Here is a 72,089-nt window from a genome sequence, read left to right as displayed (position 1 = left end):
AGGAAACGAACGTGCTGTTGTCATAACCCTAGTTATAATTGATAGTAATATAAATCAGTTTAATATAAATAAAAACAGATTACAATAGCGAAGTTTGTTTGCAAAAAAAATATATTTTGTTTTAATTAAAATGCAAAATTCTTATTTTTGTAATGAAACCAAGAAGTAGACTAGGTATTTTACTTATAATCGAAGTATACTAAAAACGAAAACATTAAATTAAATATACAATAATAATTTTTTAACTTTAGGAAAAATTAAATGATAAATCTATTTAAATATATCCCGTTGAAAAAATAAAACTATTTTGTAAAAGGGTAAATATGACTTCAAGCTACATAGTAGTTAATATTCGGCAAATCGTTATTCGAAAGTAGACGACATTTGTTTCTGTTTTTTCATGGTCATATTGATCGATTTTTAAACTAAAAAAGTAAGTATTAAAATTATGTTTTACTGCTCTTTTCTAAGATGAATCCGAGAAATTATTTATGATTCCTATAAAGAATAATTACAGAACAGTAAATACTTGTAATTATTTAACAATTATAAAAATATGAATTAGTTGTAGCGGTCATTCAGTGATTAGTGCTTTTCTTGTATAGTAAAATATGATAGTGTATTAAATATGTGGTCTGAAATAGGCTCATATAGAGTTGACTATTTTAAAAAAACTGGTTACATATAATGAGAGAAGATGTATCGAGGATCAGGAATGGGTATGTTTGATCGGGAAGAGCAGTGGTTCATAAAAATTGTGGAGTCTGCGTTCGCGCCTGGCCCCCAAAGTATGGAAATAAAAAATGAAAAAAAAAACACATTTCAAGGGTTTTTGATATAGATGTACATAAGAATACTTCGATAAGTATGCTTCAACTTAAATAGGGATGGTATAATAAAATTGTGGGGTCTGCGTTCGCACCTATACGCCATGGAAATATGGCACAAACTTTAATAAAGACTCTTCATATCTATTTGCGTAAGTATACTTTAATAATTATGTTTCAGTTTGAAGAAATATGGTATAATAAAATCATTGGGTGTTCGTTCACGCCTGACCTCCATAGAATGTAAATATGTCACAAAGTTTAACACGTTTTTTTTAAAAGGAGTGAGGGTCCACAATAACACCTTAACTTTAAACTTAATTCACGTTAGCTTTTTTTATTTTTTGAGTTGAATCATATTGTGTCGAATAAATTCACCTCATAAATTCACGTTCTTATTAAAGTGAAAGCCAAAAAAAAAAGTCGGAACTTTAGACAATTCTTGATACAAATTTTGCATAACTCTGTTTTTTCCTTCTCCACTTGCACGTGGCACTCTTTCGAAAATAGATAAATAATAAAAATAAGAACGTTACTTGTTATCGTGTCAAAAGAAGGAAAAATCCTGCTCATGTGATTACGTGTCTTTTTAAAAACATTTGCATAACCTTTTTATTTTTATTTATATATCTGTTTAAGCCCTTTTTGTCAGTGTACTGGAAGGAATTCAGTTCATTACATGCCTTTCTGTGTGTTCTTTACATTACAATAGTACAACCCTGAATCCGACGCCGCAATACTATACTGTTCAATACTGTAAAACTGAAACGAAGCTGTTCTGCTTGACAAAGGCGCCATTTTCTTTTTATTCATATTTATATCGATTCTTTGCTTTAAATAATTAAGCTTTATTTGTCAGGGTACTAGAAAGAATTCAGTTGATTACAACCCTTTCTGCGTGTTCTTTACATTACAATAGTACAACCCTGAATCCGACGGCGAAATACTACATCGTTCAATACTGTAAAACTGAAACGAAGCTGTTCTGCTTGAAAAGGGTGCCATTTTTTTCTTATTGCTATTCATATCGATTCTTTGCTTTAACTAACTAAAGTAATTACGTGTTTACTTTTTTAATATCCAATTTTGCTGTGTCGGATTATTTTACTAAAGTAAGTAAAGCTTCATTATTTTTCAAAACTGTTTAATTTCTTTGTTTTTAGAGATTTCGTCGATATTATTTAGTAAGAGTGTATAGCAGAAAAGCCAACAAACGACTACCCGAAAAGATAAATATACAAGAAATAAATGTTACCATAGTCAATAAAACTTCAGTTTATGTTTTTATTTGTTTTGATATAGTTTTTAATGCTCTTTACTTGAAATAATTTTAGCGAACCGAAATTAAAACGAATTTGAGGTGATAACTACTTAAATGATTTTTTATATGAACTAAACTACACATGCCATAATCGAATATTACTCAAACACAAAATAGTGGAAAACATTAAAATATGTTTATAAATATTCCTTACGTTGACGGAACTCTCTTAAATTGTTAACACAGAATGCCCAGGTGCCCCTCCTTCAAATTGAAAACGGGGCACTCCATTTCAAAGTCGCTGCCATTTTGATTTTTTTTTTAAATCGGTTCGTGAATTCAAAAAAAAATTTTTTTTTACAAACTACTTCAAAATACAAACCAATGGACTTTTCTACCATAAAAGTAACTGTTATTGACTATGGTAACATTTATTTCTTGCATATTTATATTATTATATATATAACATTTTCTCTTTGTAAGGAAACATCATTTTGTTAGTCAGTGTTGGCTAAGAATGGAAACAAAGTTGATATAAAAAAATATATTTTCGCGAAAAGTATCTTTACTTTCATCATATTTTGCTTATGGTAAGATTTTTGAGTATCAAAACCTATCTCTTTACAACCCCCTCCTTTTCATAACCTATCATACTTTCATCAATCACAGTCCATTTTCTGTAGTTCTGTAGGCTGCTTTTGAACCCAGTCAACGACGGGTACTTCTGATAGTATATATATATATATATATATATATATATATATATATATATATATATATATAAACGACATTATTTATGCGCCAACCTAATAAATAAATAAATATACATTTTTTGATATTCTACTATATATATAGAGACAACATTATTTTTGCACCAACCTAATATGTGTGGATGTACGCATCTTTTGCGAGAGATATTTACTACAATGTTCAATTGTTATAATATTTGAAGAAAAGTGTCAATTACCTCTCATAAATATATATATATATATATATAAAATGAAAAATATATATATAAAATAAAAAATAAATCAAAAACGTTATAAATAAAAATGATATCTCTAAAACATAATTTTCATGTGTGTAGGAGATTTATAGATGACCTTATATGTATAAACGATAATGGTGAATTCGAAAAAAATAGTAAACATCTTATATATTCAAAGGAGTTAGAATTGAATCGTAAACATAGAGAACAACAGGCTACATTTCTGGATTTAGATATAAAAATTGAGGATGGGATTTTTCTTTATAAAATATTTGATAAAAGAATCTCTTTCCCCTTTTAAATAGTCCGTATGCCGCATAAAGATAGTACCTGCCCTGTTTTTATGTTTTATGGAACCATTATATCAGAGTTTTTGAGAATAGCTCGCGTTACTTTAAAATTAATAGATTTTATACCACCAGTTTCGAGCTTAGTAATAAGGATGATAAAAAAGATGGGGATAAAACTAGAATTTTTTTTCTTTCCATTTTCCCCTCAAACAAGGCACGTTGCCACTATGATGTAGGGGGGCTCCTATCAGGGACCTAATTGCAGAGGTACTATGTAGGATTTTAGCAGCATGGTGTTTGTTCACATTACACTTGAACTTCTGCATGTCAGTACAGTTGGGGAAGCAGGAAACCGGAAGAGAATTTCAAATTCCTACAATTCTGGGGAAGAAGCTTATTTAAAATGCTTTCTTATATCTAGGGATCTCAGCTGTATAGGGGTGGGACCTCTGCTTGTCGGGTTTGTCGGGGGTATTTTCATCGAGAGGGTGCAAGGGCTTGTAGTTCGCCATAGCATCCACCATCAAAATAACAGGCAGAGAGATGCAACATTTCGTCGGTGGGACAGGGGCTGAACTTTAGATGACAGTTCGGGGCCTATTAAGTTGACGACTCTCTTTTGGACCCTGTTCAGGAGCGAGAGACTAGTAGTAGATGTACCAGCCCAAATGTGACAGCAGTAATCCATACACGGGCGAATGGTAGCTTTGTAGAGGTACAGGATACTTTCAGGCGTAAGTAACGTTCTAGAACGAGAGAGAGAGGTCACTTTCTTTGCAGCAACCTTAGCAATAATCTCGATGTATCTATTCCAACCCATTTTTCCTGTTAACGTTATGGCAAGGAGCTTGAACAAAGTACTCTCAGGTAAAGTATCTCTAGCCATAGCTATTGGTGGCTGGTAAAGTTTAATGTAATTATTAAAAGAAACGAGCTTTGTCTTGGCAGCGTTGAACGTTACCATCCATTTTTTACCTGCTTCCAATACAGACTGAAGGTCTTCCACTAGTGTTTTGGCCATTACGTGCCTACTATAGAGTGTGGTATCGTCGGCAAATATACCCATCTCAGAGACAATTTTATCAGGCAAGTCAGTTATGAATATCAGAAATAACAAAGGTCCAAGAATCGATCCCTGTGGCACACCCGCATTTGTATCAAATATTTAAACAGTAAAATAAAGCATTTGTTCGTTATCCTGAATCGTATAAAATTAACCAGAATATATGAATAAAGAAAATCAAAAACTATATTAGTAATGTATAAAATGTATTTTTAAGAAAAAATGTATATATGTATAAATATTTTTAACCTTTATATATATTTAATTTTCAATGAACAAGAATGTAAATATACAAAATACTAATCATAGTGGGGGTGATATGTGGTCAAATGGATTAATCCTAATCTTATAAATACAAGACTGGTAAATTAAAAAAAATATCCATTTGGAATTTGGAAACAGATGAATCTCACAGGTAAGAAACTAATTTTCATGACATGAATAGGTTAGATAGATTAACTCAAAATAGGAAAATAGATTTAATATTTGTAACATGTTCTCTTCTAAGATAAAGGACGTGGTGTTTGACCAACACTGCTAGAAGCCATGGTGTTTTGTTTTTAAATTCCCGAACCAGTGTTTCATGGTAAATAAGTGATGATCCCTTAAATTTCATTGGTACTATAGTCAATTCGAGAGAGCAAATTGATGCAGTGATTGCAGGTTATTAAATGACTTACTGACTAAATTGTTTTCTAACGGATTATAAAAAATAATATTTTGTATGGTTTTAAAGGTTAATGACTTCCAAGACAACATATACACACACATATATATATATATTTCCGATGTCTCACATGTCACCTAAAAAAGCAGTGTCAGTCAGCATCATATTACCGCTCACACACACACACACACACACACACACACACACACACACACACACACACACATATATATATATATATATATATATATATATATATATATATGATATATATATGATATATATATATATACATATATATGAGCGGTAGGCCGTATATATATATATATATATATATATATATATATATATATATATATATATATATATATATATATATATATATATATATATATATATATATATATATATACAAATACGAAAACGGCCTAATCACGTTCGGGTTCTCGTCAGATCACTGAAGTTAAGCTACGTTGATCCTGACTAGTACCAGATGGGCGACCATTTGGGAATTCTAGGCGCTTATCTCGGCATTGTTTCCTCAACTTGCCACTGGCATTCAACAATGTCGACTCAGCAGAAGTGTGGTTGGAGATTGCGCAAGTCTTGCCACAAAAATTTCACGTGCAGGCACCCTTACACTGCGTATCCATAGTCCGTCAGGACTTAAGGAAGCCTTATATATATATATATATATATATATATATATATATATATATATATATATATGTTAGTGTGTTTGTGAACTCAAACAGAAATACATCCCTAGTATTAGTTCTCATTCCTATTCATGCAACATAATACACCGTTTGAAATAAACCTGTCTGGATCGCTCGAAGATGTTTTATTGAATTAAACTCTCCAAAGTATTTATGTAAAAATCCTAATGACAAAGTTTTATTCCAGTTTTATATTTTTGTTTTGTTAAAACAATTTTATTGTTAGTTATTTCATTTATTTATTGTTTCTATGTTTTACCAAATGTTATAGTTTGTTTTTCTTTATCATCTGCTTTTGTGTAGGACTTCCTTGCCCGAAAAGATATTAGTGAACTGTGTTCCTTTTATAAAGACACTAATAGCATTTGATTTACTTGAGTGGCTGTAAATGTCACCCCTTTAATTAATCAATTCTAAGGAGGACGATATTGAACTCGCCATTGTTTTTATTTTTATGCAGGAAACATAAAAAAAGATTTTTTCTATAAAGGAATGAATACAGGGTTTGGAGTAAATGGCGTAGAGGAATGATTAAACGAAAACGTACAAAACACAAATCGATTTTTTTAAGACACGTCCATTCAAACTGCGCGTTTAGTAATTAAGATTTTATTTCAACGTTGATCGAAACGGATCATGGAAATGTAATTTCAAACGTAATCATGACAACCCAACAGACGAGCAGGACTATTGACACATATATCTTTTTTTTACACCACTTATCAAGACTCGAGGGCCACTCGAGGATAAGGGTAAATGAGTGTACAGTAGTAATCGTTATTAGTGGAAATTTGGTAAATTGGATTATTTAAGGGGATTGATCATCAAAAACTTGTTCACTTTTGACTTGAAGACGACCATATTGTAGTTATTTGGAAAACAGGAAACGGAACACAGTTTCACAGGCGTGCAGTTCTAAGTAAGAAACTTTGATAATGGAATCCATGTTTTAGGTTTAGGAGCAGATAAAGAGTGGGGAAAATTGTTGATAGTGGTTTCAGCTAGACGAATGTTTTTCGTAAAAGGCAGGCCAGATCGGACCATAGATTGGAGCTCAGACGAACACTTGTCATAAAACTAACGATAAAGCAGAGATAGGCTCGCTACGTCTCTTCTGTAGGAAAGAGGTTGCAGACAAGAGAAAAGGACATATCTTACTAGGGTACAGAGTCTATTTTGAATTCTGTCAAAGCAGGATAAGCTGCTTCTAGTAGCTCCTGCCCAAATGTGGCAACAGTACTTCATCGTAGGTCGTACTTGGCTCTTATACAGGTAGAAAATTGCATCTACTTCCATTTTTCTAGCAGCTTTGGCAACGGATTTTATGTATGTGTTCCATCTCAGATCAAGAGTAAATATCAAGCCCAGAAGCTTGTCAAAGCATGGAACGTTCCCAAGACGAAAGCCATTCATTTCAATTAATGTCAGACGAGGATCAAAGCGTTAATGACGGAAAGATAGAAGCTTGCTTTTACATGCATTGAAATTAACCAGCCATCTCTTTCTCCATTGCACCACGTGATTAAGATCAGAGGAGAGGGAATCAGAGAAAACTTGGTCGTTTACGGTTTTAAAAGTGTTGCCATATATATATATATATATATATATATATATATATATATATATATACATATATATATATTAGTGTCTGTGTGAACGCAAACAGAAATTCATCTCTAGTATTAGTTCTCATTCCTATTGATGCAACATAATACACCGTTTGAAATAAACTTGTCTGATCAAGATCAGATGAGAGAGAATCAGAGAAAACTTGGTCGTTTACGGTCTTAAACTGTTGCCATATATGGTAGTGTCTTCAGCATAGAATGATCTTAGGATGTGGTTTGGGAGATCATTAATGTAAGAGAGTTGGCCACAGGAGGACCTCTGGGAACTCCAGCATTATTATTGCAAACCACTACTCTTATGAACCTATCAGGGAGAAATTATTTAGGCGTCGTCGTTCTTTACTTGGTCCCATTTTTCTATTGTAATTATAGATATCGAATATGCTTATCGTAATTATATATGCTTATTGTAATTATAGTATCGAATATGTTTGTGAGGGTATATAGAATGAATAATCCCACAAGATCTGATGTGAGGGTATATAGAATCAAACTTAAAGTTTACGCATAAATCTATACTTTCGTATATTAATTTTATGTGAATAAATGAAGTAGTTATACTTAGCTCCTGAAACAGTCGAGCACTCTCAAAAGAATTTATTTCACCACATTAAAAATAGATATGGAAAGAGCAAGCATAGCTATAGTATTAAATTAATAAAAAAAAACGGATGAACTAATACGCCGAATGCGATGGCGAGCAAATTTCTTCCTTAAAAATGAAAACGTAAACAAAAAAGAATCCTATGGTTTTAAAACCCCTAAAAATTCGAAAACAGTAGACCTTTTGATAAACTTTGAAAATGAATTTTTAAAAGTAATTAAAAACTTAGAATTCCACAATCAACCTAACAATTTTCAACGGAAACTACACAAAATCGTTAGAAACATAACCAACTCTAATAAAATCTTTGTAAAAGCAGATATAACCAGAAACTTTTATAAAATAGATAAGCAAGAATATAACAAACTAATCACAGAAAACATTACAAAAGCTACAAAAAACTAGACACAAACGAATGCGACTACGTAGACATAATAAATACTGAAAGTAAACAAATTACCGATAAACTAAAAATTAGCGATAAAATTGGCAAATTAAAACGTAGAGAGGCATACATTCTGCTTAAAGACCACAAATGGGACTTTAATAATAATCCCAGCACTCGCCTGATAAACCCAACTAAACCAGAAATAGGTAGAATTAGCAAAACTATACTTTCTAGAGTAAACAAACAAACCAAACAAGACCTAGAACTAAACCAGTGAGCAAATACTACCGAAACAATCACCTGGTTTAAAAATATAGAAAACAAAGATAAATGTACGTTTATACAGTGTGACATCATAGACTTTTATCCCTCGATATCCGAAGAACTTTTTAACATTGCCCTAGAATTTGCCGAGGCATACACTGATATATCCTCGGAAGAAATCAACATCATTAAAAAATGTAGAAAATCAGTTCTAATAAATAACAATAACCAATGGATAAAACTAAAATAAAACATTCGTTTGATTTGGCGATGGGTGCCAGAGATTCTGCAGAGGCATAAGATCTTGTGGGATTATTCATTCTATATACCCTCACAAGCATATTCGATACTACGGATATCGGCCTATATAGAGATGATGGACTAGCTATAATAAAAAAAACTATATATATATATATATATATATATATATCAAATGCTATAAATGCTCCCTATCTTAGGTTGAGCATATAAGGGAGCAAAATAACAAACTGCCACTAGCTCTTTCTGTAAACAAACAGAGCTTAGGCGTTCGGACAATGTTTAATCATTGTCATTTAAGATATTCATATTAGCAGCCGCCATATAGCGTAATGATTATAAGCGCTGATTGTCGCCTCCGGACTTGAGGTAGTTGCTAGTCTAGTCGCACTTAAGATCTGTGCTACGGCAAATCAGTCTGTCTGTGGATGATTATACATAGAAAAATAGGGCGATAGAAAGAGTAGAAGTTATATACATGCATATATATATATATATATATATATATATATATACAAGAAATACAAGAAAGATAGAGACACGCGCCTGGAAGAATAAGTTACATATATATAAATCTTCAATAAAATATTTTTCCCCTCTCTCTCTTCCCTGATCTGTCTTATTTATAATTTTTTCTCGGAAGTAGAGTGAAAAGCATATCTTATTTTTCTTTTATTAATATTTTTGGAATATTTTCTTTATTCCTTGTACACATTTTTGTGAATTATTCCATGGATTTCTGCCTTTGGATTATTATGGACCATCTTCTTCCAATTACGGGATATCCTGGGATTTTACTTGTACAAATGGAAATTCTTTTAACTTTCTTGAAGTTTTACATTTGAATTTTACCATCACCGGATTTTTTATTTTCCACCAGACTATCCATTCATGTGTAATCAACTTTTTCTTCACTATATTCCCTCTGCTTCACTTTTTTTTGTTTTCATGTAAGATCTTTGACTTACTTGTTGTTTCATCAAATACTTCTGCATGCAAAATCCGATCCCGCATTTTGCTAATTCCTACCCTCTGATGAGAAGGAAAGTATTTCTTCGAAATTCCGCGGATTAAGGACTGCTCATTTATCTAGTGTTTCCTTTTCAGATTAAATATGTTTTTAACTCATTTCAAATTGTTTTTTAACATATTTTATTAACTATTTGCTCATATTATAAGCTCTATTTCCTATTTGGTTTTATCGAGCTTTTACATCTGGCTGAGATAATTTTATAAATATTAATTCTTTAATATTTATAATATACTTTAATTTTACCATCTTGGATCATTTTGGTAAATTTAATTGTAATTTTTATTTTTTTGTAATTTTTATTTTATATATATATATATATATATATATATATATTTATATATATATATATATATATATATATATATATATATATATAACATATTCTCCCAGTATCTCTTCCGTTTTAAAAACCTGTTTACTTTTTTTCCACAATCGGATGCTTACAGTGATATGCACACATACATACACAAGGTCCACCAACACAAGCGAACATTTAAAAATGTAGTAAAATATAACGCGAGCGCATATACATACTCTCGAACACTCGCTCAAAATCAGTGAATATTCCAAGGGAAAAACCTTAATCCATTTTTCCGCTTCACTTATTCTGTTCAATCTTCTTTAATCTCGTATATTTCTCTCATTTCTCGCCGTTTCTGCCTCTTTGGTTTCATTCTATATCCTTTTCTGCAATTTACGCATACACGTGTATATATATATATATATATATATATATATATATATATATATATTATACGTATATATTTGTACATATATACAATATATATGTTTTATACATAGTTATATGTATAGAATATATACATTTATGTATTATACACACACACACACACACACACACACACATATATATATATATATATATATATATATATATATATATTCATTTTCTTGGAAGAAGTACTTCTAGAGACTTGAATGTATGTAGCTGTTTCCAAAGCACAGACGAAATTAAAGTTCTACAAATTAAATTTTCGCAAAAACAATTTCATATTTTAAAGAATATATTATTTCATTGATATTGTACAAATAAAATATTGAATAATCGCAAAGTTGTTGGATTTAAAACTCAAATGTCGGAAAACGAAAAACTTATAAGGAAAATTATGGTTGTCTTACGACGGAAGAGAAACATACATTTGCTTTTTGGTACACGAATTAGACAGAAACTGCATCTTCTTGGTTTGGTAAGATGCTGGAAGTCGGATTCTTAAAGATACTTACTTATTTTTTCAACTGAGTATTGTATAAATGGTTGTTTGCCATTGATAATAAACAACCAACCTGAAAAATACACGTTTAAAAAAAGTATTTTATATTTCTTAATCGTTGTTAAATAAAAACATTAAATATATTTAATTTTAATTAGATGAGAACTTTTCTGAAAAGCAATGATATGCAAGCTTGAACGTCAAAGTTTCAGTTCTGAACTTGAGGAAGGGTTTACAGTGTGAAAGTTAGATTGTGTCACATGTCACGTGATTTTATGGCACTAATTAGGGTAAATATGCGAAAAAAACTTTAATCTCTCCTTTTAAAATTTCTATTAGATAAAAGTTTTTGTCTGTTTGTGCGTCCGGCTAAAACACAAAAACTATTAAAATTATAAAAACAGAAATACAATCTTCTTCAGTATCACATCAGCACGGATTTTGTATTAATTTTTTTTAGTCTATGAATTCTGGTTAGCGCCACCGAATGTTGTTCTTTTCCTCAAAGCCCTTTCTATCATATCATATATGTAGTTATTTAATCCACGTGTGTACTTTGATCTCGTTCATCAGCCATATATGGTTATAATTATTAAGTAATTCCTAATTGAATTCTGTGTATCGCTTGTACTGAGCTAAGAACCTTCACTCTCAAGACGTATGTCAAATCTGATGTTTAATTAGCACTTAATCAACAATTTTCATAAAACTATTTTTTGTTTTAGCTTTTTTGTTTTAATACTTATCGCTATATATTATACGGGGGGCGTTCTAAATGTAATGCCTTCAATTTTTTTTTTTATTTCAGCCCGAATGTATCAGAAGGGATTGCAATTTTTTGTTGTTATGATAACTGCACCCATGCATTCATGACCTGACAGTTTAATTTCTCTGTTGCATATATTGACAGAGTGAACCTGTAAGAAGCACCCCCCTTAAGTGCGTGCATCTAAAGCAGAGATACGTCATTGAATTTCTTGCAAAAGTGCATTCAGATTAGTAGTACAAAAAATTACTCGTTTTCATGTTAATATTGCAGTTTTCGTGGCTCTTTTATTTTTGAAGTAAAAAGGGGGTTTTACTTTTGGGAAGATCCTCACAGAACAAAGTCCGCTCCAGACGCCTGTACACAGTCTAAGGTAAATAAGTTCTTGATGAGCCGTTCCATATAAGTTATTAAATTTACCAAATTTTCATTACTAATGATTACTATATTGACCAACTTCTACTGTACACTCTTTAACCCTTATCCTTGAGTGGCCTCTGGGCCTTGATAATGTGGTGATGCCTTTGTAAAAAAAAAAAAAAAAAAACAGCCATCGTCCATTGCTGGTAAAAGTGCATTAAAAATTTTAGCATTACATAGTAATTACTTGCCGTCTTTTTATATTTCGTCTTTTTATATTTCATTTTAAAACTTTACTTACATTTTTTCTTACATAATAGGTGTTCTTATCCTTTTTGACTTAGTTATATTTCATTTCATGCGTTTTACATTAGTTTTTTGTTTAAAATAGATTAATTAAATTGTAAGTGAATAACTGTGTATGGAATATGTTAATTTTAAGGTATTTTGCATTAAAAGTATTTTTTAAATATTATTTCGTTCGATAGTTTTATATAGTTTTTCATTCACTATTTTACTACTTCCATATTTTGATCCGCATACTTTTTGCTTGAGATAAAATTTGCCTTTACCGTTTTTCGTTTACTTTTTTTTTCATTTTAGGAAGTTTCTATAAACTACCACATGTTATGAGATAATTTTATTGAATAATTTTTGTCTTTACACAATTTGAATGAAATAGTTTTGTCCATACGTTATTTGCTTAAAGCATTTTGTTTTTTACAGTTTTTGCATTGAACACTTGTAGTCCTTACACTTATCTTTAAATAGTTTTTATTCGCACGCATTTAAACATGTTTTTTTGGCTTATGCGTTTTGCTTTAAATTAAAAAAAAACTTCCACTTTCTACATAATATAGTTGTATTGATTAAACTGTTTTTTATTCAATTATACTATCGTTTACCTTTTACATTTAATCGTTGTCCATTTGCATTTGTTGGAATAAAAAGTGCTTGTTCTTTAGATGTTTGTATCAAACAGTTTTAGTTAATGCGAGTGCATTTTATTTATTTGTAGACGCAGGAAATATTTAACAGCATACAAAAGATTTTGCGAGAGACTAAAGCGTATTATGTAAAAACAGTTTAACTTTAATTAAATATCACAAGATACAACTACAGCCATTTAGTATCATTGAAAATTACAATTATACAAGCCATATTTATCTCGTCATACTACTGTGTTATATAGATGAGAAACCCCCTTGAAAGGCTATGAAATAAACATCCGCTTAAAACTATTTATATAATTCAGTTTAACTCTAATAATTAATTATAAATTATAGATTTAACTCTAATAATAATGAGTATTCATGTATATAAACATGTGTAAACGTATTGAATAAGCATAATAGCCATGAAAAGTTGTAGTATTTATCAGAGTATGGGGTTATAATTATAACCAAAGTTGCATAGTTGGATTTCCAAAATACAATACCATGCTGACATCGTAGAAACAGACCTAGAAAAAGGTTTTATTACTTGAAATTAAGCTACTATATATCATTTTAAATATACTTAATATGTGAGATTAAAAAGAGAATAGAATTTGGATACTGTTAAGTTTGCAGGTTGAAACAAGTAACGTAGTAAGCAATACAAATGACGACTCAACAACCAAAGGTAGATCAAATGAGAAGTGTATTAGGAAAAGGTATATTTACAGGATATTTACATAATGGTGTCATATAAGGGAGTCTTTGCTGGAGAAACATATCTGCTCTCGGCGGCCTTCGGTGGCTTCTGGTGAACACACACTCAGACTAACTGAGTCTTCCTATTTATGTGTAATTACTATCCACATATGCAAATGAATGTGTGCCACCACAACAGATACACACAATTATTTTTCGTTTACATATCTTGTTCAGCACGAGAATTAGATGTAGTACACGCTTGAAATTAATGCAAAATATGGTCACTATTAAACGATACATGAAAACTCGTTATAAATTATTAATCGTATCTCATGACAAGCAAGTGTAATATGCATCAGGCAACTCAGACGATAGGAAATAATCAGAATAGCCTCACTTAGTTTAATCGGAGATATCTTTTTTTACACAGTGATCACCACTTATCAAGGCCCGGAAGCCACTCAGGGATAAGGGTTATTGCAAGTGCATTACGTTAGTGTGGAGATTTGATGAAGTGTTTAATTAAGGGGGCAGTTCATTAGGAATTTGTTAACATTGGACTTGAAGACATCCAAGTTGTAGTCCGGAAGTCTAGGAAGATGGACTTGTATTATATGTGATGTGACCTTATCTTTGATATTAAGTCATCTTGTCACATTTTATTATTTAGACTTAAATAGCATCGCATCTGAAATATCGATATTTGATTTGTCCTCTTTTTCCTTCCCGTTTGCTTTTCCAATAACAACATGCCTTTGAAATCAGTTTTCTTGAAAAAAAAATGGTCAATTTAGACAGATTGTTACGATGGTTACTATTTTAAACAATGATTCATATATCTCCGTAACTATTAATACGTCTTATGTCAATATTTCGATTATTGTTGAGCACGTGTTTATCTCTAGTTCGTCATTATAGCCTTTTGTGTTCTTGTCTGTTTCTCTCCCGTCAGTAACAAACATATTATTATTTTATCTCATAATCGCATGTTTATACATTTTAACTTGAATCTTAGTTTCTTGTGATAATCATAAAAAATAACAAAGTCATAAAAATACGTTCTCTTTTCCTTCATAACTAACTTTGAAAATGTGCAACTAATGAACTCTATGCAACGTCGGTTAGGTATAGCTAGGAATTTTTTTTAAACCATAGATCCGTAATTGTTCACACGCATATGTGCATGCGGGTGTAATAGAGAAAAAAAGGAGAAATCGAGAGAAACGAAACATTAAAGACCTAAACAAATAGATACACTAAAAATTTAACCTGGTAATAAAAAGGCTTCTTTTTAATAACGACAAGTCGATACGGCAGTTGTTATTTAGTTTTAGTGCCATCCTATCTGACGTTAATACTAGAAAAATTTCCAATGGCGCCATTATAGTTTTATAGCGCCATTTGAAATGAGGAAGACACCGAAAAACAACCGCACTAAAGAATAAGAATAAAGCAGCCTCTTTAAGATACACAAGTGTACACTGTAGCGATGTTAATCCTAAGCTGCATATATAGAATAGACGGATAATATACGAAGTATACAACGAAAACAAAGAACAATGCATTTTCTTTTTTTTTTGCAGAGTTCCTTTTAATGAAATGCCCTTTTAACCCATTAAGCATTCTGTCTTCAGAACATTTTTGAATGGTAAAACTTATGTGCTCCGAGTTTATTTAAAAGTTAATTGTACTTTTTATGATCTGTAGCTTATCGACACGCTCCAGGTTAGTTTTATTATGACTACTCCCAAGTTTGTCATAGTTTTAATTTACAAATAGGTTAGTCAGACTGTATGCATTAACACTGGACACTCATTTTTCGATCATTTGATATATATATATATATGTATATATATATATATGTGTGTGTGTATATATATATATATATATATATATATATATATATATATATATATATATATATATATATATATATATATATTTCTGGATAGACCGATTGAGAGATACATCAATAACTCAGAACTATAGAATGAATAATATTAACAGACATGCACATATGTATAGATACATAGACGCATTGTGTGTGTATATATATATATATATATATATATATATATATATATATATATATATATATATATATATACAATATTTATTTCAGCACTATATATACGCACGTTTTTCGGCGTTTGTTGAGGAGATATAAAAAGGTGCTTACTAATTGAATTGTTTGAGGGTTTTTTATCGTTTGCACGTACGTGTGCACCATCCAGAAAAACCTTGTTTTGTGGTTGCATGTACTGTGAACTGGAAACATTTAAGTGTACCGTTGTTTCTTGAGCGGTGCCCCTATGTCTCACCAGTGTAATTGGTCCCGAGATATTTAGCCCCCAGGCCAAGCTAAGTGTATAATACATACCTACGGGTCCTGATTACATTAGCAATATGACAACTAGTAAATATTAGGGCTGATATATGTGTGTGACGCAATAACCATGCAAGAATGACAAATAAAAATTGTTTAGTTAAACGCTGTCTTAAGGAGAATTGCTTCCCATCACCCTGGAAAATCTCATCAGTATGCCCTGTATTTAAGAATTCAGATGATCGTTCATCCCCCTCTCAGTACAGGCCAATAAGTCTCCTGTGCGTCATGAGTAAGTTGCTGAGATCTGTGTTAAATAGAGAAGTAATCAACCATCTCAGCAAAAATAACCTTCTTAGTGACACACAATATGGTTTCCGTTCTGCTTGATCTACAGCAGATGTGCTTACAGTTATATCTCATAAGATTAGCGAATCTCTCGACAGAGGCAACCTTTCTAGGGCAATTGCTCTTGACATATCAAAGGCCTTTGATAGGGTATGGCATAAAGGTTTACTTCACAAGATCTCCAGCTATGGTATTGCTGGAAATGTCTTCTCAATTATTAAATCATTTCTCTCTGATAGGTTCATAAGAGTAGTAGTTGATGGGCAAAAATCAGAAGCTCACAGTATAAATGCTGGAGTCCCTCAGGGGTCGATCCTGGGCCCAACTCTTTTCCTGATCTACATTAATGATCTTCCAAATCACATCCTTACATCATTCGTAGACATTTTTGCTGATGACACTACCATCTATGGTAGCACATCTAAGACAGTAAACGACCAAGTTCTCTCCGATTCTCTCTCCTCTGATCTTGATCACGTTGTACAATGGGGAAAGGAGTGGCTGGTTACTTTTAATGCATCTAAAACCAAGCTTCTATCTTTACATCATCAACGTTCTGATCCCCATCTGGCATCAATTAAAATGAATGGCTCTCGTCTTGGGGAGGCCTCAAGTTTTGACAGGCTTCTGGGCTTGACCTTTACTCCTGATCTTAAATGGAATACGTACATCAAATCTGTTGCCAAGGCCGCTGGAAAAATGATCGGATCCTTCTATCGATCCAGTAGATATCTCACTGCTGATGCAATTATCTATCTATATAAGAGCCAGATACGTCCAAGGATGGAGTACTGTTGCCACATATTGGCGGGAGCTACTAGAAAAGACTTGTCCTGCCTTGATAGGGTTCAAAATAGACTTCGTGGCCTGGTGGGAGATGTCCTTTTCTCTTCGCTGCAACCTCTGTCTCACAGAAGAGATGTTGCGAGTTTGTCTCTGCTTTATCGTTATTTTCATGGAAAGTGTTCAACTGAGCTTCAATCTATGGTCCCCCCTCGCCAAATTTCACAAGAAACACTAGACTAGCTGAAAACATTATCAATAATTTCCCCACTCTTTATCTGTACCTAAACCTAAACATAGATTCCATGATCAAAGCTTCTTTCTTAGAACTGCACGCCTGTGGAATTGTCTTCCATTTTCCTGCTTTCCAGCTTTCTATAATATGGTTGTCTTCAAGTCCAACGTGAACAAATTTCTAATGAGCCGCTCCACTTAAGTTAACAAATTTACCGAACTTCCATTACTATCGATTACTATATTGTCTTTTTGACTACTCTACACTCTTTAACCCTTATTCTTGAGTGGCTTATCGGCCTTGATAAGTGGTGCCGTTTATGTAAAAAAAAAAAAAAAAAAGATATTTCCGGGCAGGAGGAGAGGCGTTGATTCGCTTGGGGATTTCGATTGATGTCTGTGTTTGAGGATTACGACCGAATTAAAATAAGAATAAGAATTATTTTATTAAGCATTTATTTCTGCGCAAAAAGGTAAAAGCCGCTGATAATTTTGACCCGCTCAATTGAACTCACCGACCGGTGATAGCGTGGCTTGAGTAATCAGTTATTTCAATTGGATATTTTTTTTTGTTGTTGTTGTTGTTAAAGATGTTTTACACAAATGCCGAAAAGCTGATTCGCTTTAAAATTTCGATTGAAAGAATTATTGTTAAATTATTTATAAAGGATTTGTCTCAGCGCTTAGGACGAAATTTCATTTCTTCTGATGTTAAAAAGTGTGTTAAAAATTTGATCCTCGGTTATGAGGTCATATTCGACCTAAGAAATCCATTGGATTAGTCGGGTTGGACTTGTTTAAAAGCGCATTCATAGGAACATCAGCCTAACACTTTAACCGTTTGATTTTCTCGCTCAATCATTTCCATTGAAAACATTCTTTTCCCAAAATTTCTTAGCCATATGGCAACAAAGAATTCAACACTGTGATTTTATATAATAATGTTCCTCATTTCGGTTGGTGTGAGTTCACTAAGATTAATGATTTATCTACAGATTAGGACTTACAATTCTAACCACACTATCATTGACCATATGATTTTTATGTGACTTTTACAAAACTGTTTCACAAAATTATTTATTTATTGCGTTTTTCATCATTCTGGAATTGCAGTTATAATTTATTCACCAGTCAAAAGAATGTTTTCAATGTAAATGGTTGATCGAGAAAATCAAACGGTCAAAGTGATATTCCTATGAAGACGCTTTTAAACAGTCGAAAAAATTTCGAAAAGAAACGGCTGATATAATCAAGCTGTTTTTTTTATTAAAGGTTATGTCGTGTACGTTATCATTTAGCTGTTAGGGTCACAGACATAGTCGAAACTGGCTTGTGACCAGTGAGATAAAACAAAACATTTATGTTTATTACGGGCGTTTCAGAATGAGTAAGTCTGATCAATGAGGAAAGCTATGTATTCACTGAAAATTAACAGCTTTGTAGTGTACCTATTACGGTTGGTTGTTGGTTGTTTTTGTTTTACGGCATATCAACCCTTTTCGGGTTATCTAATGCCGAATCCAAAGATTTTGAAGAAAAAATTTTTAATAGAATATATTTATTGTTTTCAAATCGGTTTCTATTTAACCCATAGTTGGGACCCTACAGGTACTACCACTCCGGGTCAGAGTGGATCTGGGAGCAATGGTAATTAAGGGGTAGCTTCACACTCCCCAAAGTCCGCAAGCTGGGGCCTCACCACTGGATATAGTTTAAGGTCATATCCAGGACCCAACCTATTACGGAAACTAATAAAACCGTGTGTTTTGTTTACGGTAAGCAGTTTGAAAGTAGCTGTCTTATGTGTGATAAGCGAATACAGACGAAAAATATAAAAATTTGTACAGAACTCATTCGAAAAATGTTCGGAAATACAATCTCTTAAACCGTTGAACGAATCTGAGCAGCCAATCAAATTGATGGAAGCCAACAAACTGAACCGGAAGGGAGTCATATTTATTAAAGTAGTGAATGAGTATTAGATGACTGTTCATAAAATGAAATGATAAAATGAAATAATTACGAACGCGTGTAATAATAGAACTCAATGAAATAGTTTTAACGGTGTAACTAAGGGAGTTAGAGGACATAATAATGAGTAAATAAGTATCCTGCTGCCATCTGTAAATATAACTTGTTTGGTAGAGTGATTATCCTCGCAAATATAATAAGAATTTACGATATTCAATAAAATCGACTTATAATAACGGAGAAAACGCGCATTAGGTATTACACGTATAATTCAGTTGTTTGCGTTACTTTCGTCTAAATGCAAATGCCCTTATTATCTATCTCTCCTTCTTTATACACACACACACACACACACACACACATATATATATATATATATATAGAGAGAGAGAGAGAGGGGGGGAGAGAGAGAAAGGGAGACAGACAGGAAGACAGGAGTAGAGAGAAAAAGGTGAGACAAAGAAATAAGTTTGGACTGAATATGTCCTGAAAAGTCAAACTAGAAGTTATTTATTTGCAGATCCAAGTGTCGATAACTGTACTTACGACTGTCCATCAATCATTATGACAACTTAAGCTCCCCTTTTGACCCGACCGGCTTTACACAGACGCTGGCCTTCCTTCAACTCATTGCTTTTGTCAAAACTGATTATTGGCCAACGTCTTTAGCACTTGCCAGAGATTACACCACAGATACGACGTGTGAGAACTGATTTAACAGAATCATACAAAGCGTCCACTGCTTTCTTTATCGACAATTCTATTCCCAGCGGCAACGGTTATCGTCAATCAATTGTAACGTAGGTCTTGCTTTTATAGCATATCAACCACTTCCCGCTCATTTAGTTCCGAATATTTTCATTTTAGTCAAAGGTTTTATGCTTCGTTTTAATATTTTCACATATTCGTTCGTGTATGTTTCAGATGTGAATAGTTTATAGTTAATTATTTTTGTTCATAGTCTCTAAATATTCCAATGATATAGGCTTTGTTGTTTAAATTTTAAATTGAAATACGTATAATACTACATCACGACATTTTCTCCTCACCATGGTGGCAAATAGAAAAATGCAGTAGTAAAAAGTCCACACGTTGTTTTTCAACAGTGATATTTTTCTATTTACCACAATGGCCAGCAAAAATATATCAAATTCTGATGATGGAGTATTACGTCAAAATAATAATGTTAAACAAATAAATGTTTGTTTATTTTACTAAATTTTGCGTTGTAATCTGACTCATAAACGTAGATCATAGATATTTTAGTTTCATTTATATATATATATATATATATATATATATATATATATATATATATATATATAGAGAGAGAGAGAGAGAGAGAGAGACATAATTGTTTATTTACTGTATATATAATATATATATAATTATAATTGTCTATTAACTATATAAATACATATATATAAGTATATATATATATATAAGTGCGTAAAAAGTATAAAAGTGAGATAAGTATATATACATACATATATATATATATATATATATATATATATATATATATATTTATATATATATATATATATATTTAAAGTGATGGTTGTGTAGTTCCAACGAGAGAAAAAAAATGTATATTTAAAAGAGTGTAGCCATCAACAATTGTGTTTTTTTTAAAGGTTTTCATCATATATTTATTTTAAAATATTTTTATAACGCGTTTCGAGCTTGGGGTGTGTTCTCTTCAGATGTTTTCGCAAAAGGTTTTTCTTTAAAATGGGAATTTGAATAGTTATTTTTACCTCTGTTGATACTAAATGTGTTTTTCAGAGTGATGTGGTCTCAGACATCCTGTCTCCAACCGTAAGTGTTCAAAGTGTCCGGTCAAAGTTAGATTCAAAGAGGGCGCTTTTGGTCCATTTCGTGAAGGTTTTTATGTTTTTTTATGTTTTTTTTAAGACTTTCTTTCCCCATGTATAGCACACACTCACACACAATCACACACAATCACACACGCATACATATACGTACATGTATATGTACATATGCACACGCATACGCACGCAGTCACATACACATATACACACGCACATACATAGAAATATATGTAGGAGCATACATATATACATACCCACCTACACACTCACACACGTACTCACACACATCCACCACTAACACGTCAGGCACATATTGGTTCTTTTTTCCCAACCAAAACACGCATGCATACATGCACTTAATTTATTCAAACATAAGTACACGCACACACACACAAGTAAGATGGAGAATAGGTAGGAGAAGATACATATACACACATATACACGCACATACACATATATATACATACATGTATGTACATACACACGCACAAACATCCACATACTATGTAGGCACATACACATACACACACATATATGCAAATACATAGAGAGACATATGCACGGGCTCACACATACGCGTATATCCATATCCACACGAACACATTTACCCACTCATACATATGCATACATATGTATATATATATACACACACACATACAGATGCGTATACATTCATCCACCCATATATATATGGACACATGCACCCACAATCACACATACACATACATATTCATACATCCTACCTTATGTACATATTGGTTGAAGTTTTCTTTCTTTTCTAATCCAAGCACATATGCATACATGTATTCAGTCACCCAAACATAAGTGCACGTACACACACAAACAAGATGGAGCATAAATAACAGATGATATATATATATATATATATATATATATATATATATAATATACACACACGTATACACAATCATATGTATACACTCACATACACACATATATACATGCACATATGTGTGTACATACACATACATACGTATAATTTCTAATTGTTTGTTTAGTTTAGAGAAATGGTACTGTACTGGATATGGACGCGCGCACCCGTGAAATTGTGCGCGTGTTTTATTGTGCTTCTTTTGTTTCGTGTGTGAGGGTGCACATTTACCCCAGTATGCATGCGTGTAAGTGTATTTTGTATTATGCATATTAATGTGTATAATTATGGAGAGATGTTTAAGGCGGGGTTAAACTTTACTATGAAGTTTTTTTCTTGTGTTAGCAAGTAGAAGTAGTTTGGAAGATGGGCATTAACTCGAATCTGCCTCCACTGCATGTGTGTATATGTTGTGATACCTGCAGGTGTCTATTTTCCGCGATTTTGATGTTGGATCGGTGTAGGGCTACTCTATTACTAAGGTATTTTGTAGCGCCTATGTAAGATTTATCGCATGCTGGACATTTTATTACATAGATCACATTTTTTGAGGTGCAATCTAGGTTTTTTTTTATTTTGAATGTTTGTATGGGGTTAGTAAATGTGTATGTGTTTCTCTCTAATATTATGTTGCAGACTCCACATCGTTGTTTATTGCATTTTGTGACTCCTTTTGTTGCGTCTTGATTGAGTTTGGATGAGGTAAGAATGCGTTTTAGGTTGTTGGGCTGGCGTTTGCTTTTTATTATTTTTGTTGTTTTAAGGAAGTTGTTTAGTTTGCTGTTTTGGTTAAGTAGGACGAGGTTTTTCGTTATCTCTGTGAAAAGCTCTGGGTTGTTTGTGTTGTATGTGGAGACGTATGTTAGGATTTGTTCTTTGTTTCGTTCTTTAGGGGTTCTCAAATCTTCTACTGGTATATTTGTCGCAAGTTGGATCCCTTTGTCTATAAGTTGTGATGGGTATTTTCTTTTTCTTAAATTTATTCGTAGTTCCTTGAATCGGATTTTCCGAAGGTTATTGTCCGTGATTATGGTGCAGATTATACGTGCTAGGGTGTAGGGAATTGATTTTATGCAGCTTTTAGGGTGATGACTTTTAAAGTGTAGGTATTGTTGGGTGTCTGTAGGTTTGCGGTAAATGTCTGTGATAATGTTATTGTCTTTAATCTTTATCAGTATATCTAGGAAAGGTAATTCTGTAGAGCTTTGTTCTATGGTGAATTTAATTTTTGGGTGTAGGTTCTGGAGTATGGTGTGTAAGTCTGTGATGTCCCCCCATGTGCGTTTCCATAGGATGAAGCAGTCATCTAAGTACCTTTTCCATGATTCCACAAACAGTTTTTTAGTGCTGTGGCCAAATTTTTGTTTTATCTTTTCATATAAGGTTTCTTCTAGGTAGGCTAATGTAAGGGTTGCGTAAGTCGGTGCCATTTTCGTTCCCATTGCTGTACCTAGTGTTTGGATGTAGTTGGCATTGTTGAATTCGAAAGAATTATTATTTAGGATTATGTCTATACTATCGATAATGAATTGCTTTGTGAATCTAGGATGTAGTGTTTGTGCGTGTCTGTTGATCCAAAATATTATTGCCTCTTTTCCTAATTCATGGGGTATATTACTATATAAACTGCTAACGTCAAATGTAACTAATTGTGTCCCGTTTTCTACTGTATGTGGTAAGGTAGTAAGAAAATGGATGTTGTCCCTTATGTAGCTCCTGACTTGATCTGTGAAAGGTTGTAATAAGATGTCTATTAAGTTGCTAAGTCTGCTTGTCGGACAGGCTGGTCCTGCTACAATGGATCTAAATGTAAGGTCACTAGGGTTTGGAGCGCTAATATATTCTGAGTTTTGTGTATCGATGGCAAGTTTTATTACGCTAGATTTGTGTATTTTAGGCAGTCCGTAACGAAATACGAAAATGTATGTATGTGTGTTCGATTTACTGTGTGTCTACAAAAGGCTTCTTTCAGAGAAGCGGTCGCTCGCTTCACAACTTTTTAAAACTTTTTATATCACATATAAATATCTCACAGTTAACTTTTTAAAACTTTTTATATCACATATAAATATCTCACAGTTAACAACGAAGCTCGCCTGTCTATTTAATTTGCTCGATTTCGAGAAGATAAATATTCAATATTTGTCGCTCGCCGCATGTGGGTTAGTCTTTTTCCTATAACATCTTGGGGGAAAAAAGCGTTCAGCAGTAAATGAAATCCCGCAGTCAAACTTGACCTCATTAACTCATTAAAACGAGCACCTGCTAAATCCAAGTAATTAAATAAATTCAAACGTATTTCCGTAAGCATGTCGCGGTGGGCAATGGCTAACGTCGCACTTTTTTTTCACACTTTAATTTACAACTTTGCCTCAACGGTTCGGCTTCGATCCTCATACTTACTTTTTTTTTAACCCCCCACACCTCCAAACACCCGGGCAACGCCGCGTACCCCTCGCTACTTATATATAAAAGTAATTTTATAAAATATCGGTACGTTCTCTATAATGCAATGTATTGTGGACTAAGTCACTGCGAAGCTTCCTCTCGGTGCACCGCGATGGGTCCCCAACTAGAGATAGCAATCAATCGATTTGATTGAAAGATGGGCGATTTTATTCAATCCCGGCCAACGTTGTGTCTCCCGACTAGTATATATAAATAGATAGATAGATAGATAGATAGATAGATAGATAGATAGATAGAAAGATAGATAGATAGATTTTTTAAATATATATAATACGGTGTAGATAATTTATTATAAACTAGATTATTTATTAAAGTTGAACTTTTCGGGGATATTACTATAAATGATTATTTTATGTATACTTTATTGTAAAAGATAAAGTTCCAAACTAATGAACGTTAAAAGTTTTAGAATACAGACTTGTAGATGTGGAAGCCCTTCGTAAAAATTCAGATAAAACTGATTGATGTGAAAATTTGATAATTCCTTATGAAATTTTACCGATTACTTTTTAAATTTTAATAATTAATATCGCTAATATTTTTGTTGTTTCTGTAGTGTATTTTAAAGGTACTCAGTGGACATAATCTCAGGCGTTTTTCTAACATCTTCTCAGCCGCTTTAATGTCCGGATTTCCTTAGGCGCGTTTTTCTTAAAGGTTTGCGCAGGTTATTCTTATGTTCTTAATGTAACACTATTGCAATTCATGTATACCGCAGATTATCCTCAAGGGTTGTGTAGTTGACACGCAGTAGCTTTTTATTATCTCTCCTATTTTGTTCTGTTGTTGTTATCAGTCATCGTTAGTATATCCTGATGCATGTTTATTTTTGTCTTCTATTAAAAAGCAACCATTTTAAAAATATTAATAATGAAAGCACACTACCATTTGCTTTTTGTATTTCTTTAACTTTATGACACATAATTCTCCATAGTTTAGCTTGATTCAACTCCAACATGAGAATAGATCTGCTTTTCCAAATACAGCCAGTATCCGTCTACGTTCGAAATAAAGAAAGGTTTTTAGATTATCTGCTACGTGTCGCTTGACACTTGCTGTTTTGACTGCAACATCGTGAACACGTTGCGCTTTAACTTCTAATAGAATGTTACGCTTTCTACTTAAAATAATCTATATGTATTCAAGACAAAAATCAAGTGGTTGATTCAACATACAATTACAGTTCATGTATTTAACATATTGCAAGACAACATATAGATAATATAGATAATAACAACCAAGATATTCCCTCGAAAATTATAACAAGGCACATTATTTTACACTAGTTTTATTTTTGTTAATGGATAGCTTCTTTCTTTATATTTTTTAATCTATCTCTTTTCTTTCTTTCTTTCTTTTGCGTGCTTCCTTTGCATTTTTCCCATTCAGTCCCCCCTCCCTCCCTATCTCACCAGTTCTATCTCTCTCCACTTCATACCGTCTTTATCTCCCCTCTCTCCTTTTCTCTCTCCAATTTTAATTTAATCAATTTCCTTTTCTTTACATTCTCTGTACGTGTTTTACTCTATATCTATTTATTTCCGACTTCTGAACTTGTTCGATTAGCATTTGGATTCTCTCCGTATTTTTCTCTGTCTTTTTATTCTGTGATTCCACAGTCATGCGTCACATTTTTTATATTCTCACAGTATTGTTTCCTTTGCACCTTTTCCTCGGCGTTTCCCTTAAAAATCACCGAAGCGTGAATTAATTAAACCAATTTTTACAAAGTTTATTGAAGCATTAAAAATCACGTGATTCCTTTAAAAACATTACTCGAAAATATAAACAAAACAAAAAACATTCTTAAATCCCCCAAGAAGGGATTTGTATTATATATTATAATACCAAACAGACATGAGATTATATGAATTTTATTTGCTTGGCTCTCTTTTAACTATGCATACGTGTTGCAAAAACGCAATATATATATATATATATATATATATATATATATATTGAATATATATATACTTATCTTCGGATTGCTTACGATATTTTATTATGCTTATGATTTTGTACAAATAAGATTAAAATATTTTCTGTGATATCCTTCTCCTAAGAAAAGTGTTTTTGTCCTGAAGTATTGATTTTCAGAGTTTTAATTGCGAGATTGCGAGAATTTGTTCATATATATATATATATATATATATATATATATATATATATATATATATATATATATATATATACTAGCATGGGTACCCAGCGGTTTTGGGTTGCAATGAAGTTCTGTTTGAAACGCACCTGTATACTAATCATTTTCATCATGGGCAACGTGGATACCCCCACAACAAAAATAAAAGAACAGATGAAAACATGTAAATGTAATCGCCCCAAAAAAAGAAATACGTGATACCCTCTCCACCAGATATTTCAGCAGAAGCGCTACAAAGTGAAGAAACTATTTTCCGGATATTGAGCACTGGAAAGAACCCCCCTGCAAAGAAAAGATAATCAAAAATAAATCATTATAACTTTTGTTTCAAATAAAATAGCAGTGAATATCCGTACGATCGCAAAAAAAAAAAAATCTACCACAAATTAATTCCAAAAACAATTAAATGACATTTTTCGTTAAAAATAAATATTTCTAATATAATCCCCCCAATAAAATTGGATTTGTCATATTTTGGGGTTCGTTCTGTTTATAAAATTGTTAGGTGAAAGTACAGAATGGTTTCATAAAAATTAATTAAATTTATCGTTATTTTATGTTTCAAATTTAATTCCTGTCCCCCCTCACCACCACCACCACAAAAAAACAAAAAGTTTTTGTATTTGTAATGTTTTGTCCCCCACCCCATCGATCGCCAGTCGATTGAAAAAAATGCTAGAGATAACATGTTTGGTTGAACGCTTTGTGGCCAAAAAGTGGGTGCTCATTTTACGTTAAATTTGTATAGAAAAGTTATCCCTCACGCTAAAATGTTCATTTTTTTTCAACATGTCTTCTTTCAAATTATTTATAAATACTGTTTAAACGTATTAGGCCACAAAAAACTAGGTCTTAATTTTCTCCCCAAAAAACTTTAAAATGACGACTTTTAATGGTTTTCCGTGGTGCTGAAAACGCATATTACGTTTTAATTTGGGGCAGATAAGTAGTTTTCATTATATAAAGAAATTACTTTTTCTAAAAGTGGGGGATCACTTTCCTATATAAATTTAACGTAAAATGAGCACCCATTTTCTGGGCACCTAGTAATTTTTTCATATCATAAAACAAATTTAACTGTGATATTTGTTTTCAACACTCCCGAAAATTTGCACTGTTTCTTTTTTACTAAGAGATTCGTTCATTTTTTCATCTCATAATTTAGGACGCTAATTGTGCTGTTAGTAAGTTTACTTTTGCTTTTCGTTCTTTTTTCATTATAGAAATTGCATAGTTGTTAACAGGTGCCTCTGCAGTTTAACATTTCACAAAAATTCTGTTTACATTAGGAGGCGGTTAAATAAAGTACAGGAGCACCTGGTAAAAACTATACAAATTCTATAATTGAATACCCACCTCAAAAAAATATTTTTGTAAACCGCTCGTGTAAGCCTACTGACAGCATTATTTACGTCCTACATTATGAAAACTGACAGCATTATTTACGTCCTACACTATAAAAACATAAACGAATCTCTTAGTAAAAAACAGTGCCGGTTTTCGGTGGTGCTAAAAACGAATATCACACTTAAATTTATTTTATGATATGAAGAAATTATTAGGTGGTTAGAAAGTGGGCGCCCATTTTACGTTAAATTTATATAGGAAAGTGATCTCCCACTTTTTGAAAAAGTAATTTTTCCTATCATGAAAACTACTTATATGCCCCAAATTCGAATGTGATATTCGTTTTCAACACCATTGAAAACCATTAAAAGTCGTCATTTTCAAGTTTTCTGAGGAGTTGGAAAGAAACTTGACATTGACCATTTTTTTCTAGGGGTTAAACGACGCTGGGTCACGTCGTAAAAATTGAGCATTTTTAATTTAAGATATTAAATAAATTATAAAGAAAATCTGTTTCACAGGCAATTAAACATACTTGCTATGGTATAATTATTATAATAAATCCTGGGCAAAACCGATTAAATTTTATAAACAAAAAGAGCATGGGATGATGGACTGTGTTCACATGTGTCTCTGACTAACTCTGCCCTCGTAAGGATACATGTAGATGAGGACATTAGTTTTAATTATTTTTCTCTTAAAAATTAAGAATAAGCAAAAAAAATTTCCTCCGAATTGAAAATAAAAATAATAATTAAGTTTAGAATAATATTTCGAAACGAAAACAAATATTTAATAATGTGCTCCGTTTCAATTAAGCTATCACAGTTATTTCCCCTTTTGGTTTTCTGGTTTTTGGTTTGAAAATAAAACGGTTTCCGATTTCAGATAAAATCAGTTAAATCAAATATAACTTGAAGTTTAAATAAACTAAATATTTTTTTAATTAGTACAGTTGAAACAAAGCTATTATGTCGAATAAGTAATGTCATCGAAGTAATTATTTAAGCAGATTTAATTTAATGTGATATGTTAATGACCGTAACTCAATAATGTAAATGTGGTTTGAAGAATGCTATATATATATATATATATATATATATATATATATATATATATATATATATATATATATATATATATATATATATATATATATATATATATATATATAATGTCTCCTTTGACAGAAGTATCCTAACATGGGCATTAATATTTCTTGACCAGAAGAGGTGTACACACATTTGGCCTTTATATTTCATTAGTCATTGGGAGTTGTACAGACAGACAGACACACACACACACACGAACGCTACTGCTTTATATATATAGATATACATATATATACATATATATATATATAATAGGAAATATATATATAATAGAAAGTATATATATATATATATATAAAGACAGCGAGAGAGATAGTCTTTAGACTTTTTCACCGTATTACAGCTGTTTAGTTAGTCCAGATGAAAAAGTTCCTCAGACCCGGATAGAAACTCGAACTTCTACTCTATAATCAGAGCTCCTAATTATTCAACTCTCCATCATCAGCTGTGAATATAAGAAACAAAAAGTTATTCATTTGTTCTAAAAATATGAGGAACGAAAGGGTCTTTATTTGTTTCTAAAAAGACTATTAATTGAGACTGATAAGTGTCGGCGATTTCATTTTTGTTCACTCAATTAAAGAATAGAGACATTTTTGAAAATATCTGTATCATTTCAATAATAGAAATTTTAAAACCGAATATAAAATCTATTTTTTAAATAAATGTAATATCGGCCTTTAATAAAAGACTGATTCTTTCTTAGAGTTGGTGATATTGTTTACTTTATAGTTAATTCCATTGCAAGCGCTCGGCTATTCTTTATCTATGGTTCCTCCTTCAAAACCTTCATGTGTAGATTCAACCACCATAAAGCATTTTTTCCTTTCTTTGTGTACCTCTAGATAAATGAAACTTTCATTAGCAAAGTTTCTTTCCAAGATCTGCTTGTATGTAAACGTATAACATGGGGTTGCTCCCCAACGGACGAGAACATGATTTATTTGAAGCTCAATTTTAGCAAATTTGTGTTTGAGCTATCCTGCTGCAATATGTAAGATATTAATCTCATCATTCAACTGTCAAAAACATTAACCGTTGTGCTCGAGTCGCCTTCGTACCTTTATATTCCTCCAGACTGAAATTTAACATACTCCATTCCGACAAAGATAGTTATACCAAAGAGGCAAAACATTTCTTAGGTTGCCAAGGGTTCAATTCTCATCGAGTTTTTAACATGTACGTATTTGTTGCTGACTAATTCGCAGTATTCTGTAGATAAAAACAGCATTTCTTCCAATGAACGATATAATCTAAATATAAACGAACATACATTACTCTGGAAATCAATTTCAAGTGAAATTCAATAGCACGATTTTACAAAGGTTATAAACCTGGGTGAAGCAATTACATTAAGAATCTAACAATACTTTGCCCGCAATTTACGTGAAGATGTCACAATTTTTCAATCAGTAAATTAACATTACGACTGTATTCATTAGCAAGACCCATTTGGAACTACAGAGTTATCGCACTTTATCACTGTTTTTATAAACTAGCTGGTGAGGCTTCTGGTTTTACACATCTAAAATTATCTTCTATACCCTCTTGTTCTCATTTTATCCTCATAAAAGAACATAAAATCTTTAATGCGGTGAGCTACTTGTGACCTAGACTTATATAAATAACTAGCGTGAGACGCCCGGCGTTGCCCGGTCATAAAAATAACGGAACTTGGTTGCCATTAGTCAGAAGCGAAAACGAAACCAAATGTTTGTAAGCAAAAAAAAAAAAAATGATGCCGTGTGCTGGGCGGGAACTCGCAAAACTTGAGTTCGTAAGCGAACAGGTTATTGATGCGACCACGACAACACAGATGTTATTTACTGCAAATTTATCATTTTAAGACAAAAGACCTGACCTCCTTTCAAACAAAACGACATTTCTACATTAACTAGTTGACGATTTTTTCTCATTTTTCGATATTATGTGTCCGAGAGATCGCTCTTTTTAAAGATGTTATGTTCGTGCCTGTTTGATGCGGATGACAACAGTTTTTAGCAGACATACAAAGACATACACAAACATACGGACCTGTACATACTAGACAAGCGGAGGGAAGCACCAAGCGTTGCCTGGTCTTAATAAAAATGGGACTTAGGTGCCATTAACCAGAAGCGAAACCGAACGCATAATTTTGTAAGGAAAAAAAATGGCGTGTGCTGGGCGCGTACTCGCATAATATGTCCGTAAGCGAGCACGTTATCAATGAGTCCACTACGAAATCGACGTTATTACGGTGCAAATTTTTAAAACAAAGGAACAAAAGATTAAAAAAAACAAGCTTTTTAAAACAAACGAACGATACGACCGATATACAAACAGCGTCGAAACCAACGTTTTTATCTGACCCCTCCTTTAAACAAAACAACATTTCTACATGAAATAATTGATGATTTTTGTAATTTTCGCTATTATGTGTCCGAGCAACCGCTGTTTCTTACGGTACTACGTTCGAACCTATTCAAAACGATGTTAGCGTATATATAAACGCACACACAAACACACAGATATTTCCCTTTATATAATAGAGGATAGATATAATTAAGGGACGCATTTTTATAAGTAAGCCTTTTATTGATGAACACAATAAATAACATAAATAAATCAATTTTACAAGATTAAAATAATAAACTTAAATGTTTTGCATTACATACGGAAAAATAACAGATTTGTTTTTAACATTTATTTCATTCGCTTTAATAGAAAAATTGGAAAATGATAATAATTGATATTCTAATTTACTGTTTTGTAGCGACCGCATATTTTGTATTTTCCTAGCATAAGGTTGCCATTTTGTATGTGTTGATTTCTCGTTGATTCCGTACAGATTCCCGATTTCATCATAAATATTTTAGAGTTTAATAAGATAGATGATGAGGATCAGTGTTTACATCGGCCGAAACGTTCTAGAGGTAAAATTCAAGATGAGAACATTAGTCCGAATAATGCAAATAATCTAGATTAGCAAACCTCATCATAAAAATTCCAAAATGTGTCATCATCTCATATATAATTCATTAATCACGTTTGTAAATTTGTTTTTATGAGTCACAAATCTGATATTTCTCGCATATTTACATATCTTTTCCAAGTTATTATATTGCGTATTTATGGAGTTACAATCACATTGATGATTTCCATATGGAGTGACGGGCAATTATTTAAAGATTTCAGGAAGGTTAAAACCTTCAACTTGTCTCTAATCTAATTACAAAATTAAAGGATTTAAATAGTTTATTTATTTTTCGATGACGATTTCCGTGCCAAAGATATTAAAAGTATGTTATTTATTTATTTATTTATTTATTTATTTTTAGATGCAGTTCCAACAAATATGATGACTGTGCAACCGAAAAAGTGCAAGAGATAAGTGCAAGAGATAAGTTGACGTTAGAAAGGAAAGAAAAGATTGAAATGACAATGAAAATTTTATTCTTTGAATTTTTCAATCTATGCTTATTTTATCAGTTTATCTTAATCGAGATTCATTCAATTTGTTGCATTTTGATTTTAATCGAATGAACTAATTAATAAAATGCTTTCAGCTATCATGTGGATTTAGCCTTGCTGTTGCCATTGGATGAAATAGTTATATTTATTTCATCAGTAACGTATTTTCACAATTTCAATCACTATGAATTCACATTTTTCTTTTTGTTTCTTTTATTCATGGCATTTTATTCGTTTCTTTTTATTATGACTATTCGATCTATTATTCCTCTACTTCATTGTAACTTAGAAGAAGAATTCACGTTACTTAACATATTGTATCATTTTATAATATTAAACAATAATATATACATAATTTTAAACAATAATATATACATAATTATTTAATTTAAAAAATATGTAATTAATATCAACATGCGTATAACCTTTATCTTAACAGAATATTTAATGAGGTGATTCAACAGGTTGTATGAGACGAATCCCATCAAATTTTAATCAATGTTGAACACTCTAACACATGAGATAAATTCAAACTGTTATTTGACAAAAAAAAAACTCTATTAATAGCAATTAAAGCGAACACCATAGGGTTTTGTTTTCACAGTATTCAACAAATCACATGAATAGAAACTTGCATTTTAATTAGATTAAACATCCTATAATATTTCTATTAAACAGCTCAGATGAAAATGTGGTTATAAATAGTTATTAATAACTATTTATAACCACAATAATAAATATTTAATTATTATACACGGATGTATAAGTTTCATGCATTATCCACGTACTAGGCCTTTCGTACTAAGAGTTTGGAGGTAACTGTCAAACTCAGTCGCAATATGAAGACACTGGAATCAGAATCTCTTTAATACAAATTCAAACACTCTAACCAATATATATATATATATATATATATATATATATATATATATATATATATATATATAAACCGTACTTTAGGGTAATTGCGCCAAGTCCGGGGTAATTGCGCCAACTAGCTAAAAGTGCTATTTTGGCGACCACGCATATAAAAAGCACTTTTTTTTAGTTCGTGCAATTACCCCCGGATTGGCGCAATTACCACAAAGTATATATCTATAATATAAAGCTGGACGTCTGTGTGTGTGGGGGGGGGTCTGGTCACGTATAGGCTCATATAGGGTTGACTGTTTTAAAAAACTGATTACATATAATGATAGAAGATGTATCGAGGATCAGGAATGGGTATGTTTGATCTGGCAGAACGGTGGTTCATAAAAATTGTGGGGTCTGCGTTCGCGCCTGGCCTCCAAAGTATGGAAATAAAAAATTTAAAAAAACGTTTACACGGGTTTTTGATATAGATGTACATAAGAATACTTTGATAAGTATGTTTCAACTTAAATAGGGATGGTATAATAAAATTGTGGGGTCTGCGTTCGCGCCTGTACTCCATGGAAATATGGCATGAGCTTGTACAAAGACTTTTCATATCTATTTGCGTAAGTATACTTTGATAATTATGTTTCAATTTGAAGAAATATGGTATAATAAAATTATTGGGTGTTCGTTCGCATCTGGCCTCCATAGAATGTAAATATGTCACAAAGTTTAACAATGGTTTTTAAAAAGGGGTGAGGATTCACAATAACACCTTAACTTTAATCTTAATTCACGTTAGCATTTATTTATTTTTTGGAGTTGAATCATACTGTGTCGAATAAATTCACCTCATAAATTCATGTTCTTATTAAAGTGAAAAGTAAAAAAAAAAGTCAGAACTTTAGACAATTCTCGACACAAATTTTGCATAACACTGTTTTTTTCCTTCCTCACTTGCACGTGGCACTCTTTCGAAAATAGATAAATAGATAAATAATAAAATATAAAAACGTTACTTGTTATCGTGTCAAAAGAAGGAAAAAGTCCTGCTCACGTGATTACGTGTCTTTTTAAAAATATTTACATAAACTTTTTATTTTTATTTATATATCTGTTTAAGCTTTTTTTGTCAGCGTACTAGAAAGAATTCAGTTGATTACAACCCTTTCTGCGTGTTCTTTACATTACAATAGTAGCACCCTGAATCTGACGGCGAAATGCTACATCGTTCAATGCTGTAAAACTGAAACGAAGCTTCTCTGCTCTGAAAGGGCGCCATTTTTTTCTTATTCCTATTCATATCGATGCTTTGCTTTAAATAACTAAAGTAATTACGAGTTTACTTTTTTAATATCCCATTTTGAAGTTTCGGGTTATCTTACGAAAGTAAGTAAAGCTTCATTATTTTTCAAAACTGTTTTTGTTTCTTTGGTTTTGGATATTTCGTCGATATTATTTAGTAAGAGTGTTTAGCAGAAAAGCCAACAAACGACTACCCGAAAAAATAAATATACAAGAAATAAATGTTACCATAGTCAATAAAAGTTGAGTTAATGTTTTTTTTGTTTTGAAATAGTTTTTAATGCTCTTTACTTGAAATAATTTCAGCGAACCGAAATTAAAACAAAATTTGAGGCGGTAACTACTTAAATGAATTTTTATATTAACTACACATGCCATAATCGAATATTACTCAAACACAAAATAGCGGAAAACATTAAAATATGTTTATAAATATTCCTTACGTTGACGAAACTCTCTTAAACAGAATTCTCAGGTGCCCCCTTCAAATTGAAAACGGGGCTCTCCATTTTAAAGTCGCTGCCATTTGGATTTTTTTTAAATCGGTTCGCGAATTAAAAAAAAAAATTTTTTACAAACTACTTAAAAATACAAACCAATGAACTTTTCTACCATAAAAGTAACTTTTATTGACTATGGTAACATTTATTTCTTATATATTTATATTATTATATATATAACATTTTCTCTTTGTAAGGAAACATCATTTTGTTGGTCACTCTTGGCTACGAATGGAAACAAAGTTGATATAAAATATATATTTTCGCGAAAATTATCTTTACTTTCATCATATTTTGCTTAGGGTAAAATTTTCGAATATAAAATCCTATCTCTTTACAACCCCCTCCTTTTCATAACCTATCATACTTTCATCAATCACAGTCCATTTTCTGTAGGCTGTTTTTGAACCCAGTCAACGACGGGTACTTCTGCTAGTATATATATATATATATATATATATATATATATATATATATATATATATATATATATATATATATATATATATATATATATTAGAAACACTTTAAATTGCGGAACTTAAACTATTGAAGGGTTTTCTCGGGCTAGATTATTTATTTTATATATATTTTTTCGTAAAAATAAAGTTCAAAATTTTCAGATGAAAATAAGCTCGATACTTAAAATAGTCTATTAATCAAGATGTTCGTATATTAATTAAGCAGATTAAAAACATTTAATTAGTATTATTATATTCGAACTACTGTTTTCATAGGCGATGTTATTCTCACAGCGTTTTCGCCGACAAATCTGTGACATTCTTTATACTAATACAAATTGTCTTTTAAAAACAGGATTTACTGGTCACTTACTGAGTGCAAGCGTTCTCAGCTTACTGCTTTATATATATATATATATATATATATATATATATATAGAGAGAGAGAGAGAGAGAGAGAGAGAGATATATATAGATTTGTATGTACGCATGTAGAAATATATATATGTGCTTTATAATATTACACCTTTTTAATTTTTTTTAAATCTTTTATATTTTAAGACATTTATTATATAACACAAGATACGCATATGTAATTGTGAGAATGGTTTATCAATAAATGCAATCTTTATGAGGTATTGTTTTTAATCCTTCTCCCCAAAGAATTTCCATTTTCTTTTCTATGCATTTTTTCTATTACTCTCTTAACTTTTCAGATATTCCAACTTCTTTTTATTGACTTTGTCCCTTTTTTTTGCGTTTTACGTTTTTATATTTTTTTCGTCTATATGCATTTTATTTCTACTTTATATTCAGCATCTGTTTAATTTCACAGCCACAAAAGATCTCACTTGGCGAGATTTTCGAACAGCTGAGTCTGTTCACTGTCAGTAACGTGTTTAACTTTGTTAAAAAGCGCCAATATGTCGGGGTGTAAAACCATGTAAAAATATATATTTCTTACAAAATGACACTTTTTAGCATCGCGCTGAAAATCATGTTGCTTTTAGATATCTGGGTATAATAAAAACAACATGTGACTTGTTATTTATGAAGAGTCTTATAGTGAACATTTCAAAGCGAATGGGAATAAAGGGTTTATGCAAAACGTAAATCCACACGAGATCTCGCATTAAAGACCATCAGATGGCAGATGCTTTGCTGTATTTAGCAAGTGAAGTATATGTTGTCATTACATCTTAAATCATGTAATAAAGTACACTATTATGTTGATACAGAACAAGAACCAATACGATTTTTAAATAAATGTAAAGGAATTTCTTTTTGATACATTTGGGAGACATTGTAACCGACCTGGAGTGCGAATCTAACTTTTACTGTGAACAAGATTAACTGAACTCAATAAGCAATTATTAACAAAATCTCAGGTTTATTCTTTAACAAAATCCAAAAAACGTATGCAAAGGAAGTATAAATAGGGCTATGGCAAGAGAATATTCTTTTCACTATTTTTTATATAAGTTAATATATTATATGTTTTTAGATAGAGTGATGTGATTCTCGGTTGATTAACTGTGTCTAACTGTGTCAGAAATATACTCGAGAGTCAAAATGATGATTAAATGTTCTCTTGTAATAGCCCTAATAATAAATGTACAAACTCCAGATGCGTATTATCGATTTGTTCAGAAAACTATTTAGTATTTTGCCGGGTTATAAATTAAGCCAACACAAAAAAATTTGCGACATTTTTATGTCCTCTCATGGAGATCAAAATCTATCCATCTGTCTATCTCTCAACACACACAAATATATAAGTATGTATATATTTTGATTGAATTATTGATTCATTGAATCAAAAGTAATATCTCTATTCATTTTAGATGTATTTCTTTGCAACTTACCGATTGAAGAAAACACATTGCGTTGGTAGTTTTTTTTTTATTATTTTAGAATGTTTGAAAATATACAGCAATTTTTGTTTTCACTACCTATTACCGTTGTGTGATTAAAGACTTCTTAAACATATCTGTTAAGACATTCTTTCTTATATAGCTAAAATAATCATTTTTCTTCTATATTTGCTTGAGGAATTTTTCTAGTTTATTGAGATCACGCCAGTACAGTCCAGGGTTCATACCTATACTAAAGCGAATGCCTAACACTTGAGTGGTATAGCAAGTGTTTAGTTTGAATTGAGAGATTTTTTTATTTTTTTATTAACCAATTCGGGTTAAATTTAATTCTTAATTTAACACTTTTCTGGTATTATACTTTCCGGATATGGAAAATGATCTACTTGTTCAAGAGGAGAGACGTTTATGTAAATATTTATATTTTGTAAGATAGTGCTGGCTGTATTAGTACTTTCCTTGTACCGATATTAACAATGAGTCTGTATAACTTTTAGCTATACTGAGCACCAAACTGTATGAATACGTAACTAACACAAACGTCCTTGTGAAAGTAAACAGCTGCAGTATTCAGGCCACCATAATAAGGCACAGGCTCCGTTAGTTGGAGCGCGTCCTCGGAATTGATGAGAATAGGCTTCCTCAACAAACACTGTACTCAGAACTAGCCGCAGGAAAAACACCAATCGGCCACCCTTTACAACGATACAAAACCCAACTCGAAACTACCTTGAAAAACACTGGATTTGACATTCATGTCTGGGTAAGAAGAGGCCAGAAAATGAGCAGAACAGCTCCGTCTCCCGCCAATCTTTTCCTGCCTTCTCTGTCCACGTAGATTCTACGCCTAGATTGGTCCGAGAAGCCATCTGCAGGCGAAAAACTTTACAAGAGGAGGAATTTGAACTTCTCTGATATGAAAAATTGGCCGACAACGATTTCAATATTATTATTATTATTATTATTATTATTATTATTATTATTATTATTATTATTTGTACTCACTTGCAATTCTCACGCGGTCATCAGAGATTGCTCGGTGACAACAAGCGTGTGTCAGAAACTTCGTGAAAAATATTGAATAATTCGACCCCTGCCTTTTCAAGCTTATAACTACTCGAAAAATTTAATTCAACCCCTAATTTTTTTTCAATTAAAGGGGCAAGGACAAAGGTTTCATTTAAAAGATACAAACAACGTGTTTTTTTAAAAAAAAAAGGTTTTAAACTTCGGAATTTATAGGTAAATTTCCAAAAATCTGTTCTTTTATTTTGTTTTAAGTTAGAATATATTATTTATTGATCTTTTATCTTCAATTTTTGATATATAAAACTTTGGCACATAAATTATTTATTTACTTTTTAATAGACATTTTAAAATAGGGGACGTGAATTAATTCGACCCCGTGTCTTTTCAAGCTTATAACTACTCGAAAAATGTAATTCAAATTTAATTCAATTTTTTTTCAATTAAAAGGGCAAGGACCAAGGTTTCATTAAAAAAAATACAAACTACGTGGGTTTTTTTTTAATAGGGTTTTAAACTTCGGACTTTACAGGTAAATTTTCAAAAAACTGTTCTTTTTTTTGTTTTAAATCAGAATATATTATTTATTGATCTTTTATCTTCAATTTTTGATATATAAAACTTTGGCACTTAAATTAATTATTTACTTTTTAATAGACATTTCAAAATAGGGGGGCGTGAATTAAAAATAACGTTTGTCTAAAATATTATATTCAGTTTATTTGAAAGAGCATGAAACATGGGCCTTGAAAATATCGTAAAAATAGAATCAATAGAAAAATTTTGATAGATTTTTAAAGTTTAAAAATTGAAAAATACTGAACTCGTAAAATTCAATTAATTTCATTACTGTTTTTTTTTAATAAAACACATAATATTTCTATTACTTTTTTTATACACCTTTAATAGTTTATTTTGGAAGTCTAATCCATTAAGAAAATAAACAACCCACTTTTAAAAGAGAAATTACGAGTTTTTTCTTTTTTTTATTTGCAGTTTCATGTTAGGGGTGTCAAAAATTCCTACACAAATTCTGATACACCTAAACAAGCAGTCGTGTTCCAGCTTTCTAGTACTCTTCATTTTTTTCGATAACATTTGCAAATGAATTTGGTACTTGCCGTTGATTTCTCGCCGGCAATGACTAATGATCATCGAGTGAATTTAGATGGCAATGCCTCCTCAATAATCCCAGCCCTCTTTACACTCATCCAATTTCTCTCCACCCCTCTCGACTTTTCTCGACTATTTTGTGGGGTGTCAGTTTATGCCGGAACTACATTTTTCGGAGGGGGATGGGGGTAATTAACGATTTCAGTTTTTTTTTTTTTTTCATGTGGTGTTCCTTTATTATTTTTGTTTTATTTCTGTTGCAGTTTCGATGTGACCGCTTGGCGTTTGTAGCTCACGTGCTTGGTCTCCGCATTCAACGCCTTTTTTTTCTAAGTATTACAGCTGTTTTCATTATTGCTATCTGTTTTATCTTCTACACCATTTCTCTGGATTCAATTACTCTCATTATTATTTTTTTAGGATTTTTTCGGGATTGTTCCCTACGATTCTTGCTGCTATTTTGACTTTCTTTATCATCCAAATCCCGTACAGATTTCTGGCCAATTCTGTGTATTTGCTTCGACTTCTGTCACATTGATATTCACCCGCGAGCTGCTGGAACAGAGGAATTGAAGCTCTAGCAGACTTTTCCTTCTTGTTAACTATTAGAACATCATGTTTAGGTTGGTTTACCTGTTAGTACGCCCAGGGCCCATAGAATTTTATGGCTTACGCTTTCAAGTACTGCTACTTGTTGTTATTAGTACCATTTGTCTGGGTGTTCAAGATGCAGTTATTTGCATACTTCCCAGTGTACTGTCTTTCGCATCTTTATTCTCATATTCTTTTGGAGTTAGTTTGCTACATGCACTTATTATATGGTTTATCGTTTCGTCCCTTTATTTACAGAGTCTGCATTTGCAGTTTTCCTGTTTTGTCGATCTTTGCTTTGATATAGTTGGTTCTAATCTAATTATCTTCTGCAGATGTTACTAGTGATCCAGTTTTTTTCTGTTTAGGTGTCCTTTTCATTGCCATGTCCACATCTTTTCGTAAATCTTATTTTTGTCATCTTTACGAATTGTCCGTGTTGCTGTTTTCCCCTATTTTTTCTTTTTTTCATCTTATACCTTGCCCCTCTGTGCTCTATCTTGTTTATTTTTACAATATCTCTTGCTGCCATGATTAGCCTTTCTGTGTTATGTGTTATGTACTTTTCCCATTCGTTTTTTGTCAACTTGCCCTCTTACTCCGGTTTTTCTTTTTCGTATAGAGTCGGTCAGCACCATTCTTTAGGTGTAATCATTGTGTATGGTTATATGTTTCTTGGTCGAGATGCCTCAGTTCTTTTTTTGTCTCACATATAAACGGTCCAGAGTATAATACCAATGATACTGTCAACGTGTTTATACTTTTTATTAAGTTTCTACTATATAATTAAGTTTCTAAGAGTTTCTTGTTTTTCTTTGGGCATTCTTTTCCGATTTTCTCTGTCATTTCTATTGATTTGATAATATCTGCTTCTATAACTTCCAAATATTTGTAGGTTGCATGTTCGGCTAATGTACTTACCTTCCCTTGGGTGAGTAGTCCCATACCTTCTGCTACTTCCAGTGTTCCGTTTCTTATAATTTAGGCTGCATTTATTAGCTTCTCTTGTTAGTTTTTATTTCTTCCGAAAAGTTTCAGAGCGTCCATATATATTAGAGGGTTCATTCGTTATCTGTATTAGTAAACTTGTATTTCGCCTAGCATTTTCTTAGTATTTTGTTAAAAGGTGTCATTGTTATGGTGAAAAGTAATGGTGATAGCGAATCTTCTTGGAAAACACCTCTTTATATTTTTTCTCAGTTATTTATTATTCTTCGGCTATCAAGTCAACTCTCTATGTTCTCATTGCTTTTTCAATCAGATTGATATTCTTATCTGGAACTTAGTACATCCTCAAGCGTTCTATTATCCACATTTGAGGGATCCTATCCTATGCTTTCCTGTCATTGATCCATGCCATGTTTTCTACTTCTTTACATCGTTCAGGATCATTTGATCTGTGTATAGTAACATGTATTGCTCTTTCTCTTTTTCTCAGCCTTTGAGTTGCTCGGGAAATAATAAATATGAAATCTGCATGAATATTATATTTAAGCATATTTTGCAACCGGGCAATGCTGGGCAGACAGCTATTAGTAATCATAAAAATCCTGACAAGGTGATTAATGTTGTCATAATGTAGATCCATTCACAGAGGGACTTTTCTGATATTTATATAATTTTATTTATATACACGCTCACATACAATTTACATCCATCTTGTATGAGATTTTATTTTTGCTATAAGATGAGTGCATGAAGCATTTGGATTCTTGCCAGAGAAGATCTGCTTGATCTGGGCAATCTGAAAATAGCTAGAGTTATTGCAAGTTAAATATGCAAGTCAACGTGTTTTTATTCCGAAGTTTAAAACCTTTTTTAAAAAAAACACGTTGTTTGTATTTTTTAAATGAAACCTTGGTCCTTGCCCCTTTAATTGAAAAAAAATTAGGGGTTGAATTACATTTTTCGAGTAGTTATAAGCTTGGAAAGACAGGGGTCGAATTATTCAATATTTTTCACGAAGTTTCGGACACACCTACCGCTTGTTGTCACCGAGCAATCTCTGATGACCGCGTGAGAATTGCAAGTGGGTACAAATAATAATAATAATAATAATAATAATAATAATAATAATAATAATAATTTCTTTTGTAGTTATATTGATAATGTAACTATAAAAGAAATAATACACATTGGCTTGCATATTTGACCTGCAATCATCTGGCTATTTTCTTTCTTAATGATTATAAGAAGGTGGTAATTTTTTTTTCTCTCAGTAAATACTGGGGACAGTTCCCTTTTCGGTGTCTTTTTGTATCAGTGTAGTTCCACCACGTTCTGGTACGTCTGCTTCGTTCATGCATCTTTTTTTTTCATGTGGTGCCGTAATTTTTGGAATCAGTATGCGTGTATTTCTATCGTTACCTGGTGCTTGTCTTGTCGATTTCGTTTTCTGTCCCTTTTCGATTAGTTGTAACTCTTCTTTCAAATATTTTAGCAATGAAAGACAACGAGAAACGAATTACCTCCCTTTATAGTCGCTCTTCATCAGTTTAAAATCATTATAACCATTTTCTCTCCAAAGAATGTTCGAAAACAAGACATGGCTGTCTGTTTACGGTTTCAAATTGGCTATTTTATTTAAAATTAAAAAAAGAAGTCAGGTTGAGAGGAGACTAAGTTTTTTATTGTATTTTTTTTTAATTAAAAAAATATGAAAATGAATTTATATCTCTTATTTGTATAAAAATATTCAGGAAACAAAACAACGTGTTTAATTTTCATTAAAAAGTATCAAAATTCTGTAAATTAATTATTTTTAGCTTTAAAAGGTTAAACAAATCTCTAAAAAATTTTTTTTTAATTTGTCATTATTGGTTTTATTTTATTTTTTCATTTTATTTATGTGTTTTAAAAATGTTCCACTACCGCGGAATTTTCACAGGTTATTCTAGTTATTATTATTATTATTATTATTATTATTATTATTATTATTATTATTATTATTATTATTGGTACTGTTGTTTTTTAGTTGTTGTTGCTGCTGTTGTTGTTTCTGTTGTAAAAAATAGCTAAAATGACGATCCATTCCCCCACTCACAAAGGTTGGTGTTTATTCCGAAGGCCGGTCAGGGAGGTTGGTGGTGTCCATTTTGAGAGTCTTTTTAAACATGAGGAGGTTGCTGGTTGAGCTTCAACAATAACAGCAACAGCAACAACAGAAGTACTTTCGTTTTTATGCGCTGGGGTGGGACGCCATACTAATACCGGGCAACGCTGGTTAACGGGTCCTGTTAGTATAAAATAATATAGATTACGCTTAAGATAGGCAAATAGATAAACTTCAATATCGATCGATTGAAATCTTTCAGACTGCCTTCCTTATCTTATCGTTACCAGTTTTGTAAGTTCTGGAAAGAACAAAATCTACATCACGCGAAACGTTTTTAAAAATGGCGTCAATCGTGGTAATATAAAGAAAATTAAACCCAACTGACATTCGAAATATCGTCAAATATAATGTCCGTTTTATTTGTAAATAAACTAAATTTATATTTAAAATATCAGAGACAATGTGTAATAATTGAAGTGGTTGAAAAACACAGCTTTAAGGAGACGTTCTACTCGTTATTGTGTAAAGTCTCATCATAGAATCAGTGCCAGTCTTGAAGTTATTATTCTCGTTGTGCGTGATTCAGACCAGTCGAGAAAAAGTTGGCAGTTGTTCTGAAACGTCTCATCAAAATTAATCAACACCTCAAGAGATATATGTTCCTTTGATTCCTCTCTTTTTTCTAAAAAAAACTTTTGTCAGATATTTTCAGAACATTTCTGTCTTGTATCGTTTTAATGGAAAATGCTTTTTTGCTTTGCATTCCTTAAAAGAAAATATTGAACATACCCAATTCGACTCGAGCCATTACTAAATTAGAATCGATCTTAAAAAAAAGAAGTAAAACTGACTTCCCCCTGAGTTGGAGAAATTCGAAATTAGTGAAAATCACAGGAAAAATAGACTTCGAAACCAAAAAACTTCTGCGAGCTTCATAAAAAAAATCGAAAATACTTTTCTATTTATAGATTGAACATAGGAATGAAAGTTTCTGTCGTAAAATTGAAAATACCTGTGTCAATAATCGAATCAAGTGTTAGGACAATCTCAGTTTCACACATTCTCTTTCTCCCATTCTCTTTATTTATAGTTCTCTTTTATTTCTCTCCCTTTCCCTCTTTAGTTCTCTATTTAAAAGCTGCACATGTACATTTTCTTTCAGATTTAATCTGTTGTATATAAATCTGCTTATTAACATAACTTTCACATTCATCGAGTTATCTATATTAATTCTCTCACATAAAATAAAGAGTTATCTATATTAATTCTCTCACATAAAATAAAGAGTTATCTATATTAATTCTCTCACATGAAATAGTTATCTATATTAATTCTCTCACATAAACTAAAGAGTTTTCTATATTAATTCTCTCACATAAAATAAAGAGTTATTTATATTATTCTCTCACATTAAATAAAGAGTTATCTATTTTAATTCTCTCACATAAAATAAATAGTTATCTATATTAATTCTCTCACATAAAATAAAGAGTTATGTATATTAATTCTCACACATAAAATAGTTATCTATATTAATTCTCTCACATAAAATAAAGAGTTATCTATATTAATTCTCTCACATAAAATAAATAGTTATCTATATTAATTCTCTCACATAAAATAAAGAGCTATCTACATTAATTCTCTCACATAAAATGAAGAGTTATCTATATTAAATAAAATAGTTATCTATATTAATTCTCTCACATAAAATAAATAGTTATCTATATATGTATTATCATCATTATATTATTACGCTTATCGCTCCGTCCGTTATCAAGCTGTGCATCCCTCAAAAAGGAAAGTGGAATATTCCAAAAAGTGTAGAATCCAAATAAACCTTGTCACCCTTAAAAGGAAAATTCAACTATTTAAAAAAAAAATTGTGTCGCTGTTGAGGCAAAGCTAATAAAATGATTTGTCTGTCTTGGCCTTTTGGCTAAGATCAAAGTGTAGTATCTGTCTTCAGGTGCAACATTTCAATTTCTTTTCTCTCAGTGGAAAGAAATCCTGTACGACTAAGACAAGTTTTTCTCCACGTAAAAAACGACCCTGGTGTCTAAATCTGCCCCGTAGGGAGGCATTGTGAATAGGTACTATGTTTAATGTAACAAAGTTTTAATATTAAAAAAGTAACTGGAAAAAATTATTTCTGATTTAATTACAAAATGCCCAGGAAGCGTTACTCCTGATTAATTATAAAACGCCCTGAAAAATATCCGTTCTGATTATTTTTTTTTGTTGTTTACTTGCCTCCCCACAAAGGCGGAATTGGACATCAGGTCGATTAAAAATTTAGGGGGAAACCAGCTCCCCAAAGGGGATCTCTGGTCAATAACAAAAATAAGAATTGTATCAGTAATGAAGGATTTCTCCTCCATTAACCAAGACAAAAAAATAGGGGGATTTAAGTCACTGGAATGCTGAAACTGATAGTACGCTCAGACATTCACATGTTGAAGCAATGGTTACCTAATCCCTAACCGTGTTAATGTTTTTATGTATTACTTTCGAAAAGCTGCTGAAACAGTTAATGATTTAAAAATGTCTTTATATCAAGTATATTTTAAGCAGTGAGTTACGGGATATGAAGTCAGTCCCGGAAATTACTCAAACTATTTAGGATTTAAACATTACTTTATTTCATGTATATTTTTAACAGTGGGGTGGGGGATATTAAATCAGTCCCGAAAATGGGTGAACCCGTTTACGCATTACACATTGCTTTATTTAATGTATATTTTTAACATTGGGGTGGAAAATATTAAGTCGGTTCCGGAAATGGCTGCAACCATTCACGTCTTGGACATTACTTTATTTAATGTATATTTTTAACAGTAGGATAGGAGATAAGAAGTCAGTCCCGGAACTGGCTGAAAAAGTTTACGATTTATACATTACTTTATTTCAGATATATTTTCAACAGTGGAGTGGGGATTATAAGTCAGTCCCGGAAATGGCTGAAATAGCTTACGATTTAAACATTACTTTATTTCATGTATATTTTTAACAGTGGGTTTGGGATATAAAGTCGGTCCCGGAAATGGCCGAAACAGTTTACTGTTTAGACATTAACATATTTCATGTATATTTTTAGCAGTGGGTTGGGGATATAAAGTCAGTCCCGGAAATGGCTGAAACAGTTTACTATTTAGACATTACATTATTTCATGTATATTTTTAGCAGTGGGTTTGGAATATAAAGTCAGTTCCAGAAATGGCTGAAACAGTTTACAATTTAGACATTACACTATTTTATGTATATTTTTAGCAGTGGGTTTCGGATATAACGTTGGTCCCGGAAATGGCTAAAACAGTTTACGATTTAGACATTACATCATTTCATGTATATTTTTAGCAGCGGGTTGGGGATATAAAGTCGATCCCGGAAATGGCTTAAACAGTTTACTATTTAGACATTATATTATTTCATTTATTTTTTTAGCAGTGGGTTATGAATATAAAGTCGGTCCCGGAAATGGCTGAAACAGTTTACTATTTAGACATTACATTATTTTATGTATATTTTTAGCAGTGGGTTGGAGATATTGTGGGAGTTGAAAACTCTCAACCTTACTCGATTGTCGCTCTTTAACTCAGAAGAGCGACCTAGCTACGTCACTTCCTGTTCCCTATATTTCCTCCTCTTTTCCGCTGAACGCTCGACCAGTCAAGATGTGACAAACACCGCTCCGGTGGGGCCATGAGCCACCGCTGCGTCCTGACTAGCCAGTCAACCGCAAGTAACGTTACTCATCTTTCAATGAACTCTTATTCTTTCTATCACTCTTTCCTGTATGTTTATGCAAATAAATTGCATTTGTTTCGTTGATATATAACGGTATATTTTCGTCTTCATTATGCGACCTTTTGTCTTTTCAATTCCTCTACCATTAAATACATCCACCATTACACACATGGGGACGGGATCGTCTATCACACTGCAGACCGTCCTATCTCCAACATCTGGTAGACTGCCGACGTGATCTTTTTCAAAATGGTAACTTAACGAACATTCTCATAAAAGTTTAACAATCAACGTTCCAAAAACATTTTTAAAACGTTCTCACTGTCGCAAATGTAACATACCGTTATATCGTTAAATAATCAGCGAAATATATACCCCACAAAAAACAAAAAAAACAAAAACACAATTTCCAAAAAAAAGGAAAAAAAACTTTTTCGTTGCATTTTCAACTTTACATCTAAACACACGTGCGTCAATTATCTATCGCCCGCTATCTTTTATCTTACGACTCGTGGACAGATAAATGTAAACAAATCACCTTGAAAAAAAATATTTTTCGTCGCAGCCTAGATAATAATAATAGTAATAATAATAATAATAATAATAATAATAATAATAATAATAATAATAATAATAATAATAATAATAATAAAAAGAGAACAATAAGTTGTATCTATATTCACGCACATATAAAAAAAATAGACATTTTATTCTCTTCACATTTTTATGACCAACCGTATTTTTGAACAACGATGTCTGTTAAAATTTCGACGATACCAACGGACTACTATTTTCACGAGCATTTCGATTTTTCTCGCAAACGATGCACATTTCGGTTATAATCCAATCAAGAAAATAACTTTAATGACGTCCTGAATATAACGCGCTCCCTGAAATATTCTTAGACGTTCTTTTCGCGTCATTTAACTCAAACTTTTTTATTCTGTTCTCCGTCATAATCGAAGCAAAATATGACCTCGAGAACCTAAAAGGTCAAATTTTCCTGTTGCCTTCATTCTTAATAATCAGTTTGTTCAACAAAACTATTTTCCGAGGACCAGTTCTTGTTTACCTCAGCCGAGGAACACTTCGCACGAAGAGACATGATTACGCACATGTAACGAGCACCTGCAACGAACGAACGTCACACTATAGCACAGACGTAACTCCAGCGACATGCATCCACTGCTACAACGAACGAAAATTACTTCGTTATTCGAATGAGGTTCCTAACAACTTCAATAGCAATTTAAACGTGTTTTCCACGTATTTTCAACGCCAGAAATTATGTATGAATTTTGCTGTGGATGACGAAGTCTAACAAACATACTACTCCGCACGCGTTTTATATATGGATTTTGCTGTGGACGATGAAGTCTCAAAACATTCCGTCACACACGCGTTTTAGCTACGTATCAAAACTTTAAACCTTCTTCACTTTACCGAAATATTTTTTGCCACGTGCGAATATAAAAAAAATTATTTCAGCTTTCGATTTCATCATGGAGAACGTGTGGCAACAAGCCCACTGCAAAACTCAAATAGCAACTCTCACGCTATTTCAACTCCAGTTGTCCACAATTATGGAAAGGAAAACGCGACAACAAGCCTCTCCAGCATCATGTTACGCGGATCAAGATTCTCCACGGCATATCAACCCTTTCCAGCAACACCTCACAGGATATCAACCTTTTTTAGCAACAAACGCGACAACCAACACAAAGATGTTCACTAAACACTGTACACTCCTGGATTTCACAACGATTCACCTCACCTCACCGAAGTTCTCCAGCTAACATGAGTAAGTTGCATCATGCACACTGATACACTCATCGTGGACGTTCAGACCGTACCGACTCACTGAGTACGCTCGAGCACCTGAACAACGTTGACACCACTCTCTACGGACGGACAAATTTCCTCACAGACCCACTTGTGACCGTAAGCGTGTAATCGACACATTGGCGACCAACGCGAACCAACTTCAACCCATCGTGCTAACCCTTGCGCACCATTCATAGTCTCCGTGGAAATACAGTCTATGACCGCAATACATACACTCAAACTCATAACATCATTCCTGTGAACATTCCACAGTTGTACAAGTTTGCACACCTTTTTTCCTGATATCCTTTAACGTCGCAACTCTATCTTTACATCCTTCTACTTAATAAATAAAAAAAATCTCACTCGTTCTCTATACAGTGGACACACACGCACACATACACGCACACATATATATGCATATTTTTCTCCAATTTTCTTTTCTCTAGCTTCCAGCTAACTAGGAAGGGAGTATTGTGGGAGTTGAAAACTCTCAACCTTACTCGATTGTCGCCCTTTAACTCAGAAGAGCGACCTAGCTACGTCACTTCATGTTCCCTATATTTCCTCCTCTTTTCCGCTGAACGCTCGACCAGTCAAGATGTGACAAACACCGCTCCGGTGGGGCCATGAGCCACCGCCGCGTCCTGACTAGCCAGTCAACCGCAAGTAACGTTACTCATCTTTCAATGAACTCTTATTCTTTCTATCACTCTTTCCTGTATGTTTATGCAAATAAATTGCATTTGTTTCGTTGATATATTTCGTCGGTATATTTTCGTCTTCATTATGCGACCTTTTGTCTTTTCAATTCCTCTACCATTAAATATATCCACCATTATATACATGGGGACGGGATCGTCTATCACACTGCAGACCGTCCTGTCTCCAACATATAAAGTCAGTCCCGGAAATGGCTGAAACAGTTTTCTATTTAGACATTACACATTACATTACATTATTTCATGTATATTTTTAGCAGAGGGTTGGGGATATAAAGTCAGTCCCGGAAATGGCTGAAACAGTTTACGATTAAAACATTATTTTATTGAATGTATATTTTCAACAGTGGGGTGGCGGACTGTAAGTCAGTCCAGGGATTGAATGAGATGGGATTGAATGAGATATACTATCAAAAAGCGTCGCCCAGTATTGAATGAGATAGGTGGAAAACATATAGTAGCAAAATACCCAGCGTCGCCCGGGATCGAATGAGAGAGGTGAATGATATATATTAGCAGAATATGCGGCGTCACCTGGGATTGGATAAGATAGGTGAAACATATGAGAATACCCAGCATTTATTTATTTGTTTGTAATGAAATAATCAGCCCAGGCAATATATCGAAGTTATTATTTAAGTAAGGGGGGGCGACATAGTGGGTTAAAGTTATGAAAATTATTGTCGAAATTAGTAAAATGTCCAAGAATTATGAAAAATGATGAAATGTGAGTTACTTGATTTGTGTGTTTGTAATGATATAATACGCCCAGACAATATATCAAATATATTATATAAGTAGGAGGGAGAGGCATAATGTGGGTTTTTAATTATAAAAATTATTGTCGAAATTAGTAATATATCCAGAATTATGAACAAAGATTAAATGTGAGTTAATCGGGTGTGTGTTTATAATAAAATAATCAGCACAGGAAATATATCAAAGTAATTATGTAAGTAAGAGAGGGTGATAAGGATGGTTTAAATTATGAAAAATAATTGTCAAAATTAGTAACATATCCAAGAATTATGAAAAATGATAATATGTCATTTAATGAATTAGTGTGTTTGCAATGAAATAATCAGACCAGACAATATATTAAAGTTATTATTTTAGTAAGTGGGGCGATGATGTGGGTTAAAATGATGAAAAATGAGTGTCGACATATCCAAGGATTATAACAAATGACGAAATATGAGTTAATTGTTTGGTGTGTTTGAAATAAAATAATCATCCCAGATAATATATCAAAGTTATTATGTTTGTAGTGGGCGGTTGATAATGTGGGTTAAAAATATTAAAAATAATTGTCGAAATGTGCAACATATCAAAGAATTAAAAAGAATGATGAAGTGTGAGTTAATTGATAGTTATGTATTTTATGAAATAATCAGCCTAGAAAATATATCAAAGTATTTTTTTTAGTAAGAGAGGGCGACGAGGATGGTTTAAATTATAAAAAAATATTGTCAAAATTAGTAAGATATCCAATAATTACGAAAAATGACGAAATGTGATTTAATTGATTGGTGTGTTTGTAAGGAAATAATCAGTCTAGACAATATATCAAAGTTATTATTTAGTAAAGAGGGAAGGGCGAAAATGTGGGTTAAAATTATAAAAAATGATTGTCGAAATAAGTAACATATCCAAGAATTATGAAAAATGATTAAATGTGATTTCATGCATTAGTGTGTTTGTAATAAAATAATAAGTCCAGACAATATTTCAAAGTTATTATTTTATTAAGAGAGGGCGATAATGTGGGTATAAATTATGAAAAATGATTGACGAAATTAGTAACATACCCAAGAATTATGAAAAATGATGAAATGGAGGTTAATTTATTAGTGTGTGTGTAATGAAATAATCAGCCCAGCAAATGTATCAAAGTTATTATTTTAGTAAGGTTGGGCGACAACGTTACTTTAAATTATAAAAAATATTGTCGAAATTAGTAACATATGGAAAAATTACGAAAAATGATGAAATGTGAGTTGATTGATGTATGTGTTTGTAATGAAATAATCAGCCTAGAAAATATATCAAAGTTCTATTTTTAGTAAGGTTTGTGATATGGTGAGTTAAATGATGAAAAATTATTGTCAAAATTAGTACTATATCCAAGAATTATTAAAAACAAAAATTCTGAAATGTGAGTTAATTAATAGTTGTGTTTTTCTATAAAATAATCAGTCGATACAATATATCGAATTTAATATTTTAGTAAAGGGAGAGGCAATAATGTGGGTTGAAATTATGCAAAATTATTGTCGAACATAGTAACGTATTCAACAATTATGGAAAATGATAAAATATGAGTTAATTGACCGGTGTGTTTGTAATGAAATAATCAGCTCATGAAATATATCAAAGTTATTATTTTAGTAAGGGGACCGTCCAGTTTTAATAAAAAAACTAGAATATGATTGTGCCTTCATTCATGCTGAATAGAACGCTCACAGCATGCCTAGCAACAATATATTGCATAGGAAAAATGCTGCTGTGGATTTTCCACAGGTCCCGCTAGTCTATATTAATTCTCTCACATAAAATAAAGACTTATCTATATTAATTCTCTCACATGAAATAAATAGTTATCTATATTAATTCTCTCACATAAAATAAAGAGTTATCTATATTAATTCTCTCACATAAAATAGTTATCTATATTTTTCTCTCACATAAAATAAAGAGTTATCTATATTAATTCTCCCACATAAAATAAAGACTTATCTATATCAATTCTCTCACATAAAATAAAGAGTTATTTATATTAATTCTCTCACATGAAATAAATAGTTATCTATATTAATTCTCTCACATAAAATAGTTATCTATATTAATTCTCTCACATAAAATAAAGAGTTATTTATATTAATTCTCTCACATAAAATAGTTATCTATATTTATTCTCTCACATAAAATAAAGAGTTATATATATTAATTCTCCCACATAAAATAAAGAGTTATATATATTAATTCTCTCACATAAAATAAAGAGTTAATTATATTAATTCTCTCACATAAAATAAATAGTTATCTATATTAATTCTCTCACATAAAATAGTTATCTATATTAATTCTCCCACATAAAATAAAGAGTTATGTATATTAATTCTCTCACATAAAATAAAGAGAAATGTATGCATACACAGAGCGTCTTCATTAGTGTTGGGGGGTTTCTTTTGCACAGGCCTTTCAAATTGTCGTCGACTCTGTAAAATTCAGTAGGTTATTGCAATGTATCTTATAAGATAACTGACCAATTTTTATGATTTCAACTTCAAAAGAATAGTTACCGCAGGAATTGGAATACCCCCATAAAAACCCGATTGTCACAGCAGGCGCATTAAAAAAAATTGTAATCTGGACGTGAGGACACTTTAGAAAAACGATATACAATAAAATTATGCTTTTGACAATATAACATAAAAACCCATGGAATGCTTCAGACCTCTTTTGGACCATCTTCCATGAATCTAGTATCAGTTTGTGAGTGGCATAAAAGATTCAAGGAAGGTAGAAGGTCTGTGAGGGATTATGAGAGGCGTAGGAGAGGTAAGGAAGTCAGAATACCAGAGTTGATTGGCCAAATAAATAATTCCATGGATAAGGGCATTCGTGTATCTATACAGACAATAAGTCCACAGTTTCATGTCAATGTGGAAAATGTACACACAATTATTCGCGAGGAACTGAAGATGCTGAAAACTTGCGCGAGGTTTGTCCCAATGGTGCTCAATCCTTGGCATAGACTATTTTTATTTATTCCCTAAGCTCGAGGAAAATCTTAGAGGTTGTCGTTATGAGACAATTGAGGAGATGAAAACGGCTTCCATGGGGTCTTACAAAACTTGTTGAAACGGTACAAGTGCATTACAGCCGGGGGAGATTGCTTCGAAGTGGACTATTTCTATCTAATTTTATAGATGCTTCTATTTTGCGAGGACATAATCATCGAGTGAATTTATTTTTAAATAATGCAATTGTTCAGAATTCTATGCATATGAAAAAATAAAATCTCACTCGTGACGGAAAGAAAAAGTGGCACCACAAAAAACACATAAAATCATCGAGTAGTTTTATTTTTTTCAATTAAAAATAAAATACTTAAAATAATTTTAGTAATACACTGGTGACCAGCCTCCATTTTAATTAATGTTTTTACTATCGCTCTGGAGGCCTCCTGAGTTTTCTCCATTGAGATATTTTAAAAAATAATTTCTCTCCTAGGAGGCATAAAACTTTATTTTAGCAATGTTTTGGGGATTAGTAGCGCTCTGGAGGTCTTTTGTAAGTTGCATCTCACTTTAATTCATGATGAGAGGCGAAAGGAAATGCATTGTCTTGTAGGATCAGCATCTCGAGTGGGAACTATGCTTTTTGAAAACTCATTCCGTATGAACGTTGACAAATAAACATCTCTTTTGATGCTATGATTGTATGCCTTGAGAATAACAGCCACACAAAAAGATCCATGGTTTTATAAGTATACTAGACCATCGCTTGGTATAATAACGATGCGTTGCCCGAAAGTATCAAATTATTGTTCTCTATTTCTGTTTAGTTTGATAGAAGACTTATGAATTGGAAACCAAAGTCGCTGTGCAGTCATTTCTACCTCTTTATTAATGAATAATTCCTGAAAACGTGACGTACGCAAAATTTGGTACAACACTAACAAATTAATTTGAAGTCTCTAAGTGTTTTATTGTTATTATTATTATTATTATTAGTAGTAGTAGTAGTAGTAGTAGTAGTAGAAGAAGAAGAAGAAGAAGAAGAATTTAGGCCTTAAATTACACTAATACTGTCCTTAATGTAGATGTTTTTATCTATATATCTATAAAAGTGATAATATGCGACAACTCTCAACCTATATAATCAACGGATGTTTTATCTGAAACTTGGTATATAGAGTATTCAGATATGTGAAAAACCTTTTAATCGTTTTTCATTCGGAAAAACCGACGGCTTAGAAATTGAAAAATTGATATTTTAGGATTATCTGACTTTGATCTGTTTGTCAACTGTTTCATGACTGCGTATGCCTGGATCGTTCATATGACAGCTACCTTATGTTGACAATATGTAGGTTTCAAAATACTGTTTAAAGAATGTGGCAAGCTGGCAAAATGGTTATCGTACTTGACTCACTGTCTTTAGGTTTTGGTTTCGATCTTAGCTCGAGTATTTTTTTACTTGCAAAAAATAAACAGTTTTAAAAAGCATAAAGCTCGCATGCATATGCCTTGGTTTCTTTTTGTTGTTTTTTTACTCCATTTTTAAAGGAATTTAACGTCATTATTTTTAATACTGGAAAACTCCTGGTACATCTGCTAGTTTTAAATAAAGTGCCATTCTGTCAAATCGTTTTTCAGCCTATATGTGTGTGTTTTTTAATCAGTCTAGTGAAAAACCCGGCATGTTAAGAGTGCTTCATGTCAAATATAGTATAATTAGGTCGAGTAGATTTGGAGCGTGTAAGTGACCAACGAAGAAACAAACAGACTAAAAAAAGTTTAATTATATTAAAGATTGTGAAGAAATGATTTTTTCGTTGAAGTGAACGGTTCACATGTGGTGTAATTTGTTGAGAATCTGTTGATTTGGATGACGAGCAAACCAAAAAGATTGAAAACCTTTGCTCTAAACTATTGACCGAGTATTCGTAGTTCATAATTCAGATTTTCTCAATTATTTTCCCGTTTTTCATATTTTTTTAAATCAAATTTTAACATCACTTGTGATTATTGATCTCATGATTATTGCCAAATGAATCTCGGAATTGCAAGATGCGAATACAATACTTTAATTACGATTATCAACAAGCGGCGAAGTTGCCTATTATCTTATTTTCTTAAGCTGGCGTGAGCTTAAATGCATCCTCTGAGTGGCATTGGTTGCTTGGTCTATCCGGACACATATTGAAATAAGATTTTAATTTGTAAATGCACCAGTTGAATTTTCGTTTAAATGCGTTCAGGAATCTCTATAAGACATTTTGTCCGTCGGTTTTCGCGTCAAACTTAGTTTGAAATAGAATTTACCTCAGTATGTCTTGCTTCACTATCCATGTATTTCAATAAGCCAATAAGTGTCATTTTATGGTGCTGCCAGATTAGGCCGATGTTTACCTCTTTTCCGCCGCGAGAGGATGTGACACAAGGTCGGAATGGAGGAAAATGAGTCAGTGCTCCCAGACGAGCATTTCGTCCCAGCAAAAATGTGTCTGTGTAGCCCCGATAGCATTCACTGGTGATTGCGCCTCAGGTAACAAGCGATAAACTTGCTCCTCCCGAAAACCGGGAGGCAAAGCCTTGGAGAGTGGATTTCAGAGTTATACAGAACATTTTTACATCAATCCGACAGCAAAAAAGCCACTTAAATGGCATAGTTTTTTGTCTGACTGACTGTCGAGGTTGAAACCTCGACTAAGGTTAACTGCGAGGTTAACAGACCATATTAGGCCGCCGGATTATATTGTCTTCCTGACTTAAAATGTACAAAACAATATTGCTTTTGTCTTTTTCTCTTTTCCAAACTCAATTATGTTTTGCAAAGACAAAAAACAACAAAAAATCAATTTACTCTGCAAAACAATCCAACTAAACACTATAAATAAATATTTGGTGATATAAGGCACCTGAAACATACTTTTTTTTTCTTCTTAAAGTATTTACTTCAGCATTAAATAACTCGAAAAAGAGTACTATGCCGTAAAAAATAACAACCAAATCACAATACATAACTAAAAATTGAAGATTTAAAGAATTTGAAAAACCGTTTCTTGTTTCCAAAATGACTGAATTCAGCATTAACTAACCCAAAAAACGTGATACGTTGCTAAAGAAAACAACCAAACCTTGTCTGAGCGATCTTTTATTCGCCGGTCTATTTAGATAACGGAAATGCTATTTTGTCAGTCGGTCATGTATAAATTGAAAATATCGTTTATTAACATGTCCAACTGATTCACAAGGTCCGTCTATTGTTTGTTTATAATTTTTTCTTTTATATAAAATTTTCATCACTAAACGCGCAGATCAAATTGACGTATCTAAAGAATTATCTGTTCTTGTCTTTCTATTTTGTTTGTATGTTTTAAATGTTGTTATAATTGTTGTTGTTTTTGTTGTTATTGCTTCCAATTTCGAAATTGAGTGAAAAATATTTTTCCCGATAATTGAAATTAAAGGAAATTCTCTTATTAAGCTTTGACCGGCAATAGTCAATTTTCATTGTAAGAATCCGTGTTAATTGCCGTTAAGACATGAGTCGATTTTAATTGTTCGCTATTTTTTAATTTATTTATTTTTTTTTTTTTCATCTTCTTTATCTCAGTTAACACGTTCGTCTGTATTTCGAAACAGATAATTTTTCTTTGTTGTCTTTTATTTGGGCGTTGCACTGCACCAGTTTTCCGGGTCCATATTACTTATTCGTAATATGATTTCAAAGTTTTGATAAAAAGTAACTATTATACTAAAGCTGACTTAATCAGCGTTTGTCTCATTCACTATTATACTAAAGCGTTTGTCTCATTAAGGCTTTTATCCTCTATATTAATCACATAATAACGTAAAATTAATGGTTAAGTATTTTTTTTAGTTTATTGAGTTTTGTTTGCAAATAAATCTACGTTTATTGTTCGAATTAAGTGTAATTTTAAATTATGACACCAGTCTCTTATTAAAATGTTCATTTCTATCTCATTTTTTCTCATACGATTTTTCAACCCCCTTCCCTCTTATTTTATACGATTTCTATCACTCAACGTCTCACCCTATGTATTTACGGTCGAAGCAGTAAAGTGATTAACTATAGTCGAGGACGACCCGAATGTTCTGTTTTCATTAGGTACTACAACGAAGTGTAAAGGGAGTGTTATTGTGTTTTTACAAGTGAGTCACCACTTATCAATAACCGAAGGCCACTCGAGGATAAGGATCAGTGAATGTAAGGTGGTAGTGTAGTTATCGTTAATGGTGTAGATTCGGTAGAATTTGAATTTTTTAAGGTGACCGCTCAACAAGAATTTGTTTTCATTGGACTTGAAGTCTACATTATTGTAATCTACCGAGAAGCGGACCAATGGAACAGTAATGCATCGAACTTCTTTCTTATAACAGACTTTGGAAGATAAGTGTGTTGCACTATTTAATGTTATTTTCAACTGCAAATGGTAACATTTACATCTTTATTTCAGTTTTTATTTGTTTGATTTGTTTTATTTAATAATAGATGTTCTCGTCCACAGATATCCTGATATCTTGCAAGTTAATATCTTTTTGTTTACAGCAGAAATAGTTACGATAATTCCATTTATTTTCAGTTAATGAGAGGGGAATCTATTTCTGTACTTTCCCTTAAACACGTCATTTGGACTTTTAAGTACAATATTTAATATTTTTTTTATTTTTTATTCATTTTTTAATGGAGAGTAGATAATGCATTGCGGATGCATTATCGACAGCTCCTGTTACTCTCGCTTCTCTATATTTGTCCCTCAGTTCTTATTTCTAATGAGTGATTTTTCTGACAAAGGGAGAAGAAAAAGCTGTATTCTAGGTTGGCAGTATTTTTGCGCGAACAGCCGCCAGAGATGTCGGAGATTTTCTGTTTCTGTCTCTAACCTTGTTTCCATGTCACTAGTAAGGGTGCTGGAGGTAAACGTTTTATCTGGGCTGACGTTATCCGCCTGATAGTCAAGGACCCGAACCTTGGATTAACCACTAAGGAGGCTATCCTATCAGCAGGTTCAAAGTATTGCGGATGCTGTATTGTCATTTGGTGAATGGATGCCATATAAGTGTGTAATTGTTACGGCTTTACCTTATCATGTGCTACAAAAAATACTTCGTTTCTTTTTCTCTCTTACTTTCTCTCTCTGTCCTGCTCTAAGCAAGTCTGTCGACCTAGTCTACAAATCCCAAAACTCCATAATGAAAAAATACACGATTAAACCCGGATCTTCAACTTTCAACGTAGACCCCCAGTACCATGTCTCCTTCTCCAACATCACGGTTCTACGTTCTAACCTTACAGGAGACTTAACCAGACCTATTATTCCTTAGCGAAACTAAAGGATACTCTAACTTAACTTCCAAATCTGACCCTCAAGATCGCCATGGGCATGAAATATTGCCTATATTAACGATGGCTTTCCATGTGGTAGGGACATATCCAGAGGAGATCATAACTTACCCTGTATGTGATTCCGGGTTGCACTTGCTCACACTTCTGCATTTATATTTACTCTCTATCGCCCCCCACAACAGCGGAGTTACTATCTTTAAAAGCACATCTGAGAAAATTTACCATGTGCTATCTGCTTATCCTTCAGCTAACATTTCCGTATGTGGAGACTTTAATGTTTACAATGCGAGAGACGGTTAATCCACTCAAACAAGACCGATGATGAGGGGAGGTTCTGTTACGATTTCTCCATTGCTTATGACCTCACTCAGATTGTTCACGAATCCATCCGTGTCTCTGACGGCCAGTATGCAAGTTTACTAGACCTTTTCTCACAACTTGCCTTGAACTATGTTCAGCTTCCGTTCTGTTTCCACTTGGATCTTCCGACCACTCTGTTGTATCAGTTAAGATAAAAATGAAATGTAATAAGTCATCAGATATACCTCTCCATCGTACAGCATATCGATACTCTATGACAGACTGGGATAGCTTCCGTACATTTATATCAGATCTACCTCTGCGTTTCATATTTAAAAATGATGTGTCCTCTATAGTATCAAACTTGACAGAATGGTAGATGTAAACCGTTTCATACCATTGAAAAAGTTCCAGCGAAAACCTAACAGCCAGCCGTAGTTCTCCCCAGAATGTGCTGCTGCCATTGCGCACCGAAATCACTTTTTCCATTGCTTCAAACGTAATAGATGTACTGAGACGTAAGCTGTTTTCAAAACTGCTAGCGACCATTGTAAAAAAGTAATAAAGAACTCAAGAGATTTGTTTGCTCAGTCTGTCAAGTCCAAAGTAGCTGAGCAGATAGCAAACAGAATCGTGAACAGAAACGGGTACTCTATCGCAACTACCATCAAAGGACCGGAGGTAATCTTGTTAGCATCAGACAAAGCCAAACACTTTGCCAAGAACTTTGCAGTTAATTCTACCCTTTGCGACCAAGGCCACCAACCCCCAATATTTCACCCTGTATCTGAAAACACGCTATGTAATATACAAATATCTACACGTGATGTTGCTAAGCTAATCAAAAACCTTGATTCCAGTAAAGCAACCGGCCCTGGCTTGATTCCAATTATAGTACTCAAAATACTTCAACCAGAAGTAGTGCTCATACTTATAAAATTGTTTAAACGTTGTCTTAAGGAGAATTGCTTCCCATCACCCTGGAAAATCTCATCAGTTTGTCCTGTATTTAAGAATTCAGGTGATCTGTCATCTCCCTCTCAATACAGGCCAATAAGTCTTCTGTGCGTCATGAGTAAGTTGCTGAGATCTGTGTTAAATAGAGAAGTATTAAACCATCTCAGCTAAAATAACCTTGTCAGTGACACACAATATCGTTTCCGTTCTGCTAGATCTACAGCAGATTTGCTTACAGTTATATCTCATAGGATTAGCGAATCTCTCGATAGAGGCAACATTTCTAGGGCAATTGTTCTTGACATATTAAAAGCATGTGATAGGGTATAGCATAAAAGTTTACTTCACAAGATCTTCAGCTATGGTATAGCTGGAAATGTCTTCTCAATTATCAAATCACTTCTCTCTGATAGGTTCATAAGCGTAATAGTTGATGGGCAGAAATAAGAAGCTCACAGTATTTATGCTGGAGTCCCTCAGGGGTCCATCTTGGGCCCAACTCTCTTCCTGATTTACATTAATGGTCTTCCAAATCACATCCTTACATCATTCGTAGACATTTATGCTGATGACACTACCATCTATGGTAGCACATCTAAGACCGTAAATTCTCTCTCGTCTGATCTTGAGAACGTCGTACAATGGGGAAAGGAGTAGCTAGTTACTTTTAATGTATCTAAAAAAAAGCTTCTATCTTTACATCATCAACGTTCTGATCCCCATCTGGCATCAATTGAAATGAATGGTTCTCGTCATGGGGAGGCCTCGTGTTTTGACAAGCTTCTGGGCTTGGCCTTTACTCCTGATCTGAAATGGAACATGTACATCAAATATGTGTCCAAAACCACTGGAAAACTGGTGAGATTCTTCTATCAATCCAGTAGATATCTCATTGCTGATGCAATTCTATATCTATATAAGAGCCAAATTCGTCCAAGGATGGAGTACTGTTGCGTTCCTTAGTTGCCAATATTTCCAGATCTCATTGTATCCTATGTGAATGTGTCTGGATGTGTTATGCAATCATGGTGCACAGTCTGGTTAGTGTTGTATTCTAGATGACTTTGTGCTAAATATAGTTCGATAGTATGAAAATTGCAAGCCTTCCAACAAGTTTCCTCTGAAGATCCACAAAACTTTAGGAGTAGCGTCACTGGTTTGAACTCGGGTAAGTCGTTTTTACGTATTCCTTCTCTGTTTTTTGTCTGGGACATCGTTATGTTATCCAAGAACTAGCCATTTCGTTGTGTTTTGTCCAACGAATTGTGAGTCTCCGATCTGAAATAAATTTCTACATAGAAAAATAACAAACACATGTTTGTTTTCAAACAATATATGCTTTACATTATTAGCTAAGACGATTCTATTAGCTAACGAAAACCCATATATCCGAGCCGTCCGCTCGGTGCGCGTTACAGCGTTTTATCACCTCAAAAACATATTCCATACTAAAGCTATACCAACTATTACAAGTCCAAATGACAACCTGTAAGCAAGTCGAGGTAACTCGCATGTTACATTTAAAAAAAGTTTTAACAAAAGCTAACAACTGACACTCGCTGGAATATATATTTTACTAGCATATCAACCCGTCATTACCCAGGTGATGGTCTGGGCTCTTTAGCAGTTATTTTTCTGGGTCAAAGCCACTAAAAAATATTTTTCTCACATCCGATTACCCTGTATATCAAATTTCGAGGCTTTAGACTCCAAATTGGCAAAGTAATTTGGTAGAAACCGTAAAAATGAAATATTTTGAACTTTTACACCATTTTTCTCATTTACAGTTTCCTGGAGAGATTTAATCAAATGGTAGACCTGCCTCTGTACTTTGAATGTTGGCTACCCCCCCTTCATATTGGTAACTGGATCAAAAAGCCGTCATCTGAAATGCGCAATTGTAGTGCCTTATTTCTTTCATGAAGGATTGGATTCAGGATTTGAATCTGTGAGTAAGCGTAGTAGCGATTGTGGAAGTTCTTCAAAGAAGTGGGAGTTTCACCTTGCCATTTGAACAGCATATTTCCGCTGGCTCACTTGACCATCTTTTCGTGAGACGATGGAAGCATTTCTTATACATAGAGCCTATTTTATGTCAGGGTGTTCAGCATAATTAGAAGAGGGAATATAGTTGAATGCTTTTAAAGTCCAGCGTGACTTTGTTATTCTTGAATGTCCTTCCAAATTGACTCTATATTGTATCTAATCCTTCATCCGTATATCTCGCTGCTCTACATTTTCTGAAGCGCACGCAATGGACATGGCTGAAGCATTTCTCCTTAAACATCTGTTTCGTTGTTCGGTTTCGGAAGCGTGTGCAGCAGACTGTCCTAATGCCTCTCTTTTAAGACGATTCTTTCGTTACTCTTCAGCCGAACTTGAAACATTTCTTTCCAAATAACTTTCTCTTGGTGTTTCGTCTATTGAATCTTGAGAAACAACCTGCATTTTACTATTTTCATTTGGGTAAATGGGGAGGTTGATGTGCAGTGCACCGTCTAATGCTGCGATTGAGAAACTACTTGTCGAAGGTCCAAGCAAATTTGAATTATCACCAATTGCATCCGAATCTGCAATGAAGGAAGAACCACTCCCAGCCGAATGACCACAACGACCATTTTCAACAAATACCACCCTAGCATTCCGTGGCTGTTCTGCTGTGTCGTACGGCACAGTAATTGTTGATTGTTGCGCCATGCGTCTTCTTTGCATTAGTTGATGCCTCGATGCACTTATCGATGACCTTCCCTTTTTAGCATAATTGATAGGAATGTTCTCAAAATTCACAGTTGTAATATAAGTGTAATGAAAGTAATGAAAAATAGACTAACAAAATTATTACAATCAATCGTTTGTTTAAATTCAAAATTAAAATTAATATTTCTTAAATCTATAAATAATGTAAGCAAGCAGTCAGTAATAGAAAGATATAAATAGAAAATAGCGTAACATAAATGTATCAAAAACCTTTAAGTTATTTTTTCAAAAACTTGTTTAATATACAAGATTGTGTTGAGTCTGTAAATAGAAAAATAGTTAAAAGAAAGAAAGTAATTTTACTTTGGGGATTTGGCTACAATTCATGTCACATCTAAAGTAAGCTATGCCTGTTTTTTGTTATAACGTTTAAAGTATGTTCTGCTTAAACTAAATAATATTTTTTTAACAAACATTGTATTAACTCCCAACACACAAGAAAAATATTAATAAATGCCTCACAGAATATTGGCTGACCATAACCGATAGCAAATTATTTCTTACGTTACACAAATGTTTTTTTAATTTTTTTTAAAAATATCAAGCAGATGAAAAGTATTTTCTTAAAACTACATTTCAGTTAATAGAAAAAAATGAAAAAAAATGAATTTTTTTTCAAGAAGTTTTTATTGCTTGAAATTTTACGACATTTTTTTCATTAAAAACAGTTAAAAAATGTAAAAAAATATTAAATACAAGAGAAGTTCAAAATTAAAAATAATATTTCTTAAATCTATAAATAATTTAAGCAAGCAGTCAATAAGAAGATGCAAATAGAAGATATCTTAACATAAATATAACAAAAATATGGTTAGTAAATGCAAAAAAAAACTGGTAATACCTTGCTGGAAGTTATTTTTTCAAAAACTTGCTTAATATACAAGATTGGGTTGAGTCTGTAAATAGAAAAGTAGTAAAAAGAAAGAAAGGGGCACAGTAATTGGGGGGGGGGCTACAATTCATGTCAAAGTTAAAGTAATCTATGCCTTTTTGTTATAACGTTCAAAGTGTTCTTATGCTTCTACTAAATAATACATTTTAACAATCATCGAATTAACCCCCACCCACAAGGAAAATGTTAAGAAAAAATGAAAAAAAATATTTTTCAAAAAAGTTATTGAATAAAATTTTACGATATTTTTTTTTGCATGAGCGTTACATTTAAATGGCAGTTTTCGTATTTTCAATGTGCTTTGTGTTAGTTTCGTATAATTGTCTTTTTTAAAGGTTCACCTAGGAAAATAGGAGACAATGTGCATTTTAAAATTTAAACAGATAATCTAATATACCCATAGATACAAAATATGTCCATCTTGAGAGATAATTAAAAACGATTTATTTTTTTTTTAAAATTAGGCGTGATTAGGATTTAGTTTTTTTTTAAAAGCGTATATGTGCGTGCGGGTGTGTTGCTATATAAACCAGACGGTTATGAGGGTTTATTCTCACTTACTGTACTCGACGGAAGTATTCCGCTTTCTATCCATGTAACTAATGGCTTTGGGAATTTTGTTTCTAAGGAACTATTCTGACAGCGCCTAATTTTACCAATTCCCTGTGTCATTCCATGTGACTAATTTTTCGTCAACATAGTCCTCATGATTTAATACGACCACTCTCGAACCTTTATCCGGTCTTGTTATTAATATAGATGCAGTTTTTCTTGTTATTAATACAAGTTTATTTTGTCGTGGAGTCTTCATGCCATTTAAACTCTTAATTGGATACTGAGATACTTGCATAGTTGCGGACAATGTCATTTAATCTTACTTCCAGATCCTTTACGTTAGTCTCAAAAACAGATGAAAGCCTCTTTCTGCTTTAAGTTAAGAATTTCAAATTAAGAAAACATATCTTCACATTAAACACTAGATAGGGGAATACAAAACACCAAACCATGATCAACTACTAATCTGAAAGCATAGATTTAGAGCATTCTTGCTTACATTTTAGTTTGTGGAATACCGAATTTGTTTATATATTATATGTTAATATTTAGTATTAAATTGAAGAACTAGCTTTTTATGACTACGTTCTTGTATAATTGCAACATGCCGTGCGAAACAAAGAAAGTGTGTTTACTATTTACCCCCCATAATTGTGCATATTTAATCTTAAACCAATAGAGATTTAATAGTAATTTATCAAAGAAATCATGTAAATATGCAATTCTGGATTTTATGTGCTGGGTGTAATTTGGCTTTTTTATTTAAATAAAATTAACGAGGGACATGCATTGTTACTCACGCAAGAATGCAGATATCTCCGCTTATCTCACCTTATTTTTAATTAAACAAGCAGTTCAGCCCGGCTTTGCTCGGGATCTATGTACTGTTCATAATTTTATGTGCATATATATATATATATATATATATATATATATATATATATATATATATATATACTAAAAAGTTTGACCCATTTCCAGGTTACCTACATTTTAATATTCAAGTGTTTACACCAAATTTGGCGGATGACTTGGTAAAGCCTGCAAAGATCAGCGCTTTCAACTTTGACCTCTTGGCAGCCAAGTTTTCGTCCCAAAACTGATTAAAAATGTCTGAATACCCTTTATGTTAAATTTCAAATATTTAGACCCAAAATTGGTTGAATAGTTTGCTAGAGACCTCAACGGTCAAATCTTTTAAACTTTGACCCCTGGGCAGCTAAATTTAAGGCAAAAAAACTATTAAAAAGCTTACGTTTTGTCGGAATATATTTTATGTTAAGTTTCAAATGTTTAGACCCAAAATTGGCTCAGTAATTTGGTAAAGACCGCAGAGATAATTTTTTTAAACTTTGACTCCAATTTTGACCAGTTAACATTTATTGTTTTTGGCTTAAATCAAATTATAAAGTTAGACCCATGTAACCTACATCTAAAATTTCAAGTACTTAGACCCAAAATTAGCAGAGGAGTTTGGTAGAGTTTTCGAGGTGAAATCGTTGAAATTTGACAGCCTAATTTCTGGTGGAAAACCGATTATAAAGATTTTCCCAAATTCCAATACTCCTTATGTCAAATCTCGAGTCTGCAGACTGAAAATTCTCAGAGTAGTTTGGTAGGGAAATGTACACACACAGACACAGTGACACACACATACAGACAGACAGACAATTTCACTTTTATATATATAGATTAATCGAGTTTAATTTCTAAATTTAACTTGGTTTGTACTGTCATAATCTTTTAAGGGTACAAAATTTCTATACTGCAACCATGACGCTTTTATGCCAAATAAAAATCTTTCGATTCAGCTCTAGAAGACTGAAAGGGAAACCGGTTAGCTAGTCTCCCTCTTTTTTACTTCATACTTATTTTAATCATGGATATCAATAAAGTAATTCTTCCTTTCATAATTGCAACATGGTAAATTTGTCCGCCACTCTCCTCCTTGGGTATAACACTGTCGTAAAATGATTTCATCAGCTGCTTATTTAGATTATGCGAAGCTCTCTGTTTGTAAATAAACAAGGAAGTCGAGCACTGTAAAAGCGGTGGGCAAATGTCTCTATAAATGGGCACTTGGTGAGGTAGTTTACGAGCAGCGATTTTATGCGTCGGAGGTTAGAACTGCCGACTATCAACTACATGGAAGTATGTTATTCAGATTATGTAATAAATATATTTTAAGGCACATAACGTACACATAAGTTCTCCCAAATTGCCTCAAATCACAGATGTGTTTTAGGCTTCTGCGTATATATATATATATATATATATACATATATATATATATATATACATATATATATATATATATATATATATATATATATATATATATATATATATATATACTGTTTAGTTGCATGCCATTGACCGAGGAAAATATTAGTTCAAGTCTTTTATTTTATTTAGTTATTATTTATTTATTCTGGTACGAGTTTACAGTTATATTATTTTCTAGCCTTCGTGTTACGCAGCTAATAACAAAAATATGTTCTTTTGTTTTTTAGCTGTTCTTCAGAGACGTTCAGAAAATTTATAAAAAACACGCAGTGTTCAAACTAAAACAAATTTCTTATTCAAAATATATATATATATAATAAGAATAATGGAAATAGTATTCCGACAATAAAGAGAACTTAAAAAAATTCATTTATCCAGAGAAAGTCTCGAAATAAAGATGAAACGTTGATGAACACATAACCCGGTTTGTTCCTTGTTCTTTCTCTCTCTCTCTCTCTCTCTCTCTCTCTCTCTATATATATATATATATATATATATATATATATATATATATATATATATATATATATATATGATGGTTATTCCTTTTCTATTCTATTCTAAACCTAGTTATTGGCAACACAAACTGGCAGTTACATGCGTCTATAATGGTAATATAAGTTTCTTATGGTTATCATATTAATATAAATTTCATATGATTTATAACAATGTGATTCATTGCATAAAAATATCGAACTTCTTCAAAGTATTTTTATTTATTTGCACAATATTTGATCGGGATCTGTTCTGCATCAATTAATGTATCAATGGTGCGTGGCATGCAGACGATTAGCCTTTGCCACTGGAAAAGGACATTAGAGGCCATATTACTTTGATATGTGCATCAAGTTTCTGTTTTTGTTGCTTCTGGTGTCTCCCATTATCCCCTTGACAATACTTATAACGAAATGGATTCTGTAAAATAGAGTGTACTTTTACCTATTAATCAATTATTGTAGAAGGTTTCATTCGTTTGTAATTAAAATTAGTTAATCTGAGTAATTAAAACGGAAACATTATAAAATGTACAATGAATTACTTCTTGAAATAATAAAGATAACCAAATTAGTTTAGTGTATCTAGTTATTGTCCCAAGACAACAAATGTAGACACAATGTCGGCGTTTAATATGGATAAAATCCAGCTCCTCATAACGAACACTCTGTATTCGGACCAAAATAAAGATTATCCCAGGTCTTCACTGAAAGAGAAGATAAAAAAACAGAACCAGAAGAGAACTACAATTTAATCTTAGGCAAAAGGTCACGATTGAGGTAAGTAATTAAATGAAATTAAGTATTTGATTTTAGTAAAATTTATTAAAGATATTAAACCAGTTATACTCTCAGAAACTCATTTCATAATCAATAAGAATTTAAAAAAAAAATGAATGAATAATTATATATTAAATTATTTCTTCCGATTAAATTTAGGTCACCCGAATGTTTCTTTAATTGTCATCATAATTGTTATGAATAATATTAAACATTTATATTTTATTCTTATCAAGCCATAAAAGAATTAAGTATTCACTGTATTTTTAATAAATGGAATACAACCGGCAGTTTAAAATTATATATTTTTTAATTTGATATGATTATTATCTTATTACTTTTTTTACATGTTGGTTTTTAGTGGAAAAAACATAAATGAGTTTTTTTTTCAGTTCGATTGCGGGTAATATATATATATATATATATATATATATATATATATATATATATATATATATATATATATATATATATACAAATTTACATGGTCGTTGATATTCCGTACAAATAGATGATTAAAGCCAGTATCCTCGTCAGACGACTTAATAAGTTCACAAAAGAAACCAGGCCTCGAGAACTGGTTTATTCTGACTCCTTACGATAACTTCTGGTTTTAACCGATAATTTGTCCAAAATATTTGCATGTACAGTGTCGCGACCATGTAAATTCATTATATTAATAAAAATATATCTTGCCATTCTTTTATTGAGCACTCTTAAAAACCTCGTTAAATTAATTAGTTTCACTCTTGAATACTATTAACATGGTATATATATATATAGTAATTTATAAAATATATATGGCGATTAAGCTACACTGAATATTCCGCGTTTCATCCACTCTAGGACTCTTAATCGCCATATATTTTTTATAAATTACTAAGTAGCTCTACCTACGTATTGAGCACTTTTGAAGTAAATACTTAAAGTTTACGCATAAATCTATACTTTCGTATATTAATTTTATGTGAGTAAATTAAGTAGTTATATATATATAAATTTGTTTTTTTGTGTGTATTGATATTCATATTAAAAGTCATTTTTCTACTTATTTAAAAAGAAAATATCACTTTCTTATGTACATCTAGCTAATTTGCTTATTCTTTTAAAGATTCATTCTAATAAATTCCTATTAGCTTTTTTTCGGTTTTCTTTTGGGATGATCAGCCTTAGTTAACTATTACGTGTAATAATATTCATACATACATTTTACATGATGAAGGTCATACAACGGCATTACGAATATGCATGCGTAACATAATAGCTATTGGCCATGTTTTAATTTTTAGCCTTGCGGTAAACAAGTTTTTATAGCTGAAGAATTAACGTCAAAGGAGAAAATCGTAAGCTAAACGTTTTAGTTTCGATTCTCGGTGGTGGCGCTGGAGTCATTTTTTAACTTTTTAAATCATTACTATATATTGCGTCATAATTCATCTATATATCTATGAAAGTGAAATTGTCTCTGTGTGTGTGTATATTTCCCTACCGAACTGCTCTGTCAATTTTCAGTCTACAGACTCGAGATTTGACATAAGGGGTATTGAGATTTAGGGAAATATTTTTAATCGGTTTTAGGCCAGAAACTTGGCTGTCAAGAGGTCAAAGTTAAACGAAGTCAAAGTTCAACCTTTGAAAACTCTACCAAACTCCTCAGATAATACTGGGTCCAAACACTTGAATTTTTAGATGTAGGTTGAGCCCAAAACAATAAATGTTAGGAAGGTCAAAATTGGGGTCAAAGTTATTAAAAATTTGACCTCCGCGGTCTCTATCAAATTACTTGGCCAATTTTTGGTCTAAACATTTGAAATTAAACATAAAGTGTATTCATTCATAGGGCAAGCCTTTTAATTCGGTATTGACCGAAAATTTTGCTTCCAAGAAGTCAAAATGCGAAAGATTTTTCCTTTGCGGTCTCTAGCAAACTGTTCAACCAATTTTGTGTCTAAACATTTGAAATTTAACGTAAAGGGTATTCAAACATGCAGCAAGCTTTTTAATCAGTTTTTGGGAGAAAATTTGGCTGCCAAGAGGTCAAAGTTGAAAGAGATGACCTTTGCAGACTCTACAAAACCCCTCCGCCAATTTGAGGTCTAAATACTTGAAATTTTAGATGGATTGAATATGAGTGAAACATATATATATATATATATATATATATATATATATATATATATACGGCATAATCGCGTTGACACACCGTTTCTGTCAGATAACCGACGTTAAGCAACGTCGAGCCTATTTAGTACCAGATGGCTGACCATTTGGGAATTCTAGGCGCTGTATGTGATCTCTGCTTATCTCGGAAGTTGTTTCCAGTCGTCCTGTACTTCACTTGCCACTGGTATTTAACAATGTCGTCTCAGGAGAGATGTGGTTGGAGATTGCGCACCTCCTGCCACAAAAAAATTTCACGCGCAGGCACCCCTACGTGGTATCCATAGTCTGTCAAAGACTGAAGGAACCTTTTAATATATATATATATATATATATATATATATATATATATATATATATATATATATAAACAGTATATAGGGCCCGGGAAAAGCCGGGTTGAATTGTTAGTATACCAATAAATACGAAATCTACATTAATCAAAATATTATATTTTACGGCGCGGCAATGCCAGGCCTGCTAGTATATATATATATATATATATATATATATATATATATATATATATATATATATATTTATATATATATATATATATATATACATATTGAGTAAAACGATTCATAATTTTTACTTAAAAATCAGTTTCAAAAGAAAAAACAAAAATCAACTAGATGGTACGATCGTTTCAGAAACGATGTTCATTTTATTTAAATTGACAATGAATATCGACAATAATTTGAGAAAAAATTTTTCCTTCTAAAACAAGTCCCCTCATAAGCAAAAATAGGGGGAGCAGTTTAAGGCACCAAAATAAAACTAACATTTTAGTCGTGTGTAAGGCAGATATTCTTAGAAATATTTAAAAAATAAAATTAAAATAAAATAAAAATAAGTTATATATATGCATATATATATACATATATGTATATATGTATATATATATGTATATATATATATATATGGAGAGAGAGAGAGAGAGAGAGAGAGGAAGATTAATTTGTACATTTTTTATTATATTGTATCAGAAAAATGAACAAATTCTGTTACACTGTTTATTTATTTTATTTTTGTTTAAATTTATTTTTTTATTTTTATTAATAAAATAAAATAAAAACTAAGTTATATATATATATATATATGTATATATATATATATATATATATATATATATATATATATATATATATATATATATATATATAAGGGTCGTTCCAAAAAGCAAGTCTCCTATTATTTACTCAAAAGTTCGAAGAGGTACGATAACGGGATTGTACTATTAAAACGAGCTACCTCTTGTGCTCTATAATGTTGTTTCTATATAATCCCCACAATTCTCAATGTCTTCCTATCAGTGATCAGTGATAGTTGTTCATAGGCGTCTAAAGAACGAGTTGAGGCTCGTTACAAATATAAATTCTCCTATTTGAACTCAAAACGTTGAATAGTTACGAAGACTTTGCCATTAAAAGAGCGATACTTTGCGCTTCAAAATCTCATTTTCTACAGTTTCACCACTATTCTCATTGTACTTTTGCCGAGAATTCATTAGACTATCTACTTTGACGGAAGGTAATGATAAGGGTTGCTTTCTTAGAGCTTCACACCCTCTATATTTGCAAAAGAGATGACACTTTCAGGTCATGAATTCATACGTTCAGTCATCATAACAATGCAATTTGCAATCTCCTCTGATCCATTCGGACGGAATAAAAATAGGAGGCATTACTTTTCGAACGCCTTATATATATATATATATATATATATATATATATATATATATATATATATATATATGCGTGTGTGTGTGAGTAACTGTATGTAATATTCATCTATCGCTGATGATTTGTGTGATGAC

General features: G+C 32.1%; 1 pseudogene; it reads left to right on the top strand.

The window, feature by feature from the left end:
• The first annotated feature begins 45,611 nt into the window (after positions 1-45,611).
• Positions 45,612-45,707, top strand: LOC145288469 (U2 spliceosomal RNA; annotated as a pseudogene).
• Positions 45,708-72,089: the final 26,382 nt, after the last annotated feature.

The sequence above is a fragment of the Euprymna scolopes genome, chromosome 11 (assembly GCF_053919585.1).
Source record: "Euprymna scolopes isolate OS-2025 chromosome 11, ASM5391958v1, whole genome shotgun sequence".
NCBI classification, from domain to species: Eukaryota; Metazoa; Mollusca; class Cephalopoda; order Sepiida; family Sepiolidae; genus Euprymna; species Euprymna scolopes.
The sequence above is the reverse complement of the archived record's forward strand: the minus strand, read 5'-3'. Positions and strand labels throughout refer to the sequence as shown.